We start from the raw sequence: 72,089 nt of genomic DNA, 5'->3' as shown, positions 1-72,089 counted from the left end.
CATAGTGTTTGGAATAAAGACCAATCGGCCTTTGTAAAGTTCCACCTTGTTGAAGGTGGTTCGTCAGACGGATTTATAGTTGTAAGTATTGTTGGAAAATGGTCACTTCCACAAAGGTCATCATTGACCGACCATTCGAATTCATTTAAAATATTTAAATCTGTCAGTGAAAGGTCAAGGGCAGAGTATGTGCCAGTGGCCGATGAAGATATGTGGTATTACCATCATTGAAGATACATAAATCATTAATGAGATAATATCTTCAAGGACTTTTCCCTTATTATTTATGTCAGGACTCTCCCATAGGGGATTATGACCGTTTAAATCGCCCTTGATGATACAGGGCTTCGGGAGCTGATCGTACAAAGTCTGAAGATCTGATTGACGGATAGTTGAGGAAGGTGGAAGATACAGTGAACACAGTGTAAACACTATGTTCAAAGTAACACGGACAGCAACAGTTTGAAGAGTAGTGTTGATTGGAACAGGGCTATGGATTATGCTTTGCTTCACCAGGATAGAAGAACCTCCTGTAGCCCTATCACCAGGAGGGGAAAACGAGTGGTAAGAACTGTACTGACGGATATCAAATAGAGTGTGTTTCAGATATGTTTATTGGAGACAAAAAGCTGACGGTTTAAAATCGTGGATCAAAAGTTGTATTTCATTAAAATTCTTCCTGAGACCTCTGCAATTCCATTGTACAATGTTTTGTGGATTCATGGTGGGGCTTCCACAGGAGAAATGTCACGCGAACGTGAGGAAGACTTTGTAGTACTCCTATCGGTATCATGTGGAGATGGAGTTACCTCCATGTCCAGAGGACCAAAGGAGTTATGGACCTCTAAAGGAGAGGTGACCTTTGGTGTTTGCAGCTGTTCTCTCAGCTGCTTCTTTTTCAATAATTTCTTTTCCCTGTTTGACAGTTTAACTGGTTCTTGGTCAGGTGTTATTTTAGAAGTCTGAGACTCGACATTTTTGACGATTTTTGGTGTTGGGTGTGTTACAGACGAAGGTGGCACAGCTGTTTTTTGGATTGAAGCAGTAGGAAGTGGCTGAACAGACTTGAACCATGTCAGATCAGTCTGGCAGTCGATAGAGGCAGTAGTGACAGGAGGACGAGAGACAGCAGCAGAGTAGGAGATGGTGGAAGTGCTTGTAGTGAGCCCTTCAACCCTCTTCTTGGCTTCGTGGTACGAGACATTTTGTTCGGTCTTAATTCTCATGATTTGGGACTCGCGTTTCCACACAGGGCAGGGTTTCCTGCAGTCAGTGGCCTCGTGCTTGTCACCACAGCGGTAACAAACAGCGGAGGCATGGCAGGACTTGGATCCATGTCCAAACGCTTGGCAGTTGTAGCACCGGAGTGGATTGGGGATATACACCTCCACTCCGATGTTACAGTAACCAGCTTTGATAGATTAAGGGATAGACGTTCGGGCGAAAGTGAAGAGGAAGGTTTTGGTAGGTTGGACCACACCATCCTTCTTGAAAGTAAACCGTCTGACAGCTGTGACCGACTGTTGTTCAAGTTCCTTGGCTATATCATCTTCGGACGTGCCAGACAGGCAACGAGCTCTGTCACGGACAATGCCCTTACACGAGTTCAGGGTCTTGTACACAGAGACAACAACCTTGATATTGACAAACTCATTAACTTTGAGAAGATTGACAGATTGAGGTCTCCGTGCACATTCTACTAGGAGAGAGCAAGAACGAAGCTTTGTGACATTTGTAACCTCTCCACAGATACCAATGATGCCTTTGGAGATTGCAAATGGGTTCAATTTAATTGTTTCTTTGTCTTCAGCTTCTATAACCAAGAAACGTGGCCAATAGTCGGATCTAGTGGGCGTAGTAGTCTCATCAGAATCAATGTGACGTCTTTTTTAACCAGGGTGTTGGGAAGCCATGTCGAAAGGAAAATGATTCAGCACCCCTTTTCCTCACCCACCATGGACTGTCAACAAGGACAGTCTTATACTGCAGCGGATTTCCAAGCTGCAAAGACCGAGGATAAAGGGGTGTTATACTCCAGCAAATTTGACATGAAAAGCTATAACTATCTACCAAAATAAGGGTCAGGCTGGTTCGGCCCATGACAATTAATTGGAGATGTACAGAATTCGGAGGTCAGCATCACCGGATTGGCCCATGAGCCACCGCCTTCTGGGCATAGGGCTCTAAGCAAGTTTTATAGATGGATACATATATTCAAAACATTCAGAATTAATTTATTTGTAAATACCAAAAGATTGTGCAAAAGATTGTATATACGCACAGGGCATGACATGACCAGCCAATTGATAGAATCGGGCCCATTCTACCGCCCGTCTAGGCAAAGTTAGGGTCGAAGTGGTGCGTTGGACTAAGGAGCACTATTGCCGGCTCCGTTGCCCTCAACCACCAGAATCCCTTCAGCTGCCGACACAGGGTCGCAGCCCACTGCAAACAGGCTGCCCACTTTGGTCGCCTTTTATGACCAGCAATGGGGTGCTGAGGACACATTCTTGTTTATCTTCCCCGGGATCATCAAACTATAATCCTCAATTTCAGAGGTTTCAAAAACAGCAGGAAAAGAAAAAGTCAATTTTAACTCTGATAATGGTGAGGACTATAACGAAACATTTTCTCTCCATGAATTATATTTTAAAAGATTTGCATGAATTTGGATTGAGGGGCTGATTACCTCAGTTCATATCTTGATTTTTAAACAACACAATTTCAAGTACAAGTGGGATCTACCCTGTCTGATCTTTTCGATCAAGATCAGCGCGTCCCTCAAGGCAGCATTCTATCAGTCACCCTTTTCAGCATCAAAATTAATAGTCTCACTAAAGTATTAAACAATAGCGTTGATTTCTTGTCGTGGTAAGAATATGAATACAATAGAAAGACAGCTACAGCTCTGTCTTAACAAAAGTAAAAAAATGGGCAAACGAAAACGACTTCAAATTTTCAAAATCCAAAACAAACTGCATTCACTTTGTCATCAATACAAATCTCACAAAGATCCAGATTTATTTTTAGATGATACTCCTATCAAGGTAGTAGAGGAGGCCAAATTCCTGGGCCTCATATTTGACCATCATCTCACATTCTTACCACACATTGAATATCTCAAGGCAAAGTGCTTGAAGGCTCTCGACTTGTTAAAAGTCGTTTCAAATTCCGAGTGGGTAGGGGATCAGACCCTCCTCCTTCACTTGTACAGATCGTTAATACGCTTCAGGCTAGACTATGGTTCCATTGTCTATGGTAGAGCCTGCAAAAGCAATTTAGAAAAATTGGACACTATACACCATCAAGGCCTAAGACTCTGTCTTGGAGCTTTAAGGACCTCTCCCATGGACAGTTTGTATGTGGAGGCAGATGAACCTGCACTCGAACTGCGCCGCATTAAACTTTCACTGCAATATATCACTAAATTGCACTTAAACAAATCTAATCCAGCATACAATTGTGTTTTCCACCCTCAATATGAAAACCTGTTTGAAAATCTTTCAAAACTGGTTCCACCACTTGGAATCAGAATTCAACTACACATCACTGCAGCTAAAATAGATGTAAATATTATATCACCTCACCGTCTTCTGTCTTCTCTTCCCTGGCAGATGGTGAAGCCAGAAGTAGACCTGACTCTAACCAGTCTAAAAAATCGGATACCAATCCTTTGGTATATCAACAAGCATATAACCAATTACGCTCCAAATATAATTATCACAGGTCCATTTTTACAGACGGGTCCAAGGATGGTGGCAAAGTTGCAAGTGCCACCATCATTGGATCCAAAACTGTCTCCTCAAGAATCCCAGATTTGAGTTCAATTTTACTGCTGAGGCCAAAGCTATCCTAACAGCTTTGACCTATATTCAACAACAAAACCAATCTTACTATTTCATCATCTTCTCTGATCCGTTATCTTGCCTTCAGGCACTTAAAGGTGTCTGACCATATCACCCTATTATCCTTGACATTTTAGAACTCTATAATGATCTTCCCACTGGCTAATGTGACATTGTCTTTTGCTGGTTACCAAGTCATGTAGGCATAACAGGTAACTCAAAAGCCGATGCTGCAGCTAAAGCAGCTCTTGACAAACCGTTATTTCCACTTCTTATTCCGTACACTGATTTCAAACCAACCATCATATACTCGGGATCTCATGCAAAAGAGTTGGGACACTCCTAGGAAGCAATAAACTCCACGAATTGAAACCAACAATCGATCATACCTACTTGGGTTGTCAGTCAAGACATGACGAGGTTGTATTACGACGATGTCATATTACGACGATGTCGTATTGGCCACAGTCGGTTTACACATGATTATCTGCTTAAGGCAGATGAGGACGAACCTCCTAAGTGTATCCCTTGTGATGAAAGGTTCACCGTCAAGCATATATTGCTTGACTGTGTGGACTTTGCAATCGCAAGGGATTCACATTATCAAAGCATAAATCTGAAAGATTGTTATGCTCAAATATTTTCATGAATTGTTTCTAAACATAATATGCTCAAATATGTTTTACAACTTGTTTTTAAACTAAACTTTGCATTATTGACTAAATTGTAAATATATTAACATGGTCTCGTCGCTCTATGGCTGAGATAATGCCGATGCGACGTTAAATTTTAACTCACTCGCTCACGTTGGTTGCAAGGGCCAACTAAAAGTGGTTCCAATGAGTGACCCTGCTGTCTGTCACCCAAGTCCTACAGCATGGATCGTTGGTCATGCTATTGATCGTTTTGTGCGAAATCGATTGTTTACACATTGCTGTGATGCAGATAGAATACTGATACACGACTTCTGTCTGTGTACATGTCCGCAGTAAGATGGATCTGCATGTGTGCGTCTGTTATTTAAGTTGATCTGGTATAATTACTATTTGAGAGTGATTCATAAACACATGCTCATGGTACAGTCGGAATCGTACAATTGACTTTGATTTGGAAATGATTTTGTTGCTTTATTTAAAGGACGGAACTGTCATTGTCTTGGAAAATATATTTTTGCAATTTCATTATACTCCAAGAGGGTTCAAGTTTGATATGGTGCTCTAAGATAAACTGTTGTGTCAATGGAAAGACCATTGGCTACATCTACTTACTTTCTGGTATCCCCCGCCCTGATATTGCTGGAATATTGCGAAAAGGGGCGTAAAATAAGACTCACTCACTCACTCACTAGAAGATTCGATTAATTGTGTCATCATTACTTACAGGTCCACCAAGTGGCCCAGTGTGAGTATTACATGCTTGTGTATATACTCATGTCTTTGGTCATGTAAATTAGTTCAATGTTACATTTAACCTAACCTGTCCTCTTCACAATAATGCATGGCAGTTTTGTACCAGCATTATATTTTCACCTTTTATGAAATCTGTTCATTCTTTGATGTATACTGTCAAGGTAAATACGAAGACACGTAACAAATTCATTCGAATTTGTGCCGACATGCTTTTGAGATTAAATGAGCAAATAACAGTTTATGCATGCACATGTATTATACATATGTGAATGTTTTCTTTCTACAGAGAACAGTTCGGTTCAAAGGTAGGCATTGATACCTCAGGCAGAGTACCTTACATTTTTATATGTCAGTGAGTTTTCATTACGGAGTAGGCGTACTAGACATTTGGAGACTGCATTCGGGAGATTTTTTATAACCATTGGATGATAAATGATCTAAATTGGTAACGATCAACGAACATTTTAAGAACATATACAATCTATGGTTGAAGCCAAAGAAACACATATGATCAACTTTATTTTATTATTAGATCTTCAAGGACCCTGTTCATGGGACTATAAAGGTGACGGGTTTGTGTGTGAAGATAATAGACACCCCCCAGTTTCAGAGGTTGAGGTATTTGAAGCAACTTGGAGGAGGTTACTTTGTATATCCGGGCGCAGCACACAACAGGTTTGAGCACAGCATCGGGTAAGTAATATCACAATGGCGATGTCACAAGTGAGGCCCATTAAACCATTTCTAGAACATATTCTCAGGACATGAATTACTTGCGTACACAGCATAACAAGTCGGCGTTGTATTTCTTTCTTTTCTCTGATTCCTAATGCGTGTCCAGAAATAAACTGTGTTTGTTACAACAGAACTTACTATCTGGCTGGAACATTTGCTCGGATTCTGCAACAGGATTATCCAGATTTGAAGGACGATGAAATCACGTGCATTGAAATAGCAGGACTGTGCCACGATCTCGGTAATTAGTTAACCTTTTTCCAAAATCACAATAAGCTAGCGTAGATCCCGAAATAGGTTGTTTCAAAGAGGAAAGAAAGTTAATAACATTTCTATCAACAGAAAGATACTGATATGACACGAATATGTGCACTAGATGTACGTTTTTGTTCTTTAAGGACACGGCCCATTCTCACACGTCTTTGACAACTTGTTTATACCTCGTGTGGTGCCAGGCAGCAAGTGGAAGGTAAATAATGTTCTCTGGGGTCATTTCTGTCACGGGATGGATGTGACTATTCCTGCATTAAACAGTTAACGTTAACAGGAGGCGTTGTTTAAAAATACTTACTATAAATTTATTTGTAAATGATGAAAATCCAAAGATCAGCACGCTTAAGTACAACATGAAGCTTAAATAACAGTTTGCTATGTGATGATGCTCTTCACCAAAATACACATCTTAATATGATTTGAAATGGTACACCTTTTCATACAAAACATTGTTTATGTTTGAATTATATGACTAGACTCACACTGACTGTGATATGTATTGTGGCAGTCCCTTTTCGTAGGATATGCAGAAACCCTGTGTTTCGTTGGTCTGTCATCCAGCATTGAGACAAGTTTGTGTATTAATTAAATGAACAAAGTGACATTACACAAAACACAATCACTGATGTAGTGAGAAGAGTGAAAGCACATTTCAGCCATGAAAGCATGTTAATAAAGGCATTAAAACAATCAACAATATGTAACAGATGAACATATGAACAGACAAGACATATAATTAAGTACGGCAATTATTGTTAGAGAGTGTATGAACACACACAGAACAGACAATGAGTATATGAGCAAAATTAAAGAAGTTGTTTTGCTTACTTCAATGATTTCAGCATGAGAAAGCCTCAGTGGATATGCTGGATCACCTCATCAACACCAATGAGGATGTGAAGGAAGCCTTTGAGAACTTTGATGAAAATGAGACTCGTGGTCATCTCAAGCTCATAAAGGACCTCATCTTAGGCGGGAAGGTTAAGTATTGTTCCTTCCATAGCGAGGTAGCATGAAACAAGGGTTCTTTACCATTCTTACCATTTGTAGGTACCCTAACCTAACCCTGATCGAGCGTGTGCCAGGAAATGAGAAGCACGGCCCCGGCTATGTCATATCAAAATACGGCACTTGGCATTATATGGACAAAAAAACACTGGTCAGCTCAGTCAGTATAGTGTGCCTGAGTGAGAGATCCATGTTTAACTGTGCAATGGTATCTCAGTGGGCTATCACTATAATAGTGGCATTAGTCTAGTGTAACCAACCTCTACAAACACACATAGTATGTCACTATATCAGTGCAATACTTTTGAGCCCGACTTTAATCTCACGTCACCCCACCCCACCACTTTATCCCTTGTGGTCATGTTTTAGAATTCTGCGGTAGAGCCAGAAGGACGTGTGCTCGAAATGAGGAGGAAAAAACCTTTCCTTTATGAAGTGAGTATTTTAATACTAATATCAATATTTACGGTAATATTAGCTTAACTGGTTTGTTGATAATAATATAAATACTTAAATATAAAGTTACCAGAAAAAAGCAGATTTTCCGACACTTGACCATTGTGATAAGTCCCTCTTTTTTGAAAATATAAGATTTTAACATAAGTATATAACAAATAAATCTCATCACTAGATTGTCAACAACGCCCAAACGGGAATTGACGTAGACAAGTGGGACTACTTTGCTCGCGACTGTCACATGCTGGGCATAAAAAACAACTTCGACCACGACAGGTACATGAAGCTGGCGCGTATAATCCTCGTCGAAGAAGAAGGCGTCAAAGTGCCACGGATCTGTGCAAGAGACAAGGTAATCCATATAGCCTTAGTTTTGAGGGACATAACCCAAAAGTGGTAGATCCAGTCACGTGACGTAACTGAATTTTCAGGTCAAAACCACCAACAGCAATAACAGGTTGTAAAGTATTGTACAAATCTTTTGTAATCGGATCTAACATTCTATTAAGCCCTCTGTTTATTTCTTTATTTATAACTTTTAACACCCATCCCGATACCGTTGCATGTCGAATGTAGCGCAAATTCTGAACGATTGTTACAGTTAACACCTATGTTAAAAATAACCACACAATGTCCTAAAGCTGAAGAAACACAGAGAATAATGCTTCATTGCCATATTTATATGGCCATTATTATGATCCAGTATTGACCTCTGATACCTGCTGCAATATATTAAATGGAGAATGTCAATCGAAATAGTAAAATTTACAAGAGTATAAAGTGTCCTATTATCGCCGACTACAACAACTACATCTTCCTGAAATGTTTTATCACTCGGCTTTGTGACTATTAAGCCTACTCATAAACAGGTCTCCCCTTGGTGCATCTTTCACCATGAGTGGTTTCAGCAAAACGGATTTGTGGATTTAGAGACTCTGCAAGTAATGAATAGGTCCAGACATCTGCCATGATTCTATAGAACGGGAGATGTTTACTATTAATTGGTTCGTATTTGATACTGTTCACTTTTAAAAGAACTTCATCACAACAGTGGAAACTTATTTTGTTATTATTGTTCGGAACAAATAATGGTATGATTGGAGGGGGCTATAGTTATGTTGACAGAACACGGAGAAGGAAGTGTGACCACCACGTCCGTCAAGCGTTGACTTATGGAGTTCAGCTTCTTTATTCTTTAATCAGAAACATGTATTCATGGTAAAGTCGGAATCATACAACCAACTCTGCTTTTGGCAGAGATCTCCAATGATCATGGAAAGGATTTTGTTGCTTTAGTCATTGCAATTTCAGTAAACATCACCATAGTTTATAGATATAGTGTTTGATACTCATTGTATTGACACAGCAACTTTCTTAATGCCACTGGAAGATACCATTAACGTTTTCCTTTTGGTACGAAATTTCACAGAAGCAAATTAACAGACACCGGACGCCTAAGCTGTGCAGGTGAGCTAACCGTGGTACCAGATTCATGTTCCGTTTGTGTTGACTGCAGGAGGCCTACAACCTGTACGACATGTTTCACACTCGGGAGACGTTACACCGAAGAGCATACCAGCACAAAGTTACCCGTGGAGTGGAACTCATGTATGTACAGTCACACATCTTCACGTTTCAATCATTGTTTTTCAGTTCCTTTAGGCCTCAGGTGTTTGTGTACAGACGTCATGGTACATCTAAACATACTGACAAATCAAGCGAAATAAAAAGAACATGTAAGGAACGTAGGATTATGTATCGAATGCACTCAAATACCTATCGTTTGTACATGTAGCTCGTTTCATATTAAGCGGCAACCTTGACATTATAAATTGCAACCATTCTTTGAACATGTGTATTTTCAGGATTGTCGATGCTCTCAGGCTCGCTGACGAAACTGTGCGGATAACAGGAAGTAATGGGTAACTGAAGTTTCTGATTGCATTTGTTTGAATGTGATTTTATGAAGAACCGAATGTGAATACTTGTATTGGATAATGATTGTATAGATGTAATCCCTTTACCACACAGTTAATATGAAGCCATGTGTATGCCATGTGTATCTCCCTGTGATTTGAATATATCATGTTCACCAACATACAAGGTAAAACATAAAAATGCATTTATTTGATTGAAAATACACAACGATGTCAATACTTCATAACTTTCCGAAATCAGAAAACAAGACTGATGTAATGTGTTTTGTTTCAGTGAATATAAAATATCCACATGTATCGATGACATGGAGGCCTATTCCCATCTGAATGACAACATCTTACAGTTCGTGGAATGTCCTATTAGCCTGGGGACAAAGAATAACTCTGGTAAATACCATTTTATTGTCGTTACTAGTTTAAATGGACGTCAAAGCATCCCTTTCTCGCACATGCATAGTATGCATAATACAAATGTTATATCAAATAACAGTATGAAACTCTTTAATGATATACATTGAGATGTCGTGTTCGACGGGAAATTGAAAAGTTCGTGGCCTCATAGATATTACTTAGCAATATGTTCATCTGTTTTTGCCAGTTTTTGTATAAAAAGTGCATACCTCATAATTATAAACTTGACGACATGAACTGCACAAATGGTTATGATTGCACTTCACATTCAATTGTTCTGAAATGAGCTGCTGAGTTTCAGCTAGGCAGAAAAAGTAAGATGTCATGTCTGAGTTCAAGTGAGGGCTGTCCATGGCCTTGTTACGGTCAAGTGGTGTGTGATGATTGTGAACACTGCAGACACTATGGGGATCTGTTTGTCAGTGTGGTCAATTGAGTTGACATGTTCCACGTGACCAAACTATCCGAATGTGTAAGCAAAACTAGTGTTCTGTGTATTAAATGTTCTATGTTCTGCATTTCGATTTACCCGTAAATGTGTTTACCGTATGATGACACTGTGATCGGAATTGCCTGGAAGAGTAACATGAAACATGGATCTTATTATCACAAATGTCGGTGAGCAACGACCACAAATTGTAAAAGTTACATATTACATTATGTGGATCAGTTCCAGACACCCTTGAAGAAGCAAGAAAAATCATCCGAAGAATCAAGACACGGGATTTGTACAAGTGTGTTGGCCAATACACCCTGTCTTCTGCTGACCCTTTAGCACACGTATGATGATAGTTTTGTACTACAGTTATGTCACAAACTGCCTCCGTTGTAGAGTGGATGGAGCATCTGTCAACAAAGTAGAACTTCAGTGGTGCAATCGCCTGACCACGTCATCCCAATAGACGTTAAGAGATGGTACTGGCTGTTACCCAGCCTCGCGCACGGCATTAATGGTATAAGTAAGAACCCGGCTGTAACAGAGTCGCTTACTGTTCAGCTCTATATCAACTATAACCTTTTGCAGAGCTCAAATGAGTGAGCATTAGTTTTGTGTGATGAAAATGCAGTGAACATTTGAAAAGTACATTCTCCATGTGTAGTAAAGTAGGATGTACATTTCGTTGAAGCATCTTCACTTGTACCGAGTCTGTACCTGTAACATTCGAGTAAAGAGTAACTGTTACAACATATTTTACTTTCAGGGGGACATTCCAGATATTAAGGAAAAAATTCGTCGTGGTGAGAAGATGTTGGATGACGAACAGTTTGACATAACTGTAAGTACAATTTACCATACCATGTTTGAAATAGTTAATACCTGTCTGGTACGGTTATCTCTTTGTTTTTAATGTTTGTGTTGTTGTTTTATTTTCACTTTCTGAGTGTATGCCAGTTTTGGTCAAACATGTTTTCCACTTTGAATTTCCCAATTAGCAAGGGAGTATATTTGTGGGTTGATTCAATGAATGGTATCCGTGAAAGACTTTATGCCGTCTCCACTTAATGGTTGTTATTGGTATTTGCAGAGATAAGATGGCGAAAATTGGTGTTCAGTTATGGTGCAGAAGTTAATCAAAAAATGTTGCACTCGAATCGTGTTATCTGTATTGATGCTAGTTTCTCTTTAGCTTTAACTTACGCAAGTCATGGCCATTTGACATTCTTCTAACATTCACCGATACCCCAATTGACGTTTTTGTCACGTTTTGGATTATCATCAAACTATAGAGCGGGTATACAATCTTCACTAACATCTTATTTATCACACATATTTAATTTAATACCTTTACTCTCTTCACTATCATCTCATGGAACCTTTGGTTTTGGTCATATATGGAGCTGCTGAATTCCTGGACGTAGTCTTATATCGTCTTTTTTCATGCCGTAGTGTGCCGCTGCTGCTGTGAGATATTCATCTCTGTCACGTGTGTTTGGGTTGTTGTTTCCACTTACATATGGTGGCCACATATATGTAGAGTAGACATGCATATTCATGAAATCTAATTCATTCCTTGTTTATTTGTGTTCATAATCACTAGTACACAACTTCATATATTTGGGGACAATGGGTAAATTGATCTGACAAGAGGTAAATGTAATACGTGACCACTCTTGCAGATTTTGCTACATCAGGTAACAGATCCATCCCATGTTATTACTTGGTTCCATATTGATTTATTTTGTAGCTGATGGCTTTCGATTATGGAAAGAAAGAAGATGATCCATTAGCAAAAGCATGGTTTTATGGAAAATCAGAACCTAAAGAGGCTTTCCACTTGTCGGACGAAAAGGTATGCTGACTCTTTGCTAAACCACAGACAAAACAAAGGGAAATGATAGTGAGGGTGTAATTACGATAAATGTCTGCAAAGTTGGTCTCGTATGTCCACCACGTTGGGCTTATACAAATCTCATTAAAATCAGATCTTAGTTCTCGCTACCGCTAAACAAAGATCTGAAGACATTAGGTATCACGTCAGAACGATCCAACCAATGAGAGCGTCGCTTACCAGATCATGAAAGTTACAGTCGAAATGTGATTTCTAATCATACAACCTCGAAAACTTTAACACGTGGTATTCCGAACAATAGTTACAGGTTTAACAACTGAATTCATACAGTCTAGACCATCTCTTAGCCATTCTTGAATGTTCTTTTGTTTAGGTTTCAAATTTGTAATAAAGAATTTGTCAAAACTTGTTTCGAAGCGTAGTCGCCAATTTGAAATTAGTGCCGTAAAGCACGAGAAAGCTGCCTTCTGATTGGTCATTCTATTGGTCTGTCAAAGTTCGCACAAGGTCGGTCTGACGTGACCCGTAATGGGATGTCCTCAGATCTTTGTTTAGCGGTAGCGAGAACTAAGGTCTGAGTTTAATTAGATTGGGCTTATACCTGTGGGAAAACCACCCAACACCATACCACACCCGCCATGATAACGATCATGGTCACGACGTGTTGTCCTGGCATACCTCTCGCCGCGACTTCGCTAACAACGTTTTCTGCCATTTTGAATCAGAGACAATTGATTCTTGTCTAAACATGGTGTAACGCACAGTCCGTCGCTGGTTTTGCCTAGCCCATCCCACTCTTTGACGCCTATGGTCAGTTGTCGGTGTCACGACCTTCACAGTACATCCTGCGTTCAGTCGGGCCGCAAAGAGCCGGAATTTAACGGCAGATGTTGAAATTCGCCCTCCTGTTAAATTCACTTGTGATAATAGGAGCACAATTGAATCTAATGCGTAGTGTAATTAATGTAATGAGACGATCTTGTCTTTGTGTCAAGTTTAGGTTTGCAGCGCCTATTGCAACCCCACTCGTTTGACGATATGTTTCGAGTAATTACAGTTTTTGATTTGCCAAAGATTCAGGAGATTGGGATATTCACGTCCTCTCCTCACCTCCCCCAACCCATTCCCTCTCCGTCGTACCCAAAATCGACCTGTCTCTTCAAATTGTCTGTTCAGTGAGATACTGTGTCAGAGGCATTTTGAGCATGTGTATATGTCATTTGCATTGCATTAATATTTGTGATTTCCGAGAAATGAGTACACACTTTGGCTTCTACGTGCTGTTTCTCCATGATGTAAAATTCATTGTGATTAATTGTTACATTCAGGTGCATCGTCACGGTATTGTAAATGTACACCTGAACGATAGCTACATTCAAATGAATAATACCCTTATTCTTTGTCGCTAGTATATGTATAATTTTAAAATGCCATTTTATGTAGAATATCTTAAACCGAAATGGAATACTAGAAGTATGTGCATTTTTTACTCAAAATAGAGTAACGGAGAGTAAATTGTTTACAAGAAGAATGAATATGTTGATCATGTAACACTTATAACTTAAAATAAATGTTCGACCTTATATTTTGGGACTGGCTGTGTTTCCCAATTATAATCATTCAATTGTTCAAACAACTTGTTTTTAGTAAACTATCAAATAGGCATATAGCATTGTTGATGAAATAATTATATTTATTTTCTAGAAATCACGGATGCTTCCAAAAAGATTTCAAGAGCGTGGAATTGCTATCTATTCCAAACAGAAGGAGTTCGAGGAAAAAATTAAAAGACGTTTCAAGCATTGGTCCGATGAGCGAAAAAAGGAGGTAAATTTGAATGAACATCTGTATTATTCATCAAGTTACATATTTAGAACCGATGTGCTATATCCATGGTTACTGTTTTGGCTATGTTACATTGAATGGAGAATATGTCCACTTTAACTGTGTAATCTTTCCCCTGAAATCTTTTGTTTGAGCAGTTCCCGGAAGATTAAGGAAAACAAGGCCGGATGCCAGAAGTCTCCAGCCATTGAAATGGGAATGCCCTCACAATACAGAAGCCGTGTGACGGTGCTATTTAGTGCTATTTCGTGTGAAAGAATCAATCTTCACATATTATTACAATAGATTTTTTTATATATTTATTCCTAGCTGGTGCCTTAATGGTGATAGATATGTAAGAGGTGGTTGACATCTGCATGATGATTAAATCTGACACTGACCACATTCCACTGAAGGAAACGGATCAGTTTCATGATGCGTTTGACAGCACGGCTAATTAGACTTTAATGTGTTCTTTACATCGTTCTTTTTGTGCCTAAACTTGGATTCACATCTTTCTTGGTACATGCATGTACATTGTTTTAAAGAAGTATCATTTCGTTACGAATAGTTTTGCTTATGCTTTTTTATTGACGTACCAAGTGAGATAATAGATAAAGCAGATGGTTTAATACATGAGCAACAGCCAGTAAGAAAGCTGAAGCCCTGACTGCAAATCTGTGACACGATAGATGTAGAGAGGAACCAATACAAGATAAGCACGAACATCATTGTTCTCGTAACAAATACAATATTGAACCTTTAGTCCGTTATACATGTATATTCGATCATTCTGAAAGAAAGGAAAATGATACAATTAGAATATTTCTGTTACCCTTAAGTAATCGATGATACATACATACAACAAGTCTTATATATCCAGTGACATCATTACTTTGTAGTATTTCTTCTCCCGAGTTGATGAACAGAAGTCAGTGTTGTTATTCTAATGATTCCTCATTAAAATCTAACCAAGCTTCCTTTCGAACATACGAGCACAGCAGTATATCCATGTAGACACAGCACCCATACATGCACACGCTTCTCTGTGGCAATGTATTGTTAAATGTAGTATGTTGTATGTTTTATGTAGTAAGCTTAATGCGGAAGTACATGCCTTAAATGTAAACATGACCATCAACAAAATAACGCGAATGAACTTTTAGACATCAGAGACAATTTCGTGAACATGCATAAGCCAAACTTTAAGTCTTTGTGAATAATTCAAAATGTAATTTATCTATCCACTATATATATATGTTTGTTGTATCTTTGTAATATTTTTAGCAAATTACAACCTCTTGATAAATTGGTGGAAAATGATATGTGTGGTTGGGTAGTTCGACAGGCAAAAGTGTTGACTCTGGGGATCCAGATTCGAATCTCCACATTATTACAACATGTGAAGACCATGTCAGAGTATTTCCTTGATATGAGTATTGGTGAACGAAATCTCGATTATACGTTTCCAACTATATCGTGACAATGTGTTTATGATCACTGTCAAATAGAGATGATACCAGGTTTTTGCAAAACGGTGACATCCGTCACATACACATGCAAAGGCTTGTCCATTGTTCACCTGAAAAAAAACCACGGGAACATATGGTTAAGTAGTAAGGACTCAGATTAAGCACTCATCTCAATAATATCATGTTTTTTCTGTTTGTTGTTTTGCTTATTCTCGTGTAACCCCAGCTGTTTTATCCTGTCCTTTCTATTTGTTGACTGCGTGATACACGCTCTTGTATCTACACTTAAACATCGATGTGATATAATAAAACAAGTTGAATTGGTGTCAACACTGTCTTTCATGTTGCTACAAGTTACAAATTTTACTTAAAGATTCTGACAGAGAGATTTCAAGGGAAGGCAATCGAAACTGGTTATTCTCTGGCGTTGACGATATATATTTGCCCCAGTAGAGCTAAATGTTAGCGAAGGATTCCAAATTGAGGTGAGGTGAGGTGAGGTGAGGTGAGGTGAGGTGAGGTGAAATATTGTTTAACGTCGTGTCCAAGATTGTTGCACTTACATAGTTAAATTGATGTGAACATTATTCCAAAGATCACCAATGTATTCTGTTATAATTAGAACATGAGAATTACAATCTCTGTTGTAACAATGACAATGCTGTTATCAAGGTGTTTCCACTGGGCTCACTGGGAGTAACCAAATGGTAAAAGCGTTTTGTCTTCACGCCGAGGACCCGAACTCGACCATCACATGGGTATAATATGTGAAGCCCATTTGGAGTTCCCTGCCGTGATCTTGGAGGAATGATTAAGATGAGCAAATGCAATACTTACTCACTCACTAGGCAGTTAATAAAAGAGGCTAATTCACAACAACATAAAGACCTTTGACCTTATCTTGTTAAAAGACAACCCATAACAAATTTATCTTGGATGACTGGCCGAGGAACCGGGTTTTTTTTCTCAAATGTAGTCAGAAGAACTAATCATTGGGTGATCGCCAACGTTATTCATCATTTTGTGCAAAAAAAACTGACAGATCCCAAAGCAGTACTCCATTGCCTTGTGAGGTAAAGACTTAAAAGGTATGATGTTTAGTTTGTTGTTTAACACCACAATCAGCAAGATTCCAGCGATATAACAGCTGCCAGTAAACATGGGGCCCATAGGGCCTGTATCGCTCTGTATCGCTCACCCGGATTTTAACGGATGTTTTTTGCGTTCAGCAATATTCAAGATATATCAAGGCTTTCTTTGCCAGACTTTACCAGACTTTACCAGTGATTGAAATAGTGCGCATTACTCTACGCAGTGGCGGTATGATGACATGCATGAAACATTTCAGCGAGCCTGATCTTCCGATCATTTTAGTCGCCTCTTACGACATATATGGGTTGCTGAAGACCAATTATAACTCAGATCTCCAAGGGGATCTAACTGTTAACACAGCACACAGAAATTTGAATGGTTTGGCTGGCAATAATACCATAATGTGTCTTTGGACCAGAGGAGGATAAGCTTTTCACATTGACCAAATTTAAATTAATTTTACAGAAAAGAGAAATCTATGTTTCAATTTCTCAGTTCTTAAAGATATGTTTTATGGCATAATTTTCTTCTGGCCAGAGTTACTGCGCCCGCCACTTCTGTCATTGGTAGACTTAGCAAATGTGCGACCTCAATACAGTAAACATTCATCCGCGAACAAACAGAAGCTATAAAGGATGACGTTGCTAACAGTGAGGTGCCATTGGTGCTAGTTTTGGCAAATTATTTTTACCAGCCGTTGGAACTTAATTATTTTCAAGGAGTAGATTTAACCACTCTAACCGTTCTACTGTATCACAAACTAAAGATTCAAATATCAATGCTAAATCCGTCTGTTGATAAATATCCTGTCGAACAAACAAAATAATTCATGAATCATCACTGTTGAACATAAATTATGAATTGATCGCCTTATAAATGATAAGATTGTCTTTCATTCCAATATATTTTTATTATGTTCATACGAACATTTACAATGTTATTTTTATGAACAAATTAACATGAAGCAATATTTATATTCAGATCATAGTTGAACGGAGCTCTACAAAATATATAATTTGACAACAGCTTATGTCGTCGCCATTTTTTACCTAATTTAACTCTTCCAATTATTAAACTTAGTTGACAGACAAGCCATGCTTGTTCACTTATCTTCAAGTTATACATTACATGTGACTCATGTAAACAGTACCAACAGTAAATAACGTCGCATACATTGTGCCTGGTGTGTGAATTCTTACAGATTTCTGATTGGTATCAATGTGCAAAGTCTACAATGTATGGTTGGAGGTTCTGCATAATGTCTCTTTTGCCCTTTATCTTGAGTTTAACTTAGAATTACATTCGCCTTCCAACGCTCAAATTCTTTCGCCGATATGACTTTATCTTACAAAATATATGTTCCTGGCGTTTTCGGAAGTACCTACCTAGAAGGTAGACAGGTAGAAGGAGGAAATTCAGAATAAGAAAATCCTTTTGCATGAAAAAACACCTAATTTAATGATATGTGATATTCACCTACTCGATACGTTAGAAAGAAAACATCGAGCTGGGGTCTTTCGAAAATACAAACACAATAAATGTCATAATGCAAGGGTAAAGCAGAAACAGCACCTAAACTAAAATAGTGACTGAGTGTGCATTGATTTTAATACTTGACCAAACAACGGAACCTAACACACGTGATTAGTGTACGATACATGAAGTAATTGGCAGGAAACTGGCCAATATTTGCAATATTTGCTGCACTGTTTATAATCATATGGGATGACTGACCATAGGTGCTGGGTGATACCAGTGTTGTTGGATGGAACAAACATTTGACAACAAATAAAGAAGATATTGGTCAGTAGTGATTGAAGTTTACTAACAAAGAAATCGTGGTAACACAGGTACAGTTTTTGACCTCAGACAATACCTAAACAAGATTCATCAGAAAGATGACATGTCCCCCCGGCAGCTGTCTGTAAAGTAACCACAAGTAAATGTGCAATTCTGTTTATGAGTCAAGAGTTGAATGTTCTTTAAGAAGCATACATTGTTTACCAACAAAAGATCCACCATGGTCGCATCCATATGAAATGGAAAGTAAAGCTTTCTGTCGGTTTGTTTTATGCAAACAAATGATAAATTACAAGAAACAAGCGTATAGTCAACGAAGTTATCTGTATCCCCCACCCATTTTAACATGTTATGGTCCCAAACCAGGTAACTGACCCAACATTTCTCTTAGCCCATGTCAAAATAGCTGCAATGGAAATTCTAAAATAAATATTTCTAAAACTCCTTAATATCAAATGGCACCTGTTCAGTATGTACTATATATATGGACATGCAATGTTTGGCAAGGAAATATTTAACAGGTTATTTGTTATACTCCATAAGTTAACCCACCCTATATGAAAACTTAATTACAACTTGTTGCCATGGAAACGTAAAAAATAAAAAAATAAAAATTCCTAAATCGCAAAAGGCACCAGTTCAGTATGTGCTTGGTAGACATGCAAAGTTTTGTAAGAAAGTATTTAACGGTTTTTGTGTTGCGCTCCGGAAACGAACACCACCCTTATAGACCCTAAGTCCAACTTGTTACGATGGAAACATAAAAAATAAAAATTTATAATATTCCTAAATAGCAAAAGGCACCAGTTCAGTATGTGCCTGGTAGACATGCAAAGTTTTGTAAGAAGGTAATTAACAGTTTTTGAGGTACGCTCCGGAAACGAACACCACCCTTATAGAACCTAAGTCCAACTTGCTGCCATGTAAATGTAAATTTTAAATTAAAATTTCTAAAATTACTTCATAGCAAAAGGCACTAGTTCATCATGAGTCTGATAGACATGCAAAGTTTTGTAAGAAAGTTTTGAATGGGTTTTGAGTTATGCTCTGGAAACCAACGTTCCCCTATAGAACCTATAGAACCTATAGAACCTAAGTCCAACTGGTTGCCATGGAAACGTAAAAAATAAATAAAATAAAAAATACTAAATAGCAAAAGGCACCACTTCAGTATGTTCCTGGTAGACATGCAAAGTTTTGTAAGAAAGTATTTAACGGTTTTTGAGTTACGCTCCGGAAACCACCCTTACAGAACGTAAGTCCAACTTGTTGCCATGTAAACGTAAAAAATAAACATTTCTAAAATTCCTAAACAGCAAAAGGCACAATTTCAGTATATGACTGATAGATATGCCAAGTTTCGATCAAATACATTGAATTATTGTCGAGTCCTGCCCCGGAAAAGGAAATGACTACAGACGGACGGACAGACTGACAGACAGACTGGCTGATCGCTATATCCCGTCCCCCCCCCCCCCCCCCTCCCATTATATGCCCGGGGGATAAAAAGTTATGGAGCTGCAGGATTAAGTAAACGAGTTACGTTTGATGTTTCATGTGAAAATGTTCCTTAAAGGTCTCTACTTTACATGATACGTGAAACAGATCAGTAGCGGGTATAACCGCCACGTTCCCGGATGAGGCATTCCCTCCAACGTCTCATGCCTCCAGTCAGACGTTGGATCTGTGGATGGGTCAACAACAACCACTCCTGATGCAATCCTGCAATTGGCATAAATCTTGTACAGGAGGATCTCGTGCCTGTATGCGCCGCCCCAAAATATCCCAAACAAGTTGAAGGGGGTTTAAATCTGGGCTCATTGATGGCAAGGGTAGAGTCGTTATTGCATTGGACCTCATGAAATACACGGCTGCATTCGAAAGATGGGGCCTGGCATTGTCATCCATGTACTGAGGTCGAGTAGCAAGAGGGTGGCTGTCAAAATGAGGAACAACGACTGGCCTCAAAACGTCCCGGATGTACTGAGCTCCTATTAAGTTGCTCCTTATGGTGACCAAATCCAACCCGCAATCATGAAAGATACACCCACAAAACATTACCAAGCCACCGCCGTATGCAACAGTCGGTTTAACGTTCCTGGGGGTGTTCCGAGGCCTCCAAACTCTCTTTCTTCCATCAGTGACGTGGAGCAGAATGCGACTTTCGTCTGACCAATGGATCCGTCTCCAAGTTCTCAGATTCCGTTTCTGTCGCGCAATACACCATGCTAAATGAGCAGCTTTGTGGTGATCTCTCAACAAGGGATGCTTTATGACTCATCTAGCCCTCAGTACTGCTGCTTACTGCCGGTTCCTGTCGGTTCTGGTGCTGACACGATGACTGGGCAACCACAGCTGTTTCAGACGAGGACTGGTTAAAAAGGCTTCTCGGCGTATGAGAAGAAAAGAGGGTCTCTGTCTTCGCGATCTGACGGCACAGGAGGTCTTCCGGGTCTGGGACGGTCCTGTACATCACCGGGCTGAGCATGTTTCTCGACTAAACGGCTTACGACAGTGTGATGATACCTCAAATTCTGACCAATGGCATTACAAGACATTCCTGCGTTATGCATCACGATTATTTGCCATCTTGTGAGATACTCGAGGGCAGCTTGCTGCACGGGCATACATGTATCATGCATGACACGTGAGTTTTCGTCACGCATGACTGATTACATCATCTCGAGAAAACAATTCTTCCCGTATTTATATCTTTCATGACTGTTACAAATACTGGGACCAAATAATAATGAAATATATTTTGAGTATATTTTGAATCTCCAAAGAACTCTGTTATCCAGAAAAAACTTACAAGTCATATACTTCGGTCTGCAACACCAACGAAACTGAACCAGTTCAGTCAGCTGGATAAAGCAACCATGAGAGGATGTGATGTGAGAGGAAGTGTTGTGAACCTGTAGGGTGAGTGAATTTATTTAATATTAAACCACGTCGGCAATATTTCAGCCATAGCGTTACTAATTTATACAATATTTGTAAAAACTGTCGACGAAGGACAGTATAATATAAAGGAAAATATCCCAGTTTGACTTAAAACTAGTTGTAGAACATTACAAAGCGATAAATGGGCAACGATACGATATAAAAATTGGTCAACACATGGTTGTAATTGCCTTTCTATTGTTTTTACTACGACAAGATATATTTATATCATCCACAAAAATTGATCCATCAATTAAAACTTTTTGACAAACTGTTAATTTTGATACTAAATAAAGTGACAGACAAAAAATACTGCCTTTGGGGACACCCTGATCCTGATTATAATGATCAGACAGGGACCCACTGGAACTTGAAATTTCCTGTCTGTTGAAAACTGAGATATAAAATGAGGCAAATGGCCTCTCAATCCAAAATCATGTTTCCATGTTGTATTGTAAGCCTTTTTTAAGTAGAAAAAGATTGTAAGCCTTTCTCTAAGGCGGAAACGATCGATACAGCAGGTTGTCTGTTTGCAATTGATTTTTAATTAACGATTCTAAACGCACTTAATGATCGATAGTACTTCTGTTTTGTTTTTTCGGAAACCACATTGTATAATGGTAATGAGATCATTTGTTTCTAAGTACCATACTTATCGTTTTGTTATCATGCGGTGAACATGTAGAATATTGATCAGTACGTACATAACTAAATTGTGAAATCGGTAAATAGCGACCCAAGATCAATGAACAATCATCACAATCATATGAGGCAATACAATGGATCAAACACACTGGAACTATCTACTGGTCAATGAACAAAAACATATGCCACCTATATATATTTGAAGAAAAGTTGCCGGTTTTGTTTACATTCGATTTTGTTCCAAGTCGATATCTTTAAGATACGCTTACTGTCGAACACACTTCTCGCCGGAGATAGCCAACACAGTTCTAGACATCCTAGTCATCTTACTAAAATATCGACAGTATATTTCGCGAGCCGGAATAAATGTCACGAAGAAGCGAGCAGCAATAGATTTCAGCCTCGGGCAGAATGGAATGAGGCACCTGATTGGCTGACCTACTTAGGCCAAGTCTGTATAAAAAACAATGACACTGGTGTGGATCCCAAGTGGGAACAAAAGTACAAAATGGTCAGTTTCGATTGTCGAGCATTTAATTTGATATTTAAATGGACATAACACTTTCATCATCGTCCAGGGTGACAAACGGAAACTATTTTCATCAATGAAATAGCAGAGCGATTAGGGAGAAGTGAAAAAGTGATCTCCATTTGACGGACCGACCATTTGATATTCTGGAGGGTGGGGAAGGGTGTTGCTGGGATTTTATCCAAAAAAAAAGTTAACCCCGTAACTTGTTAAAAACAAATAATTATGCTTCAAACTGTTCGCAAATTAGATTTTTTCTGGTTCATTATTTTCAATAAACACATATCTGGTTGCTGATGTGCTGATCATTGATGGGGTAAGCATGATGTAAGTTATTTGAACCGGTGATTGAAGCAAACTTTCTTTCTCTGATGGGGAGAATGTTATATGGCAGTGTAATATCTTGTTAAACAATGTGATCATGGGATTAGATTGTTGTCGTTGAAATTCAGTAGAAGTTCATAACATTGTGTTTTAACCATAATTAGTTGTCAGGAATGTATTGCTTTTGAATGAAAGCAGTGATATGGAAGTTTTAATAGATTGATCCTTTTGGTGTGATTTGAACCCCAGAACAGCAATAGACTAATCCAGCGTGTACTGCCATTGAATTTTGTACTGACACTCTATTTCAAACTGCTATTGTAATAACATTGCAATAAGTTGAATTGATTTGTATAGCTAACTTTAAAATACAGTTGTTAATTGTATAATATTTCTTTGTTGGTTTTGTTTGCCTATAGACGTTTGGGTTAACTTCCTAAGTCGGCGTGTAACATGGTGAATACACATACCTATAAACTTTGTAAGGTTTGCTAAAATGTAATGGGAGGTTGTTGGAGGAACTGGAACTGGTAAAATTATATGTGTGGCAAACAAAGGTTTGAGAGTGGCAGGTAAAGTTCTGCCTGCAGAAAATACATTTGGACTATTTTGCAGTTTTCAAGTATATAACAATGTGGAATCCTCCCATCTGCCCATTTTATATTCTCAGTTGGATAGGCTTTCAGAGGATAGTTTTAATGCTAGGATCGAGTCGTATATGAAAAGGTTTGTGTATCTTTTCATGCATTTCAGAACTTGCTCCTGGGTTGTGCAAAAGACGTTATAAAACAGAAGCGGTCGTAAAATCAAAACAAAGTGACATAACTACTATGATCGCGAATGTCACAATGCACATGCTTCAGGGGGACACTGATTATTTTCCTTCGATGTCGCTAACAGTGACAGATACTCATATCTCACTCCTTCGAAATATGATGAACAACTTTGTCAACGAAAACAATTACTTGCGTTTACACTACTGCCCTTAAGTTCATTCCCCTTACACGCGTTGAGAACACGTGTAACGCGCACGTGGCAAGGGTGCTCAACGGATTGCACACGGGTTGAGCAGCCGTTGAAATAGATCAAATGAATAGTGTGATAAAACAAAACAATGAAGTGTGAATTTTGATGAGCTGCCTGTGTTCACCAGACAATAAAGACATGTTCGTCCCCTCTTATTTAGTGTTCGTTTGCTCGACTTGCATATATGCATGAACCAATTCACTTGGGTCCAGTCTAGCCATTGTGACGAGCCAACAATTGAACAGCAGTGAATTTGCGTTCATTGCTACGGAAAACCCTAAGTCGGCACGATTGTCGCGGGTTGGTAATATATTTGCAATTAATCAAATGATTGTGATTATGAATTGCGGTAAATCTCGTTTCATTTTTTGTCAATATGAGTTATACGTTTTTTTCTCGAAATCATTCATGCAGATGTCTTGTTCTATGAAGAGGGGTTCGTCTCAAAAGTAACTAGTCAATAATTCAGGGTTCACCAGTTGTGCTACTACATAGCCTACAAAAGTGTATACCTTGATATACATCACAGTTTAATTTCATTTTTTTTTTTATTATATCCGTATACAAATTCGACTCCATCCCTGTAGCACCCGTCTCACCCGTCTCATAATCAGTGTTTAAAAGTCGGATCTTACACATGGGCAAAGAGAACATTGGAAATGAGGAAGTTCTTATTCCCCGTTAAATAAACAACAAGTCAAAAGTACATTTATATGTTGTTTGATAGGCATTACTTAGAAGTTGACGGATGACAAGATAGACACAATGTTATGGATAACGACTTCTTTAATTCTTTAATACTTTATATGCCTGCTGGAAATTCCCTGGTGTTACAGTTAATACACCCAGTGCTATGGTATGTGGTGATTGTGGCAGATTTTCAAATGTATATATTATTTTCATATGAAGGTTATTATATATTGGTTAAAAATAGTGACTATGCAATCGTATATGTTCCCGAAAAAAATGTAATATGATGGTACTCTTTGACAAAAATGGAAAAACGAATTTGGCTTAGAGACGTAAAAGATTTGCTCTTTTCCGTTGGTAATGACCATGTATGGTGTCAACAAAATATACGATGTCATTCTTATTTAATTATACCCCCGTTCCGTTCGTCCGTCCTTCCGCCCGTCCTTCTGTCCGAGCTTTTGTACGGCCCATAACCTTTTAACCATGCACCCTAGCTTCACCAAACTTGCTACACACTTTTACCACAATGTGTACTTGTGCCTTTTGCTAGTTTGATGATTCTGATTTATAAAATTTTTGCCATTCCCATGGACACATTAAGAAACTTAAACTTTTAGGGTGGGTGTTTTGTACGGCCCATATCTTTTTAACTATGCATCTTACTATTTGTTGTTGACCAACGGGGATAACGGGGGTATGTGAGCTTTGTTCACTTCTTTCTTGTTAGAGCTTTGGCACAAAGTTTCAAAGATATATATTACAAAATTGGTCTTCATTTGTATCTGAATCAAACAATGATTTATATCCCGAACAGTATTTATCTTGCTTAAATGTAAGATGATTCCGTGTTTCCTTAGCGATATTTCGATGTTGTTCAAATGACCTTTTTAATGAAACTGGGCGTTACACGGGTATTAAAAGAGAGGAACGCATTTGTCAATTTTTGCCCTGAATGACAGGGCTAATTATATACCTGAATATTACTATGTCAAACCTAATTTCTTTAAATTCACATGTCTGTTCAACATATGACATACTGACTTTTACAAAAATCATATATGTACATTTACCGTGCAATGAGACACAAGAGAAATATTATGTTATAGACTCAACTGCTCTGAATGTACTAATTATAAATGTACTATAGTCCTGTGGCCTCCTTAGTACGGAAATAAAGAAATCAACTGGAAATGAAACTTGATTTGATAATCTCAAGTGTAACCAAAAGGTCTCAAATATGAACTTACCAGTTAACTCAATAGCCGCCATTCAATGGTCAAGTCTACTCGAGTAAGTCGAGTCTGTACAGAGAGGGCTTAACGATCAGCGGGATGATCCCAATGGAACAGCACACCCTGACGGCGGCTAGTGGAACTCAGTTATGTCTTGGAACAACAAGGGGCTGCTGGGACGATGCCACAAACACACGGGCAAGGTGTATTCATTCAGCTAGTACGTCATGGGAGAGACTTTCTGAGTGAATTCAAATGTTAATACACATGTCTTTCTGTATGCGTTCTTCCTGTTAGGCAGTAGTTAGTACACACCACAAATAAATCCTGGCGTCACTTCCTGTTGGTGCAACGTCGCCACCGAGTCGACCTACGCTGTTGCAACAAAAATATACTAGGTTTTACTAGTTTAGTATGTCTTTTGAGGATCACTGTCCTGAGAAAAGCTATCAAGATGATATCAGGAAAGATATAAAAGACACTCTCGAATGTGTATTGCGGAGTCAACAGCATACCAACGCATTGATACAACAGTCTCTGGAATTGAATGCCCAAAATGGCGGACATGCTCCCCAAGGTGCGTCGAGTTCACGAGTCCCGGTTTTAGCAACGCTGAAGTCGCCACCGGCACAACATGTCAACATGTGACGGATGCAGTTGATGTGCAGTCTGAATTTCAAGTAATCAAGGACAGTTATCAACGTGTCAAGCAAGCTGCCGATCACAAACTGCAGGATTCTCGCGGAGGAATAAAACGTCAGGACCAAACAACCTATTCTACTATAGTAAAGTGTGCGCGGTATATTGAAACAGGTTTGAAAATATTACAAAGGATTGAGTCCAATGGCTGTGAGAATATTCAGGAACTTTATGTTGTACTGTTAGCTAATATTCGTTATCTACAAGATGAATATGCTGGTCTTTTACTTAGTGGTGCTGTTAACCCTGAAACCGCTCGATTGTTCAGAGCATTTAGAGGAAATACCTATGGTTTTACTCCAGACAGCAATAAACGACCTGAGAAACGCTGCAGCTGTAGCTTCAGTATCAGTACAACAAGATCGGGGATCCTACGGTGGACGCTATCGGTTCCGACCAAGAGGCCGAGGATTCAGATCACGTGGATTTGGACGCGGTGACTTTAACTTTCGACAAGCACATATTTCACAAGATGTGTTCACCGGTCGAAACATCCCTACCACTCGCGATAATGAAGGTGGACTATAAATATCGAAAGACATTGCAACAAATTCCAGTAATAGAATGTCAGCGGTCAAATAAGAAACTTTGATTTTACTGGAGTCAGACATTAAATATATTCTTCATAACATTGTATAACATTGTTAAACGTTTGAACAGTGCCAAGAGAGCGTTTAAGATGACAAAAGTAGTCTCCCTTGTTTTGGTTGTACTAGATTTCCATTTGTGTTAGTTAGAGGTTGGATTACCTCCTTTAGACTGATATGTTTTAATTTCTTTCTCTAATTTTATGTTTATTTTTTATTTGTTATTTTATGCAAGTGTCTTAGTTTATGTTCATTTAGAAATATTTGTATCTTTCTGCTTTAAAACATTTCGATTGGGTATTTTACATTTGATGTTTTAAATGTGTTTTCCAAAAACGACCCTACATTTCAATGCCGGTAATTTTCAACAACACATAGATGCCTGACGTGAGATAGGAGCTCCAGATAATGTTTGTAAATGGGTTCATGATGGCGTAAAAATTACATTTACTAAAGAACCACAAACTTTTCATCTGTCTAACCACAAATTCAGTTATAAACAATATCAATTTGTGACAAGTGAAATTCGGGCATTGTTGTTTTCGGGGGCAATTGAAATATGCAGTCGAAAACCAAAATGAGTATTGCCTATTGGAACTGTACCTAATGAAGGGGAAAATTACGATCGATACATGATTTACGGGAGCTGAACAGTGCATGTTTAAAACAGGGATACCAATGTGAGGACATTAGAACGGTTAGACAGTGTGTTTAAAGCAGGTGACATTAAAAACGGATTTCATCATATACCCATACACCACGATGACAGAGATTATCTTTGGTTTCAGTGGCAAAATACATTTTAAGGTTCTCCCATTTGGCTTATCAATAGCTCCGCACTATTTTGGTAAAATACTCAAATCAGTTGTTACGTATCTGCGATCTCTTGGACTGAGAGCTGTGTGTTATGTAGATGACATTCTATTTATCAGTACTCCTGCACATATTGTATCATAAAACGAACAATTAGTGAACACTCTTTCAAAGCTTGTTTTTTTTATCAATTGGGATAAGTCTGACTTAAAGCCAAGCAACACAAAGTCTTATTTGTGTTACATAGTGTGCGCAGACGGAGAGTTCACTCAGTTGGGAATCCCATCATCACGGGTAAGGAAACTGAAAAAAGCTTGGGCTAGGATTGAGGCCAGAGTGTTTGCTCGCATCGCGGTGTGTATCAATGTTCCGGGCTGTTGTTCCAGGGAAACTAATGCTCAGAAATACATACAGACTTCTTAGTAGAAGAAATAGTTGGGACGATAAATTAACACTAGATTCGCCAGCTAAGGAAGATATGTTTAGGTGGTTTACTGATCTTGATAACTGGAATGGACAAAGCATAATTATTCGACAACCTGAAGTGCAAATAGTTACAGACGCAAGTTCAACAGGTTACGGCGCGGTATGCAACAGGAAACAGGCAGCAGGATTTTGGCCTCTAAAGATAAGCAGTCTTCACTCAAACAACAGAGAGATGTTAGCCATTCTCATGGCGTTGCACACCTTTGGCCCAAGTTTAAAAGGAAAAGTTGTGAAATCAATATGGATGGTGGCTCACAAGTACGACCTTCATATTCAAGCAGGTTTCCTGGCTGAATGCAAGAATGTAGAAGCAGATGCTCTCAGTCGTCTCCCAATACATAGACAGACTGTATGGACCCCATTCAGTAGACCGGTTTGCGACCATGCCAAATGCTCAGCTGGGAACATACAACAGTCGATTTTGGGACCAGGACAGTTCAGGGGTGGACGCTTTGTCTCAAGCAAACTGGGGGATTAACAACAACTTTGTGAATCTGCCCTTCCGTCTATTACCAGAGGTCATAGACAAGGTCATCCAGGAAAAAGCAGTGGCGACTATCATAGCACCTACGTGGAGAAACAGACCGTGGTTTCACAAACTGAGAACGATATTGAGCTGTTCCCCAATTCGATTTCCAAAGACCTCCTGGACAATTCTAAGTTCAACAAGCAAGGTGGAACCTTTGAGAAATCACAAATGGCGCCTATACGCCTAGGGAGTGTGTTGAGACGGAATCTAGAACCAAAAGGTTGGTCAGACAGGGCCATAAGTCAACTACCACTTTGTCTGGCACCCAGCACTCTTAAAGTGTACAACGGAGCTATTCAGAAACTACAACAATTTTGTCATGATAACGAACGCTCATTTTAGAGAAGTTATGACATAACTATAGTTGACTTTTAGTGCTCCATAGCTGATAGTTCATCTAGACCATTATCTCAAATAAAGACAACAGTCGCTGCTCTCAGTCGCTTGTTCAAATGTGCGAACGAGGAGTCAGTTTTGGACAATTACGAAGTCAATATGATGATCAAAGCATTGATTAAATCTAATACTCTACAGATTAAATTGTTGAGGTTAAAGATTATTGTATTGTTGTCTTTAACATTAATGTTGAGACCCTCGGACATAGCCCCTAAAGGCTTTGTGTTTCATCCCAATGACAATCTGCAACAAGCAGTGGTATTTTCAACTGTGATGTACTTTTCCATCATGATGATAGCGCAACCATATGGTTGCATGGCATAAAGAATGACACTGACAGGTCAGGATTCGAGGTACATCTCCCACCAGGATCAGAGAGAAAAGTTAACCCAGTCGAAGCTCTTAAAGTGTACATAGAACGGACAAATGGTGTTTGGCCCAAACAGGATATGCCAGTATTTCTAACACTGCAGCGACCTTACAAGGCAATAACTGCTGCTACAGTCGGTTCGATCCTAAACGAAGCAATCAAATTAGCAGGTTTAGGTGGATGTTACACAGCTAAATCTTTTAGGCCGACGGGGGCGACTAGGGCTATAGACATGGGGTTTGAACCAGATACAATTATGTGCATGGGTCGTTGGAAGACAAGATCAGTGTTCTTTGACCACTATGTACACAGTAAAACCCCTGCCTCTTACACAACTGATGTTTTGACATAATGAGGTTTATTGTTTGCATTTATGATGTTTCGATGATGTCTATTACATAAAACGTTAATTCCCTATATACGTTTTGCAGAATGCATGCATTTTCTGTTAAATATCTGGTAGTAGCTCTCTATTTAGGCGATAACTATAATTTTAGTTTTGTGGTGTGTTGATAACGTAGGTTTCAGTAAACAGTAGTTTACGACTAAACAATAATTATCAGCATACGTTTCTCCTGCTGACGTCACTTCTCGTGGGTGCATTTTCTTCTATATCTTTAGATTCTATAATGTATAGTTTATAGTTGTATTACGGGAATAAAGGCTATAACTATTATTTTAGTTTTGTGGTGTGTTGATAACGTAGGTTTCAGTAAATTGATTATTGACGTACAATAAAATTGAGGGTCTTTTCACATAGGAAGAACCATTTCATGTATAATTGAAAAAGACATCACTGTCAGCTATAAATCGCTCTTCAACCATTCAAGAGATAACCTTTGAAACGCAGAAGGCATTGCGAGCTGATTTGGTTTTCAGTCAATACGTGTGCCATGCCCGGCGATGACATTAGCATTATTTGCGTTGTGAAAGGAGATTAATATTATCGAAGTTGTTTTGTGAATTCAACACTGTAGTCGTATATCTCCCATGACAACAAACCTTACTGTCTATCTATTTACATGCGTGCTGATATTTGTGAGAGATCGGAATGTCCACATGTTTTCCTTTAGGGTTATATTTGAATATCACCAGAGACCTTTTGAATATAATGAATAATGGTTGCCCTATATCGTGTGGTGACAATTTAACTCTCTACATACAATAGTTGTATTGGTAGTTGTAGTAAATGTAGTAGTAGTCATGATAGTTCTGGACAGTAACGAGAAGCCAGTTTTGAAGTAGTAGTGGCAGTAGTTGTGATGGCCACTGACCCCTGGTAGTAGTAGTAGTAGTAGTAGTAGTAGTAGTAGTAGTAGTAGTAGTAGTAGTAGTAATAGTAGTAGTAGTAGTAGTACCACCAGTTCTTGTTTGGGTGCATTAGCTACCCAGACAGTATATATGACAATTTTACATTATTTAAGAATCACTCACTAGATGGACCCCTATTTTTAATCCATTAACACAACATCAGTGTGCTGATACATACGATGACATAGTTAATCATTTACTATAAAAAAATTAAATTGTCATTTACTGTTTTGTTATAGTGCAAACCATTTCGAGACTATTCTTAAAAACTTCATTTATCCACAGCACTGTCTATAAATGTCAAGTCCCGGTGCTCGTTCTGTCATGCTATCATCAACCTGTACCGTTTCGAGTTATTTCAATCTATCAACAATAGATATGGCCGCTGTGGTCTGAAGCTTCATCCCTGAGTTTTCTCTTCTGTCTACCATCCGAGGGCAAAACGTATGCTGTTGGACAGTTTCTAGATGCAGGAAACCATGGAAATCATGAGGAATTTGGCAAAAACAACCACACCTTTGCCATCCCTTTATCCTGATTATAAGAGGTCAGCAGGTTGCGAGATTGAGAGTGGACCATGGAGATTAGAGTCATAGTTTCGGTCGGACATCAACCGTTCACCATTTATGTTTTTGTGGACATTTTATGCATCCTACACCCAGAAAACTTGTGTTATCTGTGTTTTCTCTCTAAGATATAGACAGTAGGTGTTTCCACAGTTATCCACCACTAGACAGGACTTAAAACGGCAACACCTGGGTGGCGACGATTTTCTGCTTTGACCTTACGTTGGCCCCAGCGGCCAACGGAACTAGACTGATACCAGAGGTTGTTATCAGGATGCATGTACAATACCATGATGCATGGCCATTTCTTTTACCAGTATAATCGTGGATTTTCTGCCAAGGCGGCAGTATTGCTGGAACAGCAAAATTGGAAGGTTTGTCTGGAGGAAGACAGAAGACCAGCTCTACCACTTAATCTTCACAGGACATGGGGCCACCGGTAGCCAAGTCGTCTAAGGCGCAGCGATTCCAGAAACCTTTGATTGTGGGTTCGAATCCTGGTTCGCCCCCATTATGTTTCTAGGTTTGTCAGCACCATACCCGTGCTTGTGGGTTTCACCGAAGTGGTAAAGGTTTAAGACCTGAATCACTTCGGACTTTCCTCCCGCACTAAGCTGACACGTCGTGTTATAACTGTAATACAGTTAAAAGAGGTTTTTAAACCCAACTCACTCACTCACTTCACAGGATGAAAAATGAAGGGCTGCGAACTATGCTAAGACAGACATCCTACAGCGTTTTTATCCCTAGTTCCCTCATAATCAACAACCCAAAAGCATCCCTAAAGTTCGAGCCCGCAAGCTACATCACTGACTACCCTGGAGGACAGAATCACACCATCCACTGGCAAGAAAACTGCAGACAGGTACGGCAAGGCCATCATTATTCACCAAGGGGTGCCTATCTGCAACAGAAAAAGAGTTCATGCAGGTTGCCGGTTGTGACTATCCAAATGCTTACTGACCATCCAAATGAACCTTTTCAGGTTGAACTTCTGACTGGTCTAAAGAATCAATTTTTCACCGGTGTAGACAATCCACTGGTAGTGTCCAAGAGTTTCAGAAACCTCCTATCCGCACAAACACAACCAGACACTACTACAAGCTGAGAAAGAGAAAGGATTTTTTAATTGGTCCATTTATACAATCACCATTCAATACACATCGGATCAATCCCATAGGTGTGGTAGAAGCGCAATATTCACACAAACTGAGACTGATAGTAGACTTGCCAGCACCACATGACAATGCTGAGCATCCATGCCTCAATTCGCTAATCGCCAAAGAGCAGTATTCCCTCACCTTTGTGCGCATGGATGATGCCATTAACATTATGAAACAGTTGGGAAAGGGTCCCCACATGTGCAAAGCTGACATAGCTGATGCCTTTAAACTAATTCCGATTCCCCCGTCCATCTGACATCTTCATGGAATTTTGTGAATGGATCAAATATTTCATTATACCAGGTTAGTCTTTGGTTGTCGGTCCAGCCCAAAACTATTTGACATCCTCTTGGATACTTTACGCTTCATTGTTACAAATTTGTTCAACATACCTCACATTCTTCATGTGCTTGATGATTTCCTGACAGTAGACTCTTTACTGGCAGAAGGAAGAACAATGTCTCAGCTGCTATACACGTTCAAACGACTCAATATTCCACTATCTCATTACAACACTGTTGGTCCTACAAGTTGATGGAATATCTGGGGATTATTCTCGAATTGCTAAACATGCAAACCCGACTTCCGCAGGAAAAAGTGGAGAGAATTGTGACAATTATCAGTGCTGTGCTAACAGAAAAGACAGTCATCAAAAGAAAGTTATTGCCCATAAATGGACACATCATTTTCACTATGTAGGTCAGCTTCCTACTCAAATTAGCCCACTCAGTGACTCACCTTCATCACTATGTCACCATCTCCAAAGAATGTTTCTTTGACTTCCAAATGTGGAGAACATTCCTCACAACTTCGAACTGTTGTTCGTCTTTCTTTGTCCTTCCAAATCCCCCAGTTCGAGCTATACATTGACGGGGCAGCATCTATGGGATTTGGGGCCTATTTCAAAGGTCACTGATTTGCAGACAAATGGCCAGAGAATGTACTCTCAGCATGGAAACTTATCCATTGCCTTATTAGACCTGTTTCTAGTTGTTATAGAAGCAGCAATCTTGGGTCAACAGTGGTGCAACAAAAGCACTAGGTCTTTCTGTGACAACACAGCAACTGTGGACATACTGCTCAAAGCATGTTCAAGATCACCATTCATTATGCGTTTTGTGTAAACGTGTATCAACAACCGCTTTCATGATACTTACCTACCAGGTCGCCTTACCTTAATTGGTGATGCTCTATCTCGTTTACAGCTAACAAAGTTTCACAAATTCGCTCCAGCAGCCGACCGAACGCCAACTATGTGTTTTGACCTCGAACAACTGACCATGCCGCCAGGCAAGACGTCAACAGCCTTGGATAAAGCCGTCTATAACTCAGGTCTAGCTGCATTCCTTACATTCATGTGCATGAAGCGGAGCCATTGGCCAGCACAGTATCTACTGTCAGAGCAGGTGTTAATAAACTTTGTGGCACATTGTCACTGCAGATTGGGCCTCAAGTATGTCACCATCAAACACCATCTATGTGGTATACGGTTCAGTTATTATAAAGGGGGCATTACTGATCCCTGGTATTATGCACCTATGTATCGCATACAGACAATTCTCAAATCTGCCAAGCGTGTTCAAGGTGACAGGTCTCTGACGCGGCTGCCATTACTACAACTGTGCTGGACAGACTTGTAACTAGACATGTGACAAGGGCATATTTTCTCAGTATACCTCAAGACTCCTCACAGCTGCCTTCTTTGCATGGCTCAGGTGTAAGGATTTCACATGTGACAAGTTTGACCCTGACGTCAATCTCTCCATCATTTCGGTTGTCTTCGCCGCCAACCTCACACATTTTGATATAACCCCGCAGAGCTCCAAGACTGACCTTTTAGCCGTGGTGTTAGCCTCACAATATATGCTGTGAACACAATATGCTGCCCCCTAAGGACCTTGCAAGCCTATGTATAGCTGTGATTGCGACATGGTGTGGTTCCAAGTGACCATTTATTTGTAACGGATGATGGCAATGTGTTAAGTAGACAATATATTGTGCTAAAACTCAAAACTGCGGTAAGGATAATTCCCTCTTCAGTCATAACACGTTTTGGTAATACTCAATATAACAGGCTATTTGCTGGAACAGTCATCGTATAATTTCAGCGTCCTTTAATGCCAGTGTGTCCCAATGCTTGAGGACATTTGACACTTAATTGAGTGATTGACACCACATTGAGTCTTAGCTGTATGCAGGTGCTTGGGGTTGACTGATGCTTAGTCAAAATAGTAACATGAGAATCCCCTTAATGACAAATATATATTGTGTTCATGTCTGTGCTGTATGTATAGTTTTAGCTTGTTACGCAATGTCATCACAATAAATAGTCTGTTGCATTACTGTGTTTAATTGGCAATATATACCAATATCTAATGTATCTGGTGAATGAGTCGCAATATATATTACACCAACCGCACTCACTTAAAACAGCTGAAGTTAAATTAACTTTCAAACCCCATTTTGAACAATATTTGAAAAAAAAAATTGCTTTTTTCAGAAAATACACACAAATCTGCATATAGTAATAAAAGCAAATCTAAAAAGCCTACACCAACAAAAATCCCTCTTGCGCCAAGCTGATTCATCTTCAAGTTGGTTTATAAACATACTAAATAGAAGTGGACTTTGAACACAACCTTGACAAGCACCATTTAAACAATCAAAGTATTCGGAAATGCTAACATTTGATTTATTTAGAGCTGCCGACATCTTAGAATACATATCACTAATTATATTCAGCATTTTGCCTTTAATATCTTGTTAAGCATAAAAGTTCTCTATTGGTAGAATCAAAAGCTTTATGAATGTCAACGAATAAACAATAAAATCTACCCATGGATTTGGATAAATATTTCTGAATAAGTGATTGTAGTGGAAACATATTATCAATTGTAGAGTACCCAGCATGAGGTTAAGCTTGACACACATACATATTTTTCCGCAAATGGCCATTAAAGAAATTTCACTGTAGTTCACATAGTTTGTAATGCCTTTCGTATGAAGTGGGAAAGTTATACCAGTGGGAATAGGAAATAACCAGATTCAAAAATACTATTTAACAGAACACATAAGTATGGGAGTAACACATCACCTTGATGTTTCCAAATTTCAGGGGGAATTCCATCTGGTCCAGCGGCTTTACAACACAAAGATGACAGTGCTTCAACTCCATTTTGTGCTAGTTTTGTGAGGAGTCTGACATGCCATACCATGTCGAAGGCTTTGCTTAAGTCCAGAAATACTGCGGTTAAGTATTGTCTGTTTAACTGAGCTTTTTATATTTCATTTTCCAGTCTTAGAATATGGTCTAGGTACGAGTATCCCTTCCTGAAGCCTCTTTGGTCAGTTGTGATGTAGTTGCCAGTTTCAAGGTGATGCAGGAACCTTTGTAAAACCATTGCTTCCATAGCTTTGAACATGTTGGAAGGGAGTGAGATCGGTCGATAAGTGTTTGATAAAGCTTCGCTTTTCCCTTGCTTTAGAAGCGGGATAACTGCAGCATGTTTCCATGCTTTTGGGACTTCCCCTTTGGACCATATCAGTGAGTAAGCTTTTGGTTTGATCAGGTAGGTTTTATAATATCTCGTAACTGGCTGTGTCAAGACAAGGTGCTGTGCCTTTTCTATGTTGTATCGCATCAACAAACACTTGTCACAGTAAACGGTATATTGTATACCAGGTGCTTGCTTTGGCCGTTTTGATATCTTAAACATAAGAATTTTGTCCTATCTTAATTCTTTGCTGCAATTTGTGTTGCTGCTGACAGATGAGAAGTGCTCATCTAGAAATTTGGCCTTTTCTTTGACTGTATTGGCGTTGGCTAACTTGGGACTGTTTGTGGGTTTATGCTTACCCCTGATTGCGTGTATTTTGCTCCAGACTGTTTTAGCATTTGTTCGTTTTTTTCATTTAGAGATTTGCAGGTCTGCCATGACTCTTTTTTAGAATCGTCTATGAGCTGGCTTATATTTGTCCTGGCTGCTCGGACTTGGGCGCTTGCTGATTTATCTCTTTTTGACCTATTTAGGGCTTTCTTTCTCACTGAGAATTGATTTTTAGCTGCGGCAATAATTGCTGAGGTGAGATTTTTGGCAAAATATATCAGGATTATGCAGGCAAATTCTGAGGATTTGAATGATACACATTCCTTCCTGAATTTAGGCCAACAAGCCTTTGCATAGTCCAATGTGGACTGAGCTGAGGATTTGGCTCTTCCTCTAATTGTGGTGGGCTACCAATGTAGGTGAGTATAGGAAGGGGATCGCTTCCCCAAGTATCATCATGGACTTGCCATTGGCAATATGAGGTGAGGTTGTCGGTGGCTATTGTGAGATCAATTGATTTCCACGTGTTGTGGACTTGGTCATAACGTGTGTGACTGTCGTTGTTCAGAGTTATGAGATTGTCGTCCTCAACCCATTTCTCTATCATTTTGCCGTATTTGCATGAATCATTCCTGTCTTCCCAAAGAGGGTTGTGTGCATTAAAGTCGCGAAGGATTATGCAATTTTTTGCCGACAATTTGAGCTAGTCTTGTTAGCTCTTCCATGTTCGTTTCATGGGTAACCCTGTGGTATATGTTAGCTGTGCGTTATTCTTTGCCATTTGCCGGTTTTAGGAAGAATATTTGGGTTTCAATGTTTCCTTCGTTGATTCGTTTGATTCGATAATTTTTTAGGTACAGCTGTCGTGGACAAGGGTGATTTGTCCTCCTCCCTTGTTGCCAGGCATACGTCTTTTTCTGTCTTTTCTATATTGGATGTACCCTGGTAGTGTGAATTTGGCTTTTTTACTGTGTTTAGTCTCCTGTATTAGAATGACATGCGGCTTTATCACCTGCTTTTGACGAGTGCATTTGATAGTGTTTCTTTCTCCAGCACATTTAAACCAGCAGAAAGTTAAGAAAATATATTGGCAATGATGCAAGGATATTTTATCTATATTCGTAACCAATTTCCTGTAATAATTAATTGTTATCTTTGGTATCCCGAGCACTAATATTCAGCATGCTCAGTGAGCAATTGTAGTAGGTTCGGTTCGTTTGTTGTTTAACGCCGCACTCAGCAATATTCCACCTATATGACGGCGGTCTGTAAATAATCCAGACAATCCAGTGGTTGATATCATGAGGATCGATCAAAGCAATTGGGATCGATGACATGTATCAACCAAGTCAGCGAGCCTGACCACCCGATCCCGTTAGTCGCCTTTTAAGGCAAGCATGTTTTGTTGAAGACCTATTCTACCCCGGAATCTTCACGGGTCGTGAGCAATTGTAAAAATCACAAACTCTAATGAGATCCTGTACACAAGGACCTACCGACAGTCTGACTTCTCTAATATCCCTTATGTTACACCCACCAAATTTCCTCTTACTAATTCTTAGGAAAAATTCTCTTTTTAAATTTTACCAAAACAAAACGTCTTACTTTGAGAGGGGGAAATGTCCATGTGGGGAATTGTCCTGTCGGGAAATGTCTATGTGAGGATATGTATGGATCCCGTGAGTCCATATATACTCACAGCAAATTCAAATATACTACATGTACCTGTGTAAAGCATTATGTAGATGAGAACAGAGGAGCAAAGTATTACACATTACATTACATTACATTACATTACATATTACATTCACACGAAAACAAACAATAGTAGACATAGTAGACATAGTACTGAATGATACTTGAAACTGTACAGCCCCTGCGTAGTTTCTGTGAGAACAAGTGTCAACATGATATATACTTTATTTACAATGTTGTAATTAATTTCAACACATTTGTATAAACAATAAGCAAATTAATAAGACCATGGATAATGCTTTGTTGCACGTTCATTGTTTCGTTTTCATTTTTACATAACACAGTAAGAGGAGGTTATGGATATGGGATTCCTCTGGAAAAGTACTAAAATAACAACTAACACGTCTCACATTTTAATTCTGGAAACCAATTTGCCCAGAAACACTGTTCATGCTGTGTCCAGTCTCGGTGAAAGATATTTCCAGAATTCAGTATGCGGATTCCATGGGTACATACTAAGGGGGAAAATGAGAAAAAATGTTTCAAAAACTCAAAATTTAGACTATGTCGCCCATTGGCAAATGAATATTTTCCTGTGCTCAAAACTCATGTTTCTCTTTTGGAAATATATAAAGATGGTTCTACAAGTATCATGACACATAATTCAGCAAATTTTGACTAAATCAAACTAATTTGTGTCCTTATTGAAATATTTCGCCGATGGGCGAAAATGAGTGGCCCATGGGCGAGAATATTTTCATTTGCTCAAAACGCTTCTTTTTTTTTTTTGCAAATGCATAAAGTTGTTTCTACAAGTATCATGACACATAATTGAAATCATTGTGAACTTAATTCAACTAAATGAAAGCCTTTTTAAAATATTTCGACCATAGGCCAACATGGTTGTAAGTAAGTCCGTAAATTGATATGTGTAAGATAAAGTTCGACATTTAAAACAGATTTAAAAGTAGAGGAGGAAGATAGTTTAGAGTTGTCTGTAATATCTTCTTGCCATTGTTGAATATCTACGTCGATGATACGTTGTTTTATTTCTGATAAGAATACTGATTTATTTCCAGAGTCCTGCATGATCTAAGTGTATCCAAATCCATATCTAAATAAAGTTTCTTTAACATATGACACCCACGATGAACGGTTTACACTGTCCAGTCCATGTAACATTATGTACGTTTGCTTTGGAAGTCGATTGTTGTCCATTGAGATAAGTTTAGTCCAAAATTAAAAGATAACATTTTCATTACTTGCGTCATGAAGACAGTATTTCTTCCGCAGCATTGCATGCATTTTGAGGAACATAGATAATCTTCTTGAAATATTTAAGCTGAACTGTTTCGATACATTGAATCCCTTGAAACCCCAAATTTCAGCGCCATAGTTAAGGATTGGTAATATCATTCTGTCAAATAGGTTAACAGCAACATTTATTGGCAGTCCACCACACTTATATAAATTAAAATGGAGAAATATTTCGCATTTGCTCAAAACGCTTCTTTTTTTGCAAATGCATAAAGGTGCTTCTACAAGTATCATGACACATAATTGAAATCATTGTGAACTTAATTCAACTAATTAAAAGCCTTATTAAAATATTTCGCCCATAGGCCAACACGGTTGGCCCATGGGCGTGCAAAGTTTCATTGCATGTATTTGCAAATACATAAAGCTGTGTCAACATGTATCAAGACACTACATCATTTGCTCATGTTATCATCCCTATTTGACATAAGTCATGAACACATGTTCATGGTACAATCGGAATCGTAAAGTTGACTCTGCTTTATGAATATGGAAATGAGTTTTCTCACTTGTTTTGCAAATACATGCGTTTTTTGTCCACAAGTATCCTGAATAATTATTCAACTTGATTCTTTAACTTATAATTATTGTTTAGCCTTATTAAAATGCTTGACACGTGAAAGAAAATATTTAGTGCATGGCCTAGGAAATATATTCCTTTGCTCAAAACTGAACTTCTTTAATGGTTATGTAAAAACGCAGATGTGAAACTAAATGTATTGTCATAGTGGTAAAATTTGTCATTTTGTCCTCAATATTTATATAAAAATTGACTGTGGTGAAAGCCTTTATTGTGTTAGATTTAGATAAGGTCGCAGCTATATGGAAACTTGTATAACATCCTTGGAGCATGGTCAGTGTTATCTATCTGTACATACCTCAGCCCCTATCGCTATTGGTACGTTTCCTGATACGTCCAAGTCATATCAAAACTTTCGGACTTCTCATCAATTATTATTTAACTTATGTAGACATCACTTGGTCAAACTTCTTAGGAAAGCCGTAATCCTTATTCTCATGGCACGAATTCAAATTTTCTTATCAAGCTGACAATTGAACATGCCGTAAATTCGTGACCATTCAGTGTGTCTAGAGTATATATACTGACTTGCCCCGGGGGTACTTCACTTCAAATCAACTATATGCAGAATAGGGCATCTTGCAAACGGTCGAAATCAACCCTAACCGTCAGTTATAAAGGTTTTCCAGGACACATGTACAATCATATCAGTGTATTAACTCAATCATTTTAGCAATTTACTATGGGAGCAAAATATAAGCCTTTTGTTCAATTTTGCCTTTGAATTAATGTACGTATTTAAATATAATATTTCGGTAGTGATTTATCGTAGATAACGAACAGTAACATACAAACAGATACGCCGCAAAAGTTACAGATAAATAAAAGAAAATTAATGAGCGTTGATATTTTATGCAAGATGGTCTTGACACAAGGGAAAATTCTAATATATACAAAATATACAATTTGTATATATGGTATATCCAAAAATATACAATTTTGTATATATGGATCAATTTTACCACTGCTTCACTCAGTTTCTTCTTATTGGATTCTCACATTATGTGGTTGATATTGAAAATATTACTAATAATACCGGACAGTATTCTTGCATGTGACAAATATACTTTAAAACTATGTTCATTATGACAGCTCTATTTGGAGTGTTATGACATAATTGGCATTTATTCATGTTGACTGCATTTTACATAATAATGAAATAGAAGATTTCAGCAGACTTTTTGTAACAGTTAGATATATAATACGTCCGCCTACTGTTTAAAAATAAGATGATCTATACATACAAGTAGTTCAGAGTAGTTTTAAACAGTGACGGTAAAATAAATTTATCGTGAATAGCGGCAAATATGAATATATACAATTTAATATATATGTTTCTGTTATGTCATGGTATGTTGATTCTGAATCTAAAATATTGCTTGATATTGTTTGCCAAACAGTTGTATGCACTGTCTATCGTGATATTTGTACTTAAGTATATAAAAACGAATGTTTGTTTAGACATGCGTTCATTGTAAACAAGGATTAGTGTGACAGGATAACTAAGTTTGCCATCTGGTATGATAGTTTATTATTTATAGAAGAATTGTGTCTTCAACGCAGCCTGGCCACATATTTACACTATTCTTTCTAGTCATGAGAAAATATAGTTCTATATTTCTCGATTTTACACTTTTCCCTTTCCTCTGGACATATAATTATTCTTCATTTGTTGTTGCTGCTTTTTAATAATGATGCAGATGGTGTAAAAGAGTGGATAAATAGAATTTAAAGTCATTAGGAGAAGCTCTAGGAAATCTTGCAGGGAAAGCTGCATCTGCACTTCATGGTATATTAAGAAGTATTGTATCCTGGCTCTAGACTTTATTCGCTGAGACTGCTACTTCGCTTAGTCAAAACTATTTATCCAAATCATGAATAAACCTGCCGCAATTCCACCTACTCTAAGTGTTGTTTTCTGATCAACATGTTGTTGATTTTGAGTAACAACATGTGGTCTTTATTCAATTACTGAACGTGGTTGAGATGTTTCTTCTGTGTTTGGCTGAATTACAGCAGGTGGCTGTGGTTTGACTATTCCTGTCTCACCCGTGCTTGGGTGGGTTATTAAGACAGTGTTAAAATCTGAATTGATACCTAGTGTTTGTTTATCAGTAGTAATTACAATTTTATTATTATAACCTACCACTTGAACAATCTTTAGTTCCATGTTACTCGGTGTCATATACAGACCTGTCCCAAAAACATAGTCTACTTTACCACCAGCATACTGTAGAGCATCTTGATATGGGTTATTGGCCGTAGGTGGATTAACAGGTGACGAAATAGCATCCTCTACGTTTCAGCAAACTGCTTTTGTGCAACAAATGCTGCGAATCCACCAATGATGTTTGTACGTGTTTGCGCCTGAGTCCCAACAACAGCCCATACATAAGTTCTGATTGAGTCATTAAGTCTTTCAATACCGGGGTGAGTAATAACTTCTGATTTATTTAAAATGAATATCAAGCATTTTCAGCATCTTGTGGTTGCTCAACCTGTTGAACAGCGAATACAACTCCACCTCAAAGTTCATATGATCATCTCTCCACTTGTTACTCGAGAGAGCAATGTCCCATCGAAGCCAACCACCTTTCAATAAACTATTGCTGACTTCTTGAACAGAGCGTATGCCACTGTATGGGATACCAAGGCCATGATTAACTCCATGCAGAAGCCAATCTAAATGAGTTGAAATAACAATTTCACCACACATATGTTCATATGCCCGCTGATTGTATTGATTATTTGATGGATTCCATCCTGTGGTAATGGTTGACTTATATCTGCAAGGATACGTCTAATCTGAGTATAATATAATAAGAACTTTTAAACAGATTAAACATATTGTTGATGTGAAATTCGTCATTATCAATAAACAGTACAAACTGAATAGGTTATTACAGACAGGTGTTCAAAAGTCCCAATGGCCATGGATACTCGTTATGTGTTTTATGTCATGTTCATGTCGTCATTTATGTCAATCAGGCAGGCACATTCTTGGTATTAATAATCGTGTATATGCTCAAACAGTTTTTGTTTTCACATTGTCAATTCAAATTGAAGGAACATTATCACGGCCCCAAACGCGAACGTTCACTTCTGCCTCAAGTCTGTAGACACATTCTGGTTCCACTAGACGGTTACGGTAAAATTACTTGGTTTATCAGGGTTGTGTTATGTACTCCAAGTTGTGGGGAAAACTGGTGAAATATATGGCTGACATAATAAAAGCTTGCTGATCCTTTGTTTCTCGTTGTACTAATGACTATGATTCACTGACTGTGGCCAAATGGTAACAGCAGCCTCTGTCCCGCTCAGAGACAAACATCAACACATGGAGGTCAGGAAGTTATGTAACCGTCAAGGCAATGAGAGACATTTGGTGGGAGGAATGGCCTTGTTGTGGACTTGCTGACCTCATGATCAGTCTGACCAGAATAATTAGAGCGCTATTCTATCTCATTTTGCTGTTAACATTCTGTTTAAATATGTTTGTCCTATGAAGTAAGACGACTACGTCACTATAATGTACAAGCTTCAGGTAATCGGGCCACAATAGATTGATCTCATGTGTTAACAATGAAGACCATACACAAGGAGACAATCCTTGGTTAACGAATAACACCTGCTGCAAAGACCTTGAAGTGCAACTTACGTGCAGATGTTTCTACCACTACATATTCGTGTAACACGCATTTAAGAAACAAAATCATATTTGGAAGATTATTTCGGTATGAACTGCATGTCACCATGATACATGTCAACTTATGAAAAATCGTCAAGTTATAATGTGCATAAGTTAAACTGAAGCAATTTAAAATAATACTACAGATATTGTTCAGGTTTTAAGTCTATGTATAATTAGTCAGGCGTTGTGAAGGGTAAAATAATTTGGAACAAGAGGTATTTTAATGGATTTTGTTTCCAAGATAATTAATATACATCACAGATATTGTCATAAGGACAAAAACAACAACATTTTAGCCAAATATAGGAAGAGTAATCCATGTCAGCATCTTTGCTATCGGTGTTTATGTAAGTTGTTACAGCGCATTTGTATCACAGCATGAACTCAACAGATCATTATATCCCAGTGTTTTTTTAGAGTTATTCAATCTCGTGTTCCTTTTTAAAACTCACAAGGTTCTTGTTAACTCTCTCTCACACACACAAACAAACAAAACACACATACACGCGCGCACATACACACACAAATTTGAACATAGCACAGCACCATTGGCAGATCCCGATTCCATATATTAAGTGAGCACAGGTCGTTCACCCGAAATTCCCATAGACGACTACAATCACATTGCAGAGAAGTGTTAGTTTGCTAAAGTTTGATATGATTCCTTTTATATTGATGCATATTCGTATCAGATAGACATGTATTTTATCCGTAGAAAGGCGGTCAAGCCTACCGTACAATTCAAAGTTACAATTAATTTATAAACTACCTCAGAACAAAATGAAATATTTCATCCTTTATCCTTTCAAAATTGAAGAGCCCCCATGACGTAAATATTTTAAAAATAGTTCTCTGGACTGTGTCCAATAATGAAATTGTCTTATTTATCATTACTTAAATTGAGACAATGTTACCACAAGGCCCATCTGCTTACTGGGATAGATTACAGCCTCGGATAAAACAAACCATGACCGGTATTTGCAAAATTGTAGTTCTTAGTTTGTACTGCCTTAAAGCAGTGGCGTGGGGGAAATTCGAAGCCCGTAATAAAAGAACATGATATATCAATAATACGTGTCTTGGAGTCAGATATTTGTCTATGATAACGTGTTATTGTATTATCGTATGTTAATATAAGGTTTTAATCTTTTCATATCGAAACCAGAATGATTTTGTTGCTATATTAGTACCAAAATAATCTAGATATTAGTTTCAAAAATAATTTATATGTAATGAAGATTTGTTTTATCACAAATCTCCCGGTGTTTATAAATATAAGATAACTAACATAGGAAATCCTAAATGTGTCATATATGCATTAACGAATGTCATGATTAAAGTAAGCATCAGTTCTAAAAATTGGAAATAATATACATTCGAGCATAAACAGTTTAGTATCTTTAAATGGGTCTCCACATGGACAAGACGGATCGGGGAAGATTTGCCATTAGTATCGCCGTACCTTATTTCACAATTGCTAGTTGTCTGTGAAGATACTTAAATTATATGAACTATATGATCGTTTATGATACTGTGTCATAGACTACATGAACACACAATAAATGTTAAGTAATTATGTGAAGGTTATTTCATGAACATCATTTTATCCACAGCTTATTCTGTTCAGTTAGTTTAATTCCAACGGAAATGTTCATGCATCAACGTTTTATGAAGTTATGTACAAACGTAGATTTGTACCCTTGGTATATGCATATAGCTGTACATCTTCCACATTTGCAAACAGACAAAGCGATTACTTGTTACACTGAAGCAGATGACATCTTTACTACCTTTGCGTTACAAAAGAAATTGAGCATATTCTATCCCAGTAGATGGAGAAAAGGGTAATCCCATTGTGGTTTGACCGCCTCCGTGGTCTTGTGGTAGAGCGTCCGCCCGGAGAGCGGAAGGTCCAGGGTTCGATCCCGGGCCGCGTCATACAAAAAGACGTTAAAAGATTGTACTTGTTGTTACCCTGTCTGGCGCTCGGCATTAAGGGGCTAAAACAAGGACTGGTCGGCTCGGAGTCAGTATACTGTGTCTGAGTGGGGTATTCATGTTAAACTGCGGCATGGTATCTCAGTGAGCTAGCACTATAAATCGGCATCAGTCCGGACTAGTACAAGCAGCCACACACACACATACACGCGCATGCACGTCGCTATATAAGTGCAATAATCTTGGACGCGACGTTAAACCCAATTTCACCTCACCTCACCCATTGTGGTTTGGTCAGTTAAGAGAACTGTTACATGAGAATCATTTGCCAGACATTCTCATACACAACAAACCAAACACGAATTTAAATATCATATTTACTAAATAATGCAGCCATTATATATGATAAATACGTCAATTAGAAGTGAGGCGCTCTAACAGAACAGAACTTTGGTTAATGAAGACATGGGTCAACAATCTACCTCTTGTTTTATTGGATGTAGAACAGAAAAACACAAATACTGGTATTCGTCACCGATGTCTTTTAAACCACATAAAGGTATATTATTTTATTATGTAGGATACATTGCCACCAGCCACCATTGCCACTCTAATTGGCATATAAAAGTCAGCCAAGCATCATCTACGTAGAATATAGTTCCATCGATCGCGACGTCGAGGTTACTTTCTTCTACGTAGATGTTACATGTTCTTAGACCGTGGCCCTAATACGCTTCCTCAAGGTAGCAAACATGTATGAGATAAATATATCAAATCAGTACCTTGCATACTTGATATGTGTGTTTTAGTACTGACATTGATTTAGTTTTGTTTATATGACTCATGTCATTTGAATTGTTAGTGCTGTAAATAAACCTATGAGTAACAGTTTGTGGGGTGTTCTTACCTTACTGGCTGACAAATGGGTGAAGAAAGGGCTGAGTCCACTTAAACCGTAGGTAACAGGCATGGTATTTGTAATGAATCAACCATTACTAAAAGTGTCTAACAAGTGGGATGTCAGACAGATGAGAGGACACCAAATTTACGGGTCACCAATTCTCTAACAATGGATGTAAAGACACTGGACAACGACGACCACTGGACTTTGCCGGATGGTGACGGAAGCCAGAAAATTAAGCGAGAGGGAAACGACACGGTCACTAGACCGTGACTGTACTGTTTTTCCCCTATTTTCCAACATTTGGAATATTGGGTTCACGTTTCTTTGTTCTGACATATGTTGATACCTTTGCCATCAAGGTAGAGCAAACACATGCAAAGGCAAGTTAGTTGTTAAACCCGAAAAACACGGAAACGTTTGGCACGTAACTCCATTTGCTACTTCTGTGGTAGTCACTCCATTTATACTTCCAAAAAAAGCTTTAACCCTTTTAAAGCTTTTTAGAAATTCAACAGCATGGGTTTGGTCTGACAAAATGGGGCATGTTTCGGCCAATGATTAGAGTATTCTTGCAAGTCTAAGGGTCCAACAGGAGTTATTTCTGTGATATGCTATTTCAAAACCCAAAATTCAGAGAGATGTGTATGAAAAGAAAAATTTAAATAATACAAATATAAATTCCTTCCAGGTGAAGGCCATTGCTTTCACTTGAAATCAAATTAACAAAGCAGATTTTAGTCAATGACACATCTCTTTGGGTAGAAGTTCATCTCTGTCACCATTCTATGGGATTTCTGGAAAGAAAAGTTAACTTACAAAGTTGTCATATACGTGAAAGGCTTAATGTTGCTGATTAAGCGCAAAGATGTAAACTCGAACTGACTGCTCAGTAACATTCATGTAATATTAGTAATATTCAAATAAGTGTACTTGTTCTAGGTGTGTGTGACGTGGATATATATATATATAAGCGTATAGAAGAAACGTCAACAAACTTTTAACTATGTATAAAATAATAAATAAGCAATGTCCTTCATATGTAACTGATCTTATACCACCAGCTGTGTCACAGAACGTCAATTATAATCCCTGACACCGCCATGATTTTGTAGTTCCATTTGCACGGACATCTACGTTTAAAAGGTCTTATATTATAGATACATTAGGCAAATGGAATAATCTATCATCAGGAATCAGGGATAGTCCGTCAATATCTTATTTTAAAGCTGTCGCATCTGAGCAGCGTACATCACCACCTATGCACTATAATTGCGGTGAGAGATCTACGAACATATTGCACACTAGATTGAGACACAATTGTAGCACACTAAATTCCAACCTGTTTCGTGTTAATCTATCTGATACTTTTTCCTGTAAATGCAGAGCTCCTTGTGAAAATTCATTCCATTTCTTCTTCGAATGTACCTTATATGATGATATTAGGGAGACATTACTGACAGCTATCGATAATCTTGGAGGACAAAAAACTCTAAATAGTATTCTTTATGGTGATCCAAACTAAGATGTTTTCCTGAATACAAAAATATTCTTGTCTGTACACAAATTTATAGAAACGACTAACAGATTCAGTAGCTAGCATATTATTGTTTCCAAACCGTTAATCATTAATATAGTTAAATCTATATACAACACTAACATGTATAATATTAGCATATGTATGAGATGCACACTGTCTTCACTTTCCAGCACATTGTACATATCCTTCATATGAGCACTGTATATAAATTTATATTGCGCACTATGTTTCCACAATGTGATGCTTCAACTGTACATTGTTCATTTTCATTATGCAATATTATGTATAACTGAATATAGGGAGAAGTTGGTAATAAGTGCTGCACTTGTGCCCAATCCCTTTGTCTTTTTGGACAATGCAATATGTTTGATAATAATAATAATAATAATAATAATAATAATAATAAGCAACCAATGTATTATGATCAGGGTCCATTGGTATCCCTTCAGCAAGTGCGAATCAGGTCCTAACACATCTGTTCTGGGTGGTGCTGCCCAGTGGGCTCCGATTCGTTGAATGGCGACTTCTACGTTGAATTGTTCTCTTTGAAATAGCGTAACAACTTCAAAAATGTGCGGATAGCTCTTCCTGGCAAGTCTTTTGAGTTTGTGATTCCAGCCCTCGAAGTTATTGTTAGTGCAATTCCCTTGGTTACCAAAATGGTTCCAGATCTCAGGTCCTAATTGGCGTCCTTCCATCCACGTTGTCGTGACGTAGTCCATGAAGGCTGCGACCTTGGGACCCGCGGGACTGTCAGCGATGGCTTGGATCCAGACGTCGCACTTCATCATCTTTCTTGTAGTCCGTAGCTAGACCCTGTACTCGACGCCAAATGCACTGGGTGAACTGAAAATAACAGCCCCTGATCAAAGTGTTGGGAAAGGCACTTGTTCGGGAGCAGACAGTACACAAGCGGGAACATGTGGCCTTGGAATTCAGCAGGACGTTTAGGAAGGGTCTTGTGACGTTGTCGGTACAGAATGGTCTTCAGGGATGCAGAGGAAGGAATTTCTTTAAGCAGGTCGTCTGGAACTATGCCGTGTTGGCTGCGAAGCCTGGAAATCTCATCTCTGTATATCGTTGGAATCGGTGTTGTTTCCGTCTAAGCATGGTGGATGAGCTTGGACCTGAAAGATTCCACTTCCATCTCATATGGGATAGGTTGGCGGGAATGGTTCACCTGCAATTACATAATTGTATTTTAACTAATATTAACTATAAACAAATACATACATGTGACAAATACCTGTGGTATCTAAAAATAAGTAATAATAATAAGTAAAATAAATAACTGAATAGCAAAGTCTTTTGAGTCTATGTCTTTAAGATTATTATTATCATCATTATCATGTGCAGGCAGCAACAAGGCAGTTATAATACTTCTTCTCACGAACCGTTTTCTTACAACGAAACTTGAATCCCTCATAAAACAAGTGCTGACCACCACGCACGGTATCAACCATAGTCACTCTAACTTGTGCATTAGCCATTTTGGACATAGATAAATAAGTTGCAATCTTTAAATATACCATCAAATACATACTGTATGTATTCTTAAGAAACGACTCTCCTCTAAACCCATCGGTATCATAACCCATATCAACTAAGAAACTAATTGTTTGTTCAATTAGAAAACTGATCATCTCTTCTCCTGTTTAAACATCCAAATGTATTATTTTTTTTACGAAACGACTCTCTAGTAAATCTCCTCTCCTCTCCTCTCCTCTGTTTGAACAGCACGGGCGCTAAACTAAACAACGGTAATCTGGTTGCTTATAGCAATTACTCATTTCTCGCCTTCGTAGGTCCATTACCCCAACTTGGGTTTTCGCTTGACTGATACTAGAGAAAATTGGATTTTCGCTTACCCAGCACGACGCCTGTTTACCTGTACTAGTTGAGTGCCAAGGTTGAAGTCATTCATGTGTGAAAAATGCTGTCTAGGCATCTGTAAACGGCTGAAGAAATGCAAATGTAGCCCAGTTTAGACGATGCGCTTGTTTTGTGTACAGATGAGACGGCGACATTGGGGAGACCTGACACACATGAGCATGAATAGCCATGTTTATCTGTACTAGTTTACTGCCAAAATTGAACACATTCATGTGTGAAAAATGCTGTCGAGGCATCTGTACACCTTTTGTCGACTTGCATTATTAAAGTACATCAAGATGAGACATCATATTTCGTATTTCCTTCACCGAACACACTCTGTATTCATCACAGTTTGTGACGGATTACGGATACGAACGAACTAGCATTTGTTTTGCAGGTAGGTTTTGTTAAGATTTGTTATCTTATTCTCTCTTTACCCTCTACTTCCTTAATCACAATTTAAATCCAAAATAGTCTTTCGGGCCTAACACTGTGGCAATGTTAGACCCTCTGTTTCTGTATTCACTTGAGCTCATTTCCCCTAATGTTCACATCATCTCGTAAGACTAAGTCATCAATGATGTCAAAGCTGTCTGACATGTTTCTTATGAACAGTTTATGAGGCTAAACAATGTCCAAGTGACTTAAGCACAAAAATACGCGCTATCCACTTGATCGACGTTTGTATATGATTTTTGGGGAGAGGAGGTGCTAACTACTACTTAAAAACAAAGATCATATCAGATTACTAATGAGATGGTGATAAGGCTCAGTTTTTAAAACAATCTGAACTCACAGTTTTGAATTACTACACACTACACTGCCTGGATCCCCAGCTTCAGTGGCTAAAGTGTGCAAAGATTGTTTGTGAATGAGATAAGCTTTATTGTTAGATTTAGTTCTCAGGATATTAGTTCTTGAAATGCATGACGTAGCAGTCCCCTCATGTACTCAATATATGCTAGTTCAGTATCCAAGTATCTGCAGGCGACATTTCCCAGACAGTGGAAAATATTCATCCTTATTCCAACACAATATTTACAAGTAAATGAGGAAAAGAGACAAACGATTTCTGTGATGAGTAAAGCAACATATGTGTGTGTGCGCGCGTGCGTGCGTGTGTTTGCGTGTGTATATGTATATTGTATATAACGTCGAAGTGACAATAAGTATGGCACTTGTGCCCCATCCCTTTGTCTCCTTGGACAATAAAATATGTTTGGAACAAAACAAAAAACCGCACACATCATACCATATTACATGTATCTTATTCCTGTGTGTAGTATATTAGATACACTGCAAAAAATAGAACAAGTATGTGTGTAGACTTTATGGTCAAGTGCACAGAGCGGATTAACAGTGACAGTGACAAGTGACAAGTTACAAATTGATTATTTTTGTCTCATCGGAGATACAAGTTGTAGGCATATACATTATTATAAAGGTACACCATAAAGTATCTCTGCCACCCACGATGTTGGTTATAAGAGACCATACATAATGCATAGTAAGAGTTAAAAGTATTGAGTTAAAACATATAAAAAGCAGTATAAATATATATGGTGTTATCGATAGTGAGATTTTCTTCGAACAGCCATTTTGTAGCACCCATTTTGTAGCAAATACTACCTAGTGTTGAAATATTATAATCATTTAGAATATATACAAGCTCAATATTATCATTTTAGTTGCCATTTGTGGGGTTAAATACCTTTGGAATGTGGGTAACACGAATATCATCATAAAGTGAGCAGTGGAGGAGAAAGTGAGTTTCATCTTCTACACATCCAGGGCAATATTTACAAAAAACGTTGGTTAACTGGCACAGGAGGATTAGAATAACGTCCCAATTCAATCTCGAGCTTCATTGAACCGCATCTTAAAGATGATAAAACCGAGCTTTAACAGGGAAGGAGGACATAAGGCTCTGTATAAATAGCTGTTTTAAATAATAATAATAATAATCATAATAATCATAATAATATGGTTTATTAAAGTGTCATGTGTACATAATACACCTGGCTATTACTGGCCTAAAGACACCTAAAATTATACAATCAATAAAATACATAAATAAAACATTTTAACTAATAATATCTTTATATGTATACAGCAACCCAACCCACCCACTCCCACCCACCACCCTCCCCCCGTCTCACTCCACAGGCACACGGACATATACTCTCAAGCAAATTCACCAATTTACACACCTTAGCACACACCCACACCCCACACCCCATATACATGTCTCAGATCAGCGAGTCACAAAAATTCACCTCGGTCACTCAATCAGACGCATTATTCATTATGACCCACACACATTCAATCATGCACAAGTTCACCCGTGTCAATCAATCATTCTTTATTCAACCTTCCCAACCCTTCCTAGCACACACCCATATACGCCCCAAGTCACACCATGTCGCACAGTCATGCATATACCAGTCATTCTGTTTATCCCCAATCCCCTTGGTCAGTATTTCAAATTTTCTACTTAATCACCTTCTCTCACAAATAATATACAACATATGAAACGTTCATTAAATGTTCTATAGGTTCTCAGTTTCAGTCGGGGGTGATTGCATTGCATTCTTTATTATATTCACTTGAAAGTGTTGAAATCGATTTGTGCTGAGCTCAGATTGGTTTGTACGGGATGCCGCGAAGTGATTTGAAACATGCTCTCGTGCGCATAGCAGATTAGCCAACTGAGTGGATTGCACAGAGGATGAAAGCTATATTATTATTACTTAAAAGTGTTGAATTTGGTTTGGACGGTTTAATTGTACGGTATACATTGTTATAATGTAAAATATCCGTGGAAAATCGCGTTTTTTTAAACAGTAGTCCTCGGAAAAATCATCCTACGCGTAAAAATATAATCAAAGTTTAAAAGGTACTCCGAAAAACCGTCGCAGATTGTCCTGTTTTTGATAAGAGCTTTCAGCACCAAACATACCTTTATTATAATATTCATAACGCAATACTATTATTGTCTGATCTTAAGTTTCCGGACATCATACGTTTTCTATCTCGAATACTTGCACTACAACGAGGGGTGTGGCATCACACAGAAATTGTAAATACTCCGATCATGGCTTGTTTTTATGATAACGTTGTCTTTTATAAATGAATGAGATGTTTTACAGTTTTTCATGTGAAAAAACTAAGAATGTTTATTCAGCGTCCGAAAACTCATAACACGGGGACATATGTTGTATGAATGTCTTATGTTTTACAAAAGGTAAACATGGGAAAGGGTCAGACATTGCACGTTTGTAGCAGTATTGCTCGCAGACCTGGCGGGTTCGCTGAAGCTATTCCCAATTTTTTTTAAGTACTGATTTAATTTCGAAACTTTACTGCATCCGCCATCTTTGTTTATTTTACTTTACTTTTGCCACTGACTTATTACATTTGTTGGTATGAATATTGTCCAAACGGCACGACCTTGCTAAAAATGCAATGAAAAAATTTTCAGGGGCCTCAGTCAACAAACTGCGACTGTAAATGTATTGTACAGCCGATGCAAGAAAATAACAAAAGATGTTACAAATCCAAATTATGAACATGTGGAATATGAATACTAATACCTGTACTTTTCAGAACGAGAAATTTACACATTGACATATTCAGATAAATCTCAACCTAGTCTTCTAATTTATAGGGTTTTTTTTAACTTACTGATTGATAATGATATTGGATAATGAATACAAGCCTCAGACTTTTGCTACCTTAATCAACTTGCGTTCATATATTTCATACCAAAGGACACAATGTGATATTCTCTATTCTCCGATATATATGATTGTCTGGTAGGTTTTTATCGGGTATGAATAGTTGATTCGTCTAGTCATAGTCATTCTTACTCGAATGATTGGCACGGCACATTCTGGCAGAGTTTATTATTTTATTTATTATATACATGTATTGTTAATTGTAGTAGATACTTACATCAAAGTACCTTAGAACGGAGAACTGATACCATCAAAACATTAATAAGTACACAGAGAATTGTTACATATCATTTCATGTATATTCCTGCTTCAACAAAGAGCCTGCGTGTAAGCTGTAATCAGTGAAACTGTGTGACCACAAGTTCATTCTCAGCTGGCTAACGTCACATCTCCCATGAGGTCAGTTCTATTTCTCTAGCATAATACAATTTCAGAGGACATTTTGAATGAAAGGAATTAAAAATAAATTCGCTCAATAATCATATTTAACAAACCTACATGTATTTTACCAAATTCAAACACACACCCGCTCTACATTTCGTACCCTTTGGACCTGGACCATTACTGTGTACATATATCTCTTTTAACTGTATAATATATATTCATGATAATCAATTATTCTCGTTCCTAACTAGAATGAGCACATTCTGAGTCTAAATCTGAGAAAAATGACAGACAAGATCCTTCTTTGTACTATGCAAGCGATACAAACGTAGCGGCTGAGAAATGAGAAAATGATTGTATAATCTATATGTAATTTATCATATTTTCTCGTTCAATCTATTGTACTTAACATTTGAAATCATTTTATAGCTTCAAGGAGTACTGTTATGGTGTGGTATTATGAATTCAATTAGAATATGAACAGTGAAAAACCATATAAAATGTCTTCCAAACTCCACGCTTGCGCAAACGCCTGGCGGTCATAAAACTAATTGCTCCGCAGATTGTTTGTGTAAATTTGACTAACATTATGCGAAGTCGCCGATTAGCCACGCAAAAGATTTACAAAAAAAACAGTTTTTAAAGTAAAAGTCTTTTGCGCTGTAGTGTACTTGGTGTGACCCTCTACAAAAACGTTTCAGCCATATGTGTTGATTAACAAGACCCTGGCGATAATGCAAACTAAATAAGTTCAAAGAACATATAGAGCACCCTTAAACCATAAAGTTTTGACACTGACGTAGGGGATTTCGACTGTAGCACGAGTAACCTATCAATAAATTCCATTTAGGTAATCACTTTGGAGTATCCAATCACGGACCTGGAATTCGATATCACACATACCTTTGACGCCATTTGTCTTAAATGGTTTCTCACCCACAAGTAAGTAAGAATAGAGAATATCACATTGCGTCCTTTGGTATGAAATATATGAACGCAAGTTGATTAAGGTAGCAAAAGTCTGAGGCTTGTATTCATTATCCAATATCATTATCAATCAGTAAGTTAAAAAAAACCTATAAATTAGAAGACTAGGTTGAGATTTATCTGAATATGTCAATGTGTAAATTTCTCGTTCTAAAAAGTACAGGTATTAGTATTCATATTCCACATGTTCATAATTTGGATTTGTAACATCTTTTGTTATTTTCTTGCATCGGCTGTATAATACATTTACAGTCGCAGTTTGTTGACTGAGGCCCCTGAAAATTTTTTCATTGCATTTTTAGCAAGGTCGTGCCGTTTGGACAATATTCATACCAACAAATGTAATAAGTCTGAAACGAGATTTACCGCAATTCATAATCACAATCATTTGATTAATTGCGAATATATTACCAACCCGCGACAATCGTGCCGACTTATATTAGGGTTTTCCGTAGCAATGAACGCAAATTCACTGCTGTTCAATTGTTGGCTCGTCACAATGGCTAGACTGGACCCAAGTGAATTGGTTCATGCATATATGCAAGTCGAGCAAACGAACACTAAATAAGAGGGGACGACCATGTCTTTATTGTCTGGTGAACACAGGCAGCTCATCAAAATTCACATTTCATTGTTTTGTTTTATCACACTATTCATTTGATATATTTCAACGGCTGCTCAACCCGTGTGCAATCCGTTGAGCACCCTTGCCACGTGCGCGTTACACGTGTTCTCAACGCGTGTAAGGGGAATGAACTTGTGGGCAGTAGTGTAAACGCAAGTAATTGTTTTCGTTGACAAAGTTGTTCATCATATTTCGAAGGAGTGAGATATGAGTATCTGTCACTGTTAGCGACATCGAAGGGAAATAATCAGTGTCCCCCTGAAGCATGTGCATCGTGACATTCGCGATCGTAGTAGTCATGTCACTTTGTTTTGATTTTACGACCGCTTCTGTTTTATAACGTCTTTTGCACAACCCAGGAGCAGGTTCTGAAATGCATGAAAAGATACACAAACCTTTTCATTTACGACTGGATCCTAGCATTAAAACTATCCTCTGAAAGCCTATCCAACTGAGAATATGAAATGGGCAGATGGGAGGATTCCACATTATTATATACTTGAAAACTGCAAAAGAGTCCAAATGTATTTTCTGCAGGCAGAACTTTACCTACAACTCTCTAACCTTTGTTTGCCACACATATAATTTTACCAGTTCCAGTTCCTCCAACAACCTCCCATTACATATTAGCAAACCTTACAAAGTTTATAGGTATGTGTATTCACCATGTTACACGCCGACTTAGGAAGTTAAGCCAAACGTCTATAGGCAAACAAAACCAACAAAGAAATATTATACAATTAACAACTGTATTATAAAGTTAGCTATACAAATCAATTCAATTTATTGCAATGTTATTACAATAGCAGTTTGAAATAGAGTGTCAGTACAAAATTCAATGGCAGTACACGCTGGATTAGTCTATTACACCAAAAGGATAAATCTATTAAAACTTCCATATCACTGCTTTCATTCAAAAGCAATACATTCCTGACAACTAATTATGGTTAAAACACAATGTTATGAACTTCTACTGAATCTCAACGACAACAATGTAATACCATGATCACATTGTTTAACAAGATATTACACTGCCATATAACACTCTAGCTAGTAGATATAACACCAAGACTAGTTAGGCTGTCATGACAGTAGATCTATCATCCAGCCTAACGTTTCTGCCCTGGTAGTAGATGTAGTAGTAAATATTTTACATAGTAGAAAAACACCAAGACTAGTTAGGGTGTCATGACAGTATATCTAAGATCCAGCCTTAAGTGTCTGCCCTGGTAGTAGATATAACATTGAGACTAGTTAGGCTGTCATGAAAGTAGATCTAACATCCAGCCTTAAGTGTCTACCCTGGTAGTAGATATAACACCAAGACCAGTTAGGCTTTCATGACAGTAGATCTATCATCCAGCCTAACGTGTCTGCCCTGGTAGTAGATGTAATAGTAAATATTATACATAGTAGATATAACGCCAAGATTAGTTTGGCTGTCGTGACAGTACATCTATCATCTAGCCTTACGTGTCTTCCCTGGTAAACAAAATAGTTAGACTGTCATGACAGTAAATCAAATTTTAAGACTATTTAGGGAACCACGACTCCAGATCTAATAACTGGATTATTTTTAATCTGACACGTCAGTATATTAACATCAAAATAGGTAGTACTATGACACACTAACTATGAAATATAAATACCTGGTTGACTTCAGTCCCTCCCGTTGAAACTCTCCAGGTACAATGCGTCTCTTATTATGTCACTGCTGTAGTCTGTTATTCTGTGACATTGCTATATATTACTATGACCGGATTACGAGCAGTGTCAGTTTTTGCATGGGTGTAGTCTGTCTGAGCATGTCTCAGCCATCAATTGGTTGTAAAACATATGGCGAGGCGAGGCGAGGCGAGGCGAGGCGAGGCGAGGTGGGGTGTGGTGAAGCGAGTCGAGGCGAGGCAAGGCGAGGTGAAATATTTACCTTGCACTTACCGTGTCTGAGCATGTCTCAGCCATCAATTGGTTGTTAAAACATATGGCGAGGCGTGGCGAGGTGGGGTGTGGTGAGGTGAGGCGAGGTGAGGCGAGGCGAGGCGAGGCGAGGCGAGGCGAGCCCATTGAGATATCAGCCATTGAGATATCATGCCATTTTCCTGACTCCGAGTCAACCATTCCTGTTGGTAACAAGAACATATGTGGGCAAAATTCTGTGTGATGTTATATGCTTAAAACGGGATAAAACGGGATATAGATGTGCACATATTTCAAATGCCAAGTGATTAATAATGTCTTTGATAATCGATGTGCACATGGCATGTCATTGTGACCTCCTGCCGGGTGGCAAATGGATGTATAAAAAAATGTAATAAGAAAACAAGGAGAAGAAGAATAGCTAACAAACTCTACATAAGGTGCAACAGGACTAGATATTGTCGTTGAAGAAAAGAGTCCTGCACTACTGATGGTCCCTGTCACAAACACATGCAAAGGCAAGTCAAAGGTACAACTGAAAAAAGAAACATATGATACATGTGAGAATGGGAAAATTAATCTGAATCCCTTTCTGTGACTCATTTGAAAATGTCCTCCTCATGTCTACCATAAATCGTTTCGAAAGCATCACTTAGGCCTAAAATACTGTAGCCCTGATCAAACAACTTTAAAGTAAGATTCGTATGATATATTCGTAAACAGAGCATGTCCGAATGTAGCGATTTGGGGTCAACACCTGAATAGTAGTGAGTGAGCGGGGTGTTGGTTACCTTGGCATTGACGGCAGGCTGGTGAATCGAACGTCAGAACAGAACTTCTTTTGCGTTTCAGGCCGTGTATAACGACATATGAAATACAACATAATTGAATAAGGTACAATTCAACAGAGTTTAGGTTTTAACGTAGGACTTATACGTTTGCATTATAACTGAACAGAAAACACCAAGCTTTCTTAAAATGATGATTTTTTCTACTATTACTAAATTTATAAAAGTTTGACTTGTTGCGAATAGCCTGTAGTTACTGAACTGGGTAAATGTGAGGCAACATGATATTCATTTCCCATTACATCGCGGTGACATAAATTGCATTCCTTTTACTATGGGTGGGATACAGTTCCACCGTCCAACGTCAAAAGGCGACGATGATTGCACGTTCTATAATGTAATAAATTTATCCATTTATTCCAAGGTAAAAACTAAAGGTATGATTCCAGTTTGAACTCAGTTTGGACCCTTTGAAGATGCATTATCGTCCGACATCTATGACTGACCAATGAACAAAGATTGTCTGTTTTCCTTCAGGAGCACTATAGAGCAGTTCAACTACACATCGGCTTTCAAAAGGGTCTCTGACTACCCGCTCACCACCCACAGGCTGACAAACAAGGAGACACTGATCAGTAAAGAATATTTAGTCCCCACAGACAAAGTGAGTGAGTGAGTGAGTGAGTATGGTTTTACGCCGCTTTTAGCAATATTCCAGCAATATCACGGCGGGGGACACCAGAAATTGGTTTCACACATTGTACCCATGTCGGGAATCGAACCCGGGTCTTCGGCATGACGAGCGAACGCTTTAACCACTAGGCTACCCGACCGCCCCTGTGCAGAGTTGCGTCCATTTGGCATGCCAGAAGCCCCGATTATATTTCTAGGCTTGTCAGCACCATACCCGTCCTCGTTGGTTTCACCGACGTGGTAAACGTGTGACGCCTCCATCACTTTCCTCACACATTAAGCTGACATACCGTGATATAACTGGAATATTGTTAAAAGCAGCGTTAAAAACAACTCAATCACTCACTCAATTACATTTGTCCACAGCGACTGCAACACGCAATCCAACACTGAGCAGTACGTCAAGACGTTGCAGAAATACATCGATGTAGATTCCAACGGCCCTTGCCTCCACAACAAGGACTTCCCACACACATACACACATACAAACACACAATATACACACACAAACAGACACACATATAGACAAACACGTATACACACAAACACACACATGTGTCTCGAGCCTGTTCACTTTATCGTAAATGTGTTCGAGGCAAATGGAATCCATAGTTTCGGCCATGCCATAAATGTAACTGGGCTCGTTATCATTTCAACACACGGTTAATTTGTAAGTATAGTACACAGTATAGTTAGTAAAGCCCATAATGTTTACCACATTTACGACCTACATCCACTCAGTTTTATCGAAATGTAGACTGAGCAATACTATCTATTTTTATTAGAAAGAAACATGCAGTGTGGAATGAAGAGCAAAGCACTTTGCAACCATTAAATTGTAACCATTCTTTTTCTGTTGTATATAGATTCAAGAATCGCGATGGTATAGCAGGCTACTTGAAGTCATACTTTTTGAGACTTGTAGCCCGCTACAAGTTTGCTGTAGCTTTTGAGAACAGAGAAGTTGTGGCGCCCTCTACAGGTGGGAACTGTCCCTATTGTGCTCAGCTCGCAGTTTTCTCGTTTTGCAGTATGTTACGTAACTGGTGGGTTACATCAGGCTAACGGAGTAGCTACTCATCCATGCGCAGGTCGAGAGAACTAATGTTATCACGAGGATAATTTTTCAAGTTCAGTTTCGGGTTCTACGTTTGACACATATGCGCCTAAATGGCATAAACTGCACGTGCATGTCAGCTGTATAAATGCGTTCGTCTGCAGGGTATAACCACACGTGATGAAAGCACACAAAAGAAATGCCACGACTGTCACAGGAGCAGAGAGAGCCATCGATATGGCCGAAATGGGGCAACAGAGGTCCAAATTGCCAGAAGGTTTGGTTGTACACCATTGACAGTAGCCAGGCTGATTCAACGGTATATTCAGACAGGGAGGACACAGGACAGGCCTAGTAGCGGACGACCCCGAGTGACAACACCACCGGAAGACGGTCAGATACGCCTCATTCACCTGCAAAACAGATTCGTAACGGCGACGGCGACGGCAGCAACAGCAACAGCAACATCCCATTAGCCAACGTACAGTACTACGACGACGTCATGCTGCTGGAATCAGAGCGTATCGTCCTTTTCGAGGAATGGTACTGACTGCTCAACATCGGCGCCTGAGACTGCGATGGGCGATGCAGGTTCGACGCTGGCAAGTGAGAAATCGGCGTCGAGTGCTGTTTACTGATGAAAGTCGGTTTAACTTGTTTCGAAATGACGGCAGAGAACTAGTTTATCGGTGCAGAGGGGAACGTTTGGCTCCGGCGTGTATTCGAGAGGTCCATCCATTCGGAGGGTGGGGGGGGGGGGGGGGGGGGGGGGTTCATGGCGCAGGGGACATTGTTTCAACACGACAATGCCAGGCCCCATACTGCAAGAATGACTCGGAACTTTCTAAACCAGCAGAACGTTGACGTTTTGCCCTGGCCTGCCCACTCACCTGATATGAATCCTATTGAACATCTGTGGGGCCATCTTGACAGACAGATTAGAACACGCCATCAGGCTTCCGTCAACAGACCAGATTTGCAGCAGGCCCTGAGAGACGAGTGGCAACGGATTCCAGTCCACGTCATCAGAAGACTGACGTCATCGTTGAGGCGGCGTATCACAGCAGGCATTGAGGCAGCTGGAGGTCATACACGCTTTTGAAGGCAACTGTGCCGACAATGAGTTTGTAGTGTGTCTGACAATTTTTTGGTGACATTTCAGACAAATTGAAATATCTTACCCCACAATTGTTTACCTTCAGCTTACATTACCTGTGATTGCACAATTTCATTCAAACTGTGGTTGATCAATCATTTGTTACCCCTCCCTAGATTATATTATAATTCACAACAAAACCTCTTCTTGTTATTTTTTTATCGATCACGGAACTCGACCTATACTTTCTTTTGCCGCCCAGTTTATATGATTTTAAACTGTGAACCTACACTGTGAGCTGTTTCTATTATCTGAATAGCTGAATGCGAAACACTAAAGAATCAAGATAAACTAAAGAATAAAGAATACAGAATCGTTCACGTAGATATTAAATTGTTGTTGATATCGTGAATTTGAAACATCTGGGATGACATGCATCATTACCGTCGACTTGATCTCATTGATGATCCACAACACAATTCAATGACGTGCACATGCACGGTGCATACATAATATTATGAATAAGAAGGTAGTGGAGACAAAGGGGAGGTGTGATTGCTGTGCTCGAAGTGACTCAGGGTGCAGAAAACACATGTGTAACACGAAGTGGCCTCATCAAAATAAAGCATGTGTTTGGGAAACTAAAGTACTCACGGAAATGAAAAAAACCCTGTTTTTTCGACCTCAGATCTTAAATAAATGCAGTTATTATACATAATATGTAAATATGCAAACAACTAAATTAGTACTAACTGGGCTTTGGCACAAATACAGCGTATCAAATGTTTTTATGCCTTTTTACACGTAAAAGTGTGTAAAAATGTGAATAAAACAGACTATTGTGAAACAGGGCATAACCAGGTGTAAGTTGATCAAGGTGACCTATGACACTTTCACGACAGGTGAGAACAGGTGCATAATGCCTATAGTCAGTTTCTGCTATGTTAATTTGGACTTAGTTTTATTTTTGAATGTTGAAAGTGACGACAAATTACCCCCTGTAAAGTACATTTTGTATTGTTCACTGAGATCAAACAAGCAAATCCAGACTAGTACTTTTCGAGTTGTTTTGTTATTTCGTATTTACAGCCACGTGACACTTTGTGTCGATTTTTAAATTGAGACAAACAGTTTTTTTTCATTTTCGTGAGTACTTTAGTGATCTGCAGCACACACAGCTACTCACACATACAGGCTGACATGGGCTAGGAATACTAGTGATCTGCAGCACACACAGCTACTCACACATACAGGCTGACATGGGCTAGGAATACTAGTGATCTGCAGCACACACAGCTACTCACACATACAGGCTGACATGGGCTAGGAATACTAGTGATCTGCAGCACACACAGCTACTCACACATACAGGCTGACATGGGCTAGGGATACTAGTGATCTGCAGCACACACAGCTACTCACACATACAGGCTGACATGGGCTAGGAATACTAGTGATCTGCAGCACACACAGCTACTCACACATACAGGCTGACATGGGGCAGCACACACAGCTACTCACACATACAGGCTGACATGGGCTAGGGATACTAGTGATCTGCAGCACACACAGCTACTCACACATACAGGCTGACATGGGCTAGGGATACTAAACTGACCGCTTGCAAACGTCCTTTGTGAATGTTTGAAGGACTTTATTGATGATATGAATTAAAAAACGAGTTACCGGTTATTGTATGTTGGTTCTCTTTTTTAGTCCCGTCGTCACATCAATCTTTAACTGTTGTGCGTATGGGTGACAGGTGCAGTTGTTAAGACATAAAAAAATCTTCTGTACAGTATTCAAATATCAAGTGGTGTGCAAGTCCATGCGCAGCTAAAATATATTATCATAGTTGTTTATTCCAGGGCCTTTATGCATTGTGAACTTTTTAATAATAGCCGTAGAATGCAAACATGGGTAATGTGGGCAAGTCGCGTCCAAGCTATTATAATCGATGTGTACGCTTTTAAAGGGTCAACTATTGCTAAATGTTGAATCACATGTTTATCTGTATGAAGTAACAAGTCAAACCAATCCATAAACATTGTGAAAACACTCTACACAATTTTCCATGCCAATCGAAGATTAATTCACCCGCACGCCAACCCACACTGATACATACAGTTTTCGACGAATATCGCCAAATACATTCAAATACATATATTCAGGTTACAATGTATCTAAACTACAAATTGTGGCATAATATCTCCCTTATTTTAGAGCTACACCTTAAACACTAAAAGCAACAACAACAACACTCATCTGCAAAGCACTATTAAAAAGTTTGTTCAATATATGCAGAGTAGGATGCGTGTAAAAGGTTTATCCAGAATTCTTTTAAGCGTTAAATAGTTTACTTTTGTTGTGAAAAAAATGTCAAATTGGTTTTGGTTAGTCTCTTTAAAGCATCAACTTGTCCATTCCAGTTATCAAGAGCAGTAAACCACCACAACATATCCTCCTTAGCTGGCGAATCTAGTGTCAATTTATCGTCCCAACTATTTCTTCTACTAAGGAGTCTGCATGTATTTCTCAGCATTAGTTTCCCTGGTGCAACAGCCCGGAACATTGATACACACTGACCAGAGATGCGAGCCAACACTCTGGCCTCAATCCTAGGTAAAGCAAGACAACGCCTTATGTCTTTTTTCAGTTTCCTTACCCGTGATGATGGGATTCTCAACTGAGCGACAGAACGCATACAGAAAGACATATGTATTAACATTTGAATTCACTCAGAAAGTCTCTCCAATGACGTACTAGCTGAATGAATACACCTTGCCCGTGTGTTTGTGACATCGTCCCAGCAGCCCCTTGTTGTTCCAAGACATAACTGAGTTCCACTAGCCGCCGTCAGGGTGTGCTGTTCCATTGGGATCACCCCGCTGATCGTTAAAATCTCGCTGTACAGACTCGACTTACTTGAGTAGACTTGTCCATTGAATGGCGGCTATTGAGTTAACAGGCAAGTTCATATTTGAGACCTCTTGGTTACTCTTGAGATTATCAAATCAAGTTTCATTACCAGTTGATTTCTTTATTTCCGTACTAAGGAGGCCACAGGTCAATAGTACAATACAACATGGAAATATGGTATTTAAAAAAATCTCCACATACTGCTTTTAGAGATACTCGAGGGTAGCATGCTGCACGGGCATACCATCCCGTAATTATATCTTTCATGACTGTTACAAATCATGGGACCAAACAATAATGAAATATATTTTGGTGTGTTTAAATTTTTTCTTTGTGTATATTTTGAATCTCCAAAGAACTCTGTTATCCAGAAGAAACTTACAAGTCATATACTCTGGTCTGCATCCCGAACTAAACTGAACCAGTTCAGTCAGCTGGATAAAGCAACCATGAGAGGATGTGATGTGAGAGGAGGAAGTGTTGTGAAACTGTAGGGTGAGTGAATTAATTTAATATTAAGCCACGTCGGCAATATTTACATTTAGTACTAACTACTAAATGACTTTATCGCGCGTATCCAAACCATGGGCTAATTACGTCTGTAACCCAATCACCCCTCGTAACTCAATCACCCCGGGCCACCACTCGGCACCGTGCCCGGGGAATAATCCCGCGCAAGCATCATCCCGCCCTTTGTTAGTCCGTCATTCGCGAGCAGCCCTTCCCCAAGTACACACGTGTGTCACTGTATCTAATCGCTTTCCCATTTTACGTTTCCTTTGTACCCAGTCGCGAACGTTTCGCCGATTACGCTTTGAATACCATCTATTCCAACACTCGCCGTATCGCATTTACACAATCGCGACCGTTTCGCCGATTACGCTTTGAATACCATCTATTTCAGCACTCGCCGTATCGCATTTATTCCGCTCTACTCCCGAACTTCACCCTCGGGACAATTTACGCTTGTGGAATACCAACTCACCACCCCGACTTTTCGTGATGCCTCCCAAGAGAAGAGCAACCGTCAACCACAAGCTTGTGAGGGGAGCCAAGCAGGCCAGGACAACCAGAAGACAAACCCCGGGAGTACACATTGTACAGGAGACAACAGCTGATGGTGAGTCTGCCAATTACGGAAATATCGAAGGTGGCAACAGAATTAACGTACAATCGGCGCAGCTTGTAAATGCCGCGCAGGTTGCCAACTCGGCTACCCAGGTAAACGAGCAACTGGGAAAAATACTCCAGTTGCTGGAACATTCAGCGCCCGGCCCGGTTAGCGCAAACCAACAGGTAAGGCTTGGTTTTAGTTCTCCCGCCATTTCGCCCAACATAGGGAGAATCCCCGATGCGCACAACGAGGCCGACGGTGACGCGGCCCCAGCCAATCACATCGCTGGATACGGGGATTCCCTTTCCTTCCGTGCGGACGGAATAGACGCGCACGTCAAACAACAGGTGAGGGAAAAAATCTGGCGTGGCGAGTATGTCGACCTCGGCACAATACTACCAAACACCGAGGGAAGTCACGAGGACGGTACGATTACCATGGCGTATGACTCCTCAGGTAAGGTAATTTTTAAACCAATAAAACAGCAAGCAAAGCGCCTGTCCCTGGCAAGCTGGACTTCAGCTTTCCACATTTTCATGTGTACTTACGTTAGTAGGCACTCCGAGGTCCGCACAACCCAGGGGTTGCTGTCCTACATGGAAACCATAAGAACGGCGGCACTTCGATTCGGGGGGGATGCCTGGTCAACCTACGACCAACAATTCCGACACAGAATGTTCAGGGACCCCTCACGACGCTGGGACAACATCGACGGGGAGTTGTGGCTGAAGTACATGGTAACACAGCCGGTACTACAACCAGAATCAGGCGGACGGGGCGCAATGACACGCGTACAGGGGGACATCGCCAGTCAGGTATGCTGGGATTTCAATACATTTGGCTGTAGCAGGGTCAACCGTAAGTACACTCACAAATGCGGTAAGTGTGGCAAACATTCCCATAGCTCTAGGACCTGCTTTCGAGGGAACGGGGTCCAACCGACCCCATACAAGCCCAATCAGCCCTTTCCTAACAGAAAACCAGCCGGCAAGGCAGGTAAATTCAATGGCCCCTTCCCCCGTGGATCTCAATGAAATGGCACCCTGGTTACGCCAATATGCTAGGGTCAATTACAGAGATGCAAATTATTTATGGGTAGGTTTTAGCTTTGGCTTTAAGCTCGAGTTCCAGGGAAGCCGCACGGGTCGCCTGGCACGAAACTTGCGATCAGCCACACACCAAGATACGGCAGGCTACGTGAAACAAAAACTACAAAAGGAAGTCGACCTTGGCAGGATGGCGGGCCCCTTCAAGGACACCCCCCTAGACAACCTCCAAGTATCCCCAATAGGCCTGGTGCCCAAGAAGCAGCCAGGATATGGTCAGCACCTGGGTAAGCATGCGGAGGAATTCCGTCTAATTCACCATCTATCCTATCCCAGGGGTAAATCTATAAATGACTTCATAGACACAGAGGCCTGCTCCGTTGTGTACGCCAGATTTGATGAAGCTACCCAGATGGTGCAACAACTGGGAAAGGGAGCATTACTAGCAAAATTCGACATTCAGTCGGCCTTTAGAATTATACCAGTCCACCCATCCGATTTCGAGCTGCTAGGCATCAGATTCGAAGGTGAGTTCTATTTCGATAAATGCTTACCATTTGGCTGCTCCATATCTTGCGCCATATTTGAAACGTTTAGTACCTTCTTGCAATGGTGCATGCAATCGCATCTTCCAACGTGTCCGGTCATGCATTACCTGGATGACTTCCTAACGGGGGGCACAGCAGGCACCAGCCACTGCTCAGACAACCTCAACGGATGCGTGAATACACTTGAACAGCTTGGGGTTCCTATTGCGCACGACAAGACGGTGGGCCCCACAACCAAACTGACATTCCTAGGGCTGGAAATCGACACCATTGCAATGCAGATCAGAATCCCAGAGCCCAAGATCAAGGAGGCAACAAGGGAAATCCAAGACATCCTGTCAACAGGTAACATCAAGGTCACAAAAAGGGCCCTTCAGTCCCTCATAGGCAAGCTTAACTTTATGTGCAGGGCTATACCAATGGCAAGGGCATTCAGCCGCAGGCTAATCGATCTGCTTAGCAAAGGTAAGCAACCATTTCACCACATTAGGATTACCAGCTGGGTCAAGGAAGACCTACAAATGTGGTTAACATTTCTTACGAGTTATAACGGCATTTCAGTGTTTCAGGACCAACTATGGGTGGATAGCGATTTCCTCCAGCTGTTTTCAGACGCAGCGGGTGGCGCCGGCTTTGGGGCCTACATGCAGGGCAAATGGTTTAACGGCGCATGGCCACCCCGGTGGGTGACGGATGGAACTACACGGGACTTGACGCTCCTGGAGCTGTTCCCCATCACACTGGCCATCCAAATCTGGGGCAAGCAACTCGCAAACAAAAAGGTCCTCTTTTACTGCGACAACCAAGCCGTCGTAACAATAATCAACAAGCAGTCAACCAAGGCCCCCAGAGTGATGAGCCTACTCCGTCGCCTAATCCTGCAGTGTCTCCGATATAATATTATGTTTAAGGCAAAGTATGTATGTTCCACTGCTAACACTATTGCCGATGCTCTCTCGAGGTTTCAGCTCAAACGCTTCCGAGAGGCAGCACCAGCCGCGGACCAGAACCCCACACCTATCCCGTGCAACATATGGCTGATCTGAGGCAGGAAGCCGGCAGACTCCTACAACAATCTCTGTCTACTAATACATGGGCCACTTACCAAACAGGCATCAATGCCTTGCACCAGTTCCGGTCCGCACACCAGCTACAAGAGGTGTGGCCAGTCCCGCTGGATCAGGTCGTAAACTTTATTGCTTATCTGTCAGTCACTCACCACTCCCCTAACACAGTCAAGACTTACATTGCAGCGCTGTCTTCACACCACAAATTCCACGGGCTCACCGACTGTACAAACCATTTCCTGATAGGCAAGATTGTAACCGGCTTACACAAATCAGCGGGCCGACCAGACACCAGAAAACCGATCACTGCAGATCTGCTGCAGGTAGTAACCAACAATCTGCCTCACGTATGCTCATCAGCATATGAAGCCAGCCTGTTCAAGGCAGTCTACTGCACAGCCTTCTTCGGTTTCTTTAGGGTTAGCGAACTCGTCCAAACTGGACCCTCAAAAACAGGTTGCGCCATCCAGAATTTAAGCTTCTCGGGCAACCCCCAGCAGCTTTCAATCCATTTACCACACTCAAAGTCTGATCAGTACAGGATGGGGACAACAGTTACAATGTCACCTATACCACCTATTTGACCATTCCCCCGTTACAAGGTACCAATTCCAGGCACTCCTAAAAAAGGCCTTAGCACACAGCAACATAAACACGGCCTGCTATTCTTCGCACTCCTTCCGCATTGGGGCAGCCACATCAGCAGCCATGAACGGGGTGCCTGAACACCTCATACAACAATACGGCAGGTGGAAATCAGATTGCTACAATGCTTACATACGCCTACCAACAAATTCAATGTTGCACAATTAAATCAAATAGTCTTTCATGGTACTTACTACACTTCTTATTGTTTACAGTTTGGATGGTGGGATCCAGCTACATGGCCAGGGCACGGCAGTACTTGCTCCTGAAGGGCACCAGCCCGAACCAACCGAGGATGCTATGGCTGGCACGAGGGGGGATGAGGTGGAAGGAGCTGGACACCATTCTGGATGCACAGGTCAAGGCGACACGGCGCAGCCCCAGAGCCCTCATCATTCACCTGGGCTCCAACGACCTGTGCTCGGTCAAAGGCAGCCAACTCTACCTTGACATGGTGGCATCAATCCTTCGGATACAACTCCAGCTTCCTGACACCAAGATCATCGTATCCTCAATGCTGCCCAGGCGCTACTGGCACGATGCCAGGGATCCACGAAAGATCGAGGGGATGCGGAAGAATATCAACCGCCGACTGACCAACCGAGTCAAAGAGCTCGGCGGTACAACAGTGCCACATCCCCAGATCCTGGCATCTGACAAGACATGGTACGCCTGGGAGGGCGTCCACCTCAGTGACAAAGGACTGTGTGTGTTTACGGACAATTTATTGCATGCCCTGGCGCTTGTTTTGCGCCAGTAAGGATATTATCTCCACAGGTTAGTGTTTCCTTTCAGTGCATAAGCAAGCCGGGCAACAATGCTATCTCCGCGTATCGCGTGGCCGTGGGTGTGGGGTAGCACTCTGGTGCTTTGTGGCGGGGTTCTTGTGGGCTACACTGCTAGTAACAAATTAACTTGCTTCCAAATTAATACTCGTGCTTAAGGCTACCTGCTTTTCAGCGGGAACCTTTCCGGGGTTACCTGCTTCTCAGTGGGAACCTTGTCTTTCCCGACTTTTCAGCCGGGGAATCGTAGAATAACATACGTTGGGGCAAACAGTTGCCACGTATATGGGCCCGGCGGCGGAAGTCGTCTTGTCAAGCGGTAGCTGACAGTTGGGTCAGCGGCGGGAGCCGCACAATGGTTTTGCTAATGGGGCCGGGCAGTGTGATCTGCTTTGGCCGGCTACCTGGGGCCGGGCAGCGGCAGTCTGACTTAGGCCAGCAGCGTGGAGCTGCTTTTGGCAACGTGGGAGTTGCCAAGCAATGGTAGCGTTTAAATATGCTACCGTGGGGGCCGGACAGCGGTAGCAGTCTCAGGCCAGCAGCGCTAGCTGCAATCGCCGTCGGCCACGCGCGTGGCCATGGCAACGGTAGCATTTTTGGTATATACAATTAGCAGCTAAGTAGCCCACTAGTACCTGCACACCCTCGGCCATTTAACCCAATCTCATCTTCTGTTTTATTACAGGCACGGGCACCAACGGCTCGGTGGCCCGTGCCTCTCCTTGGCATATCGCGGGATAATTCAGCCATAGCGAGACTAATTTATACAGTATTTGTAAAAACTGTCGACGAAGGACCCAGTTTGACTTAAAACTAGTTGTAGAACATTACAAAACGATAAATGGGCTTGGATACGATATAAAAATGGGACTACCAGTCCACTTGATAATTTTATTTACACATGATTTTAATTGCCTTTCTATTGTGTGCATGTTTTTACCACAAGATATATTTAAATCATCCACAAAAAGTAATGCATCTACTGAATCAGTTAAAACTTTTGACAAACTGTAAATTGTGACACTAAATAAAGTGACAGACAAATTACTGCCTTGTGGGACACCCTGATCCCGATTATGATGATCAGACACGGACCCACTCGGACTTGAAATTGCCTGTCTGTTGAAAACTGAGAGATAAAATGAGGCAAATGGCCTCTCAATCAAAAATCATTGAGATTTTTTACAATACCATGTTTCCATGTTGTATTGTAAGCCTTTTCTAAGTCGAAAAAGATCGATACAGCAGATTGTCTATTTAGATGGATTTTTTAATGAACGATTCTAAACTTACAAAATTGTATATTGGTAATAAGATCATTTGTTTCAAAGTAACACACTAATCGGTTTTTTACCATGCCGTGAACATGTAGAATATTGATCAGTACGTATCAGGAATAAATGTGAATTCAAATGGCTCTTGTTAAATAAAGCACCGACTGTTTGAAATCGTCCACCCTCTTTACATAACCTTATGCTAAAAGAATTCAGCCGACTAAAGGTGAAACATATGATGGAGCGTTTTAGCGAATACCTCAACGCCGAATGTCGTCAATACCTGTACTACCAAATAGACATGTGTTGTCGCTGAAAAGAACATGATCATTGCAGCTCTCACCGTTTCGCCCAGGAGCTAACATCGTGTCACTGTCTCTATGTATTCCAAACGTATAGGTGCCAATCGTATCTCATATGCCAAACGTGTGCAAAAGGTTTAGAAATTGTAAAATTTCCTTATAATTTCTATACTCGGAAATATAAGGGAAATGTTCATTTCTAACGTTTGAAATAAGGTTTGAAATAACAAACTGTCCAAATTATTCCATATGGTATGCTCACTCATAGAAAAGTCATTAATTTGACTCAGTGCTTCTGCTCCCTGACATACATGACATAAAAGTGACAAAACCCTTTCCATATTCATAAGACATCTCTCAATTCATAAACACATACTCATGATATTGTCGGAAGAGATTTTGTATGGATTCGGAACGGGTTTTGTCACTTTAATTCATGTAAAACAGACAGGGCAGTTTTATTTTGTACCAAGTGAATAAAGTTGTGACACTCCATCCTAGGCATGTAACAGCATTGTACCTTCAGCACACTTTGTAAACCACACAACAGCAATCGATTTGAATGTATACCTTCTATCAATGATAATAATCTATCTGAAACGGTCTTATCACACAAGCATTTACTGAGAAAGGGGGAAGAAGAGACGTCGCCTGCAGTGTGATTGAGCTATACCGTGTAGGCTGCAAACATAAACTGATCCTTCAGGAGGTTTTGTATTGTGATGCAAAAAGTCTTTTTTAATCGAGCAGAATGTGAATCAAGATAAATCAAAAGATTCTTTCGCTCATGTTGATGTATGTGGAACTTCTAGATATGAATCTGACAACGCTGGACTGATCATGGCTGCAGCCATAAGGCTGACAGAAAGCACAGCA

General features: G+C 39.6%; 2 protein-coding genes and 2 pseudogenes across 2 annotated transcripts; 3 read left to right on the top strand and 1 right to left on the bottom strand.

The window, feature by feature from the left end:
- The first annotated feature begins 4,257 nt into the window (after positions 1–4,257).
- LOC139453929 (deoxynucleoside triphosphate triphosphohydrolase SAMHD1-like) lies at positions 4,258–15,953 on the top strand. Its single transcript, XM_071235372.1, has 17 exons — positions 4,258–4,366; positions 5,228–5,246; positions 5,541–5,559; positions 5,787–5,947; positions 6,121–6,230; positions 6,388–6,458; positions 7,105–7,242; positions 7,640–7,705; positions 7,902–8,078; positions 9,243–9,334; positions 9,592–9,648; positions 9,938–10,050; positions 10,745–10,854; positions 11,277–11,351; positions 12,261–12,365; positions 14,070–14,192; positions 14,348–15,953. The coding sequence occupies exons 1-17, from the start codon at positions 4,258–4,260 to the stop codon at positions 14,360–14,362; spliced, it is 1,560 nt and encodes a 519-aa protein (XP_071091473.1). The 3' UTR covers positions 14,363–15,953.
- A 31,799-nt stretch (positions 15,954–47,752) lies between these two features.
- LOC139452955 (uncharacterized) lies at positions 47,753–49,952 on the bottom strand (annotated as a pseudogene).
- Positions 49,953–65,000: 15,048 nt separating this feature from the next.
- On the top strand, positions 65,001–66,393 carry LOC139453928 (uncharacterized; annotated as a pseudogene).
- An 89-nt stretch (positions 66,394–66,482) lies between these two features.
- On the top strand, positions 66,483–69,898 carry LOC139454578 (uncharacterized). Its single transcript, XM_071236378.1, has 2 exons — positions 66,483–67,728; positions 69,068–69,898. Exons 1-2 carry the CDS (start codon positions 66,552–66,554, stop codon positions 69,610–69,612), a joined length of 1,722 nt encoding a protein of 573 aa, XP_071092479.1. The 5' UTR covers positions 66,483–66,551; the 3' UTR covers positions 69,613–69,898.
- Positions 69,899–72,089: the final 2,191 nt, after the last annotated feature.

Source organism: Haliotis cracherodii, unplaced genomic scaffold (genome assembly GCF_022045235.1).
Source record: "Haliotis cracherodii isolate W230 unplaced genomic scaffold, xgHalCrac1.p SCAF_10, whole genome shotgun sequence".
Taxonomy (NCBI): domain Eukaryota; kingdom Metazoa; phylum Mollusca; class Gastropoda; order Lepetellida; family Haliotidae; genus Haliotis; species Haliotis cracherodii.
Note: the sequence above shows the minus strand (reverse complement) of the source record. Positions and strands in the feature narration are given on the sequence as shown.

Coding starts and splice junctions, on each gene's coding strand:
- LOC139454578 (XM_071236378.1), top strand. CDS start 66,552: ATGGCCCCTTCCCCCGTGGATCTCAATGAAATGGCACCCTGGTTACGC. Junction 67,729..69,067: donor GGACCAACTATGGGTGGATA/GCGATTTCCTCC, acceptor TATTGTTTACAG/TTTGGATGGTGGGATCCAGC.
- LOC139453929 (XM_071235372.1), top strand. CDS start 4,258: ATGACGAGGTTGTATTACGACGATGTCATATTACGACGATGTCGTATT. Junction 7,706..7,901: donor AAAAACCTTTCCTTTATGAA/GTGAGTATTTTA, acceptor TCTCATCACTAG/ATTGTCAACAACGCCCAAAC. Junction 9,335..9,591: donor ACCCGTGGAGTGGAACTCAT/GTATGTACAGTC, acceptor GTGTATTTTCAG/GATTGTCGATGCTCTCAGGC.